Source organism: Lolium rigidum, chromosome 1 (genome assembly GCF_022539505.1).
Source record: "Lolium rigidum isolate FL_2022 chromosome 1, APGP_CSIRO_Lrig_0.1, whole genome shotgun sequence".
Taxonomy (NCBI): Eukaryota; Viridiplantae; Streptophyta; class Magnoliopsida; order Poales; family Poaceae; genus Lolium; species Lolium rigidum.
Window position 1 is genome coordinate 281,327,767 of NC_061508.1, and position 72,089 is coordinate 281,399,855.

A 72,089-nucleotide genomic window follows, 5' to 3' on the forward strand; every position below is an offset into this window, starting at 1 on the left:
TCGGTCTTGATTTCGTCCGATTCCGAAAATATTTCTTTACTAGGATTTACTGAAACCAAAAACAGCAGAAAACAGCAACTGGCCTTTCGGCATCTCGTCAATAGGTTAGTTCCGAAAAACACATAAAAATGATATAAAGTGTGAACAAAACATGTTGGTATTGTCATAAAACAAGCATGGGACATCAGAAATTATAGATACGTTGGAGACGTATCACTAGCTGAAGCAGATCATCACGCGGGAACTGGCTCCGACGCTCTTCATCATATCCAAGAGGATCTGAAAGACATAATTTTTGCTAGGTATAACAAAATCAAGCGCAACATATGCACTACTCTATGAGCTTCGAGGACATACCCATGAAGTCGGAATTCAGCAGGTCCCAGCAGTTCTCCGTTGTCTCCATGTAATTCCAGAGTCCCCCAGCTCTTTCTGCTGCTCCTTGATGGTCTCACTATCAGTTTTCCTCTTGAGCTGGAACTCGCCCTCTTTACGGATGAGCTCCGAGCTTTTTTCAGCAAGCTTTTTCTCCACCTCGGCAAGTTTGGCCTCAAGGGTTTTCTGGGAGGCGCGCAGAGTTTCCAGCTCGGAGGAGGCTGCAGCAAGGGGCGAGGATGCACCTATTCAAGAGATATGTAAACGTTAAGTTTGAGATGCGGAACATAATCTACAGGCAAAAGAGAGTCGGAAACCAACCTTGGGCTTCTGACAGCTGCTTCTTTAGATCCGCATTCTCTTCTTTGAAATGTTGAATTTTTTCCGCTTGACTGAGGGTAACGCGGCGCTGAAGAGCAATGTTTTTATGCAGCTCAAAATGCAGAGCCTGCTGTTCCTGTAAATTCAGTCAGTGCAAGAGTAAGTTCCACAAGTATTTTATGGTTAAGTCTTTCTAAAGCATTGTTGCCGGAAATCTTTCCGCCATAATGTTTGGGGGCTGCCACGACATTTAAATTTTCCTTCAGTTTGAATTTTTTCTAAGTATCTAGACGCTAACTACACTAGTTTCTGCCTAAATACTTGGGGGCTACTGGGGAGTTACCTTCCGCTTGCGGATGAGCTTGTCCAAGAACTGGCCGGTTTCCCTTTTGAAGTCCTGGATCTCCGACGTCTCGGCGTCATGTTTACCCCAGGCATTGTTCAGCATAGAGTTGAGCAGATCTTGCTCCAACTCCCATTTTTCCGCTTCTGCTAGTTTGTTGAAAAACTTTGTGGCATAGGCATTAGGGGTGGAGGTAAGATCAGCCGGATCTCCAAAATTCTTGGGGAAAACGACCATATCACCAGTTGCAGCTTCAGCTTTGCCGGAGGAGTTGACTTATGCTTCCTCACGGCCTTGTGCTTCAGTTTCTTCAGGGGCAGGGCCCTTGCCGCCGGAACTTTCTCCGCCCGCTTTGTCTCTACTAACCGGAATTATTTTCGGTGGAGTGGATGCAGCAGGAGCAGGAGATTGATCCGCGGGAGGAGGAGATGGCTGTGGGGTAGCTTGGGGGCGCTTGGCGGAGCAGGAGTGGCAGGACCAACGGCTGGGGACTTCTTCATGTATTTTGTGATAGGTTCTTGCACATTGGTCCGCGTAGCGGTGGTGCTCGGATTCCTGCAAGCAGGCAAAGGGAAAACATAAGTAACAAAACTTGTCAACTTAAAAGACGCATAGTACTCGAAAACTTACGTCACGCCCAGAATGTTGGGGCGCGAGCGCTTCCCTGCTGTCGTCAGCAGTTTAAGACGCTCGCGCTCCACCTTCTTGGAATCGAGCGGAGGCGGCTTGGTCACCTTGGGTTTCCTGGCAGAGGCCTCGCCGCTAGCTCCGGCTTCAGAGCCGGAAGCTTTGGCGCGGGAACGCTTCGAAGGTCGAGGGGCAGCCTTTCGAGGCGCTCGCTCCTCCTCCTCCTCAAGGTCCTCCGGATGCTCCTCCGCCGCATCGCCGCTGACTGGGACTCGGAGTATGTTGCGCAGATCCTCCTCCGCCAAAGTATCGAGCTGCGAGAAGGATTAGAAGAACAAGTTAAAACACTTTGAAAAATCGAGAAGTTGAAGAACAACGAAGAAGCAAGTGCTTACCGGAGGACACTGGTCGTTCGTCTTGATGTCTTTTATCAGTTCCGGGACCTCTTGGCCCCGTCCTATCTTCACCAGCTTCTTGAATCTCCTCTTGAGGGAGTCAGCCGGAAGATCATGGCGTGTCACCCGGAGAGGATCGTCCGCCCCAGTATATGCGCACATCATGCGTGCGTTGTAGCGCAGAGGTTGGATTCTCCGGGAGAACCAGCTAAGGGTCAGCTGGGCTCCGGTTAGTCCATCGTGGACCAACCAGGAAATCCTCCGGGCCGCCTTCTCCAGTATCGGAGTTTGAGCGAGCGTGGGGATGAAGCTCCAGCTAGCCAGTTCTTCTGGAGGCTTGTTGCTGAAGGAGGGGAGTCCATCGTGGACATTCGGAACTGAAACATTCTTTACGTAGAACCATCCGGCGTTCCAGTACCGGACGGACTCGTGGGAATCGTGAGGCGGATACATACGGCCAGGTCGGAGCATGAAAGTCACGCTCCCGCAGTTCAGCATGGCCTTGTCCTTCGTCTCCTTCTTCACTCGGAAGAAAAATTGCCACAGCTTGACATCTGGTGGGATCCCAAGATGCCCTTCGCAGAGAGTTGCGAAGTTGGAGAGGAGAAGGTACGAGTTGGGGCAGATGTTGTGGGGTTGGAGCCCGTACGTGTCGAGGACGGAGAGAAAAAACTCCGAACAGGGGAGCGATAGACCGCGCTCAACCCATGCCTTGGTCATGACTCGTTCGTCCGCATCGGGTTTGGGGACGTCGGAGTCACGCATGAAGCTCCAGTGCTCGGAGATCATGCCCTCGTTTTGGAGCTCTCTAAGCTCCGCGTCGGTGGTTTCGTAGGGCCACCATTGACCCCTCACACCTTCGCGGATCCGGGCCTTGGAAGCCTTCTTATTTTCTGCTTCCTGAACCTTGGCTGCCATTCTAGCTTGGCCTTGAAGTTCTTCTTGGAGCTCTTGAGCGGTTGGAATCCGTCCTAGTACGGTACTGGAAGAGGCGGAGAATGGTTGAGCGAGCCTAATGTCGGAAACATATGGTGGTAGATATGCAATGGGATCCGGGCAGATTTGTTCTACAGTGCTGGGTTCCGGGCTACTCGGAGAACTACCAGTACAATGTGGTGAACCATGCGGCATGCTTCCGGCTGCACCCATGCAAACTAGTTGAGTAACCGGAATCTACGCTAAGTCTAGTTCTTCTTCTACGAGGACGGTGCACGTACCGTTAATGGCGCGGCGGTCCGGCGATGCTCCGGTGAAATAGAGGTCGTCGAACTTGCAGCGTTGAGCCTCCGATGACCACGAATCGGCGGCGGAGACGTTTTCCCGATCAACCGTGGCAATCTCGGTGCGGAGGGAGGCCTGGAACGGCGGTGCGCGAAGTTCCCGTGGAGAAAGCTCGCCGGAGTCAAGATCCGTTGGGCGGCGCGGCGCGAGTAGGAAGACGATGCGGTGAAAGAATGCGAAGTTACCGTGCTTAGGGGTATTTATAGACCTCGCGCGGAGATTCGTGATTTGGATCCAACGGTGGAAACGGAACGGTCACACCGTCAGATGATTGACACGTGTCTTAGGTCAAAAGCGGTAAAACGACGTGGAGGTAACTTAACTGTGCGCTCCCAAAATTTCCGGCTAAAGATTCGCATCTCCGAAAATTTAGCGCGGGAAAAGTGGAATCTCCGTTGCATTACCAATTCAGAAGATAAGAAGATCTCCGAGCAGATGAAGCCGGAAACAAGTAAAAGTTTTGAAGCTCTTCAAGATTCTCTTCGGATCCGAGTGACATGAAGTCGGAGGAATGATGAATCTCGGAGAATTTCGGGGGCTACTGTTGTGGGTATACTTTATGGGTATATCAACGGAATAACCTAGATCCGGCAAGCCCGGGTGGCCCATGGTTGGTGATGAGGCATGTGGCCCATCGGGCGGCCCAGTTGCTGTAGATCCTGAAGGATGAAGTCCAGCCCAGGAGCAGGAAGCCGGATCCCAACCGACCTACGGAGGAGGCCAGATTCGTGAAGGCCCATGAAGTATCCGGATCCAGCACGTACTTAGAGGAAGGTGGATCCTTGATGTACACGGCAAGATATTGTACCGTAGTTAGGCAACTTGTATTCCGTCTAGGACTCTCCGTGTAAACCCTAGATCTGTGCGCCTTTATAAACCGGATCCCGGGAGCCCTAGAGGTACAACCACAACTCATTGTAACAACGCGAAAGCGCCCAGATAATTCCAGACAAGCAGCAGTAGGCCCTGTCATCGTGCAGGTGTTCCGAAGCTGGGTAAATCGCGTACCACCGTCCCGTGTGCACTCCGCCCTATGGCCCCTACTTCTTCTCCCCCTCGTGAGGATTCCTTCTCCGAGGCACCGTCGAATAGGCAACGACAGTAAGTTAGCTTTTCTCCCGTGAAGATCCGGTGATTTCGTTCCTTTCAAGCGTTCCAAAGAACATAGAGGAAGCGGATATAAAGTGTGCACAGTTTAGATGGTTAAAATTTTGAGATATCTCATGGTACGTTTGGTTTTTTCCTGTGTGTGCTCTGCCAATCGTTGGCCAGCCAATTTTTTGGCGCAGAAATCTTCTGCCAGCAGATGACCAAAAATATGGCAACAGATTGTGAAGGCTGTACCAAAGGATCCATTGGCAGCCAAAATACTGGCAGTAAACCAAACGAGAGAGAGCCTTTCACGTTACCAATATCTTGGAAGGGCAGCTTGGAGGCATGAACCAAAAATACCCTCAATCAAACTTCTAAGCCTCCGGATCGGCATCCAAGCGATCCAGGAAACTCTACAAAGTACAAAGTAACAATTGAATCAACAATTTTTAAAAGTTGCACTCCTACAAAGAGTATAGTTTTAAATTCTAGTAATGTGTAATTTAGGTGACTATATTTCCAAAAAGAAATCAGACAGACGAAAATGCTTAGGGGCATACATGGCGAAACAGAAGATGCAAAACATATGTCAGCAATTTCAACATTTTGCAACTGTTCGCGCCCAGTTGCATACATATTCATCCCTGGGAAAGCAGAAGCATAAACTGGGAGCACGAGGTAGTACTGATATAACACAAAACATACAACCGGCAACAAACTAAACTTCCCCCATCTCTATATGCAGATAATCTGATGTTGATATGCACTAAAGGGTGAGACAACCCCTAGAACGGATGCTTGCCGATTGCACAGCACTACCATGTACTCCATGTCATCAGCCCCTCTTCCAAGCGCCATTGGTTCGACTGCGGTCAGGCGCAGCAAAGTGAGATTGACCACCGCGGCCTAGTGCACCGTAGTAGGATGCCACAGCAGGGTGCATAAGGTGCCCGTAAGTCAGAAGCTGCTGCACAGGCATGGCAGGCGCAGCAAAGTGAGATTGACCACCGCGGCCTAGTGCACCGTAGTAGGATGCCACAGCAGGGTGCATAAGGTTCCCGTAAGTCAGAAGCTGCTGCACAGGCATGGCAAAATGCTGGTTCCATGGGTATGCCTGGGGCAAGGGGATTTGGGATTCGCTTGGCATGTCATACTGAAGCATGGACTGGCGCCGTAGCTGCTGATAGGGGAGCTGTGGTGTTGGAATCTGCGCCTGCTGAAGATTACTTTGGGAGTTTGGGTTCACTTCTGGTAAGTTACCATGCTTGTGAACAATGCTTGCGGACTCGTCACCTTCACGGTTCCAGGGCTGGGCTGCAACAGATATGTCACCGTACTTGAGAACCATTTCCTTAGTTTCATCTTCAGAGAGAGAAGTGTGCCAGGTCTGTGACGTCGCTACATTGTCAGCGGAGTTTTCATCCTTAACAACACCAGGACCAAAGCCCGGAAGAACGTCAGCGGTTTCAACATCCTGGCGGGGCTGACGAGCATTGGAAGAGCGAGCTGGTGGCTGAGAAATCATTGGAAGAACACTAGAACTCGTGGCCTGACTCTCGGGGACATCTTGCATTGTGGGCACTCTAGGCGAGACATTGGGTCTCTTCCACACGACCAGTCCAATAATAGATGTTTTAGTCCAGGTTAAACTGCCCGACTGCTCCTTTGGCAAATGGTCAGCAAGTATCTGAGCAGCCTCCCCATGAGAAGGACAGAGGTACATCACCACTCCTTTAACAACCTTCACTAATCCTACTCTCCCATTTGCAATATCCCTCTCAATGGTCTGCAGGAGAACAATATGTGGTTAAAAAATCAGGAGCTCGATGATGGTGCTACTCTTTGACTTAATGGCAAATACTCGAAAAAAACAACATTTGAGAAGAACTGTAGTTTCAGGAGAGTAGAGAGAAACCTTTAAGAGACGACGATGACCACTCTTAGGCGACCCCTCCTTCCAACATAACTCAGTTACCTGCAAAACAAGTGACAGATATTTAATGGAAAAAAACAATTTTTTAAGATGAAAACCTCAAGAAATCCAGAAAGGTGTGAAATAAGTATAGATTATTCGGAATATTCGATATTTGAATTTCGTACGATGTGAATATATGTCAATCTACCCATGGTATAAATGCTAGTTTATTTATTATTCAATATCACAGGAAAATAAGGATGTTAATACCAGCATACAGATTCCAGTTGCAGTGTCCAATACATATGGGAACAAAATTTATACACCTCTATGTTTTATAACCTTGTCGTACTGCCTCCAAGGCAACTTGTGGAAGACCAGAGGAGAAGGGGGTAGTAGACTAGATAATTATTATAACTCGTTATGAAAATAGAAAGCATAGCTTAATGATACAGGGCGTGCTGGCCGTACTGGACCTGGCAAATGTTATCGTCTATACACTGAAAGTGCTTACCCCAATGAAATGTCTCCCACAACGATTCCAGAAATTCAGAGGACCAACTTGGGATCTACAGTTCTTAATATGAAGGCAATGGGGATAAATGACCTACTACCCCTAGATTTAATGGAAGCCCTCAGAACCTCAAGCACCATCTCTGCTATGGAACTGCTTTACAGCCATGGCACCGTTGACGGGGAGGGTCTTCTTACCAAACTGGGTAGAAAAATGGCTGAATTCCCACTGGATCCACCACTTTCAAAGATGCTACTAGCTAGCATTGACCTTGGCTGCAGTGACGAGATACTGACTATCATAGCGAGAATATTTTCTATATGCCTAGAGAAAACAGGCTCAAGCTGATTAGAATGTAGTTTTGTCCTAAGTTTATTTCTGTTAACTAAAATCACAGCTGTCAGTACGACTAAATGGCACACTGCAGGTCTGCAGCACATTAGCAGTACTCATTACATCAAATCCAGCTAGTATGCCTAACTTGTATGCACAAATTATGAATAGGCATGCTGAAGACAGGGATAAACACCATATATTCGTAATGCAGATTCAAAAGATTATGAAGAAAAACATGCTTATAAAAGGGTAAAAAACACCCATGAAATGTATTACATCCACTCAACTGCATAGATTCTGTTGCGTCTGGATATTGAACTGACATTAGTGGCTGACTGCGCATGCAAACAGAAGACAGGGATAAAAGAACAGTATGCGTGTGTTGTCATGTTGCTATTTCTCTGAATTTATATCCTTTTTGTTCTCTAAAACTTGTTTTGGACATACCTGAAGTAAGACTTTCAAAACTGTGCTTACTGATATTTGAAAATAACAATATGAATTAGTGGACATGATTGTGATTTGGAGACCTCATCATTTTACAAAACAACTGGTTTCAGATGACTGCTGGGACTATAATGAGGTCCCTCCAACTTTTTGTCCAGCTGGTGAACATCCACCCAAGCAGCGCGCTATTCCAGTGGCAGCCGGACTGGGTCATTTACCATGATCTCGTAATGACACGAATGAGTACATGAGGGAGGTTACCGTGGTTGACCCGAAATGGCTGGTGGAGCTAGCGCCGAGGTTCTACAAGGGCACAGACCCAACCAAGATAATCAAGAGGAAGCGGTGGGAGAGGATCAAGCCTCTCTATGACAAGTACCATGAGCCCAACTCGCGGCATCTCATCAAATGCTGGGCTTGATGGTCCAACCATAGAATGTTTTTGACCGAGCTGTAAATGCTTATGCTCTGCTTGTAGACACTGTCACAGTAGGTACTTTCACCTACCTAATGTACTTCTTTTCCTTGAGACTAGATTTTCTTGGTAAAGTTCCTTGAGACTAGTAGTATATTTGCACTCAAATTTTGACCGTTACTGGGTGGGTTTTCTCTTGTTGGATAATTTACTTATGATTTAATTGTTCTGCTGAATTGACATATATAGTACGGAGTGGAAAAGTCAGCTCTAAATGTCTTTATCCTGCCCTTTAAAACAAGCCTTTTGTGATTTCCTTTCTATTTACCGTAGGGACTTCCCTACAGTTTCACGGTCAAAAATAAATTTCATTTCTATTGTCTGATTTAAAAAGCAGCTTTGACAGCTAGATTACTTTCTCAGTGATTCTTGAATCTCAAGGCACTCGTTGATCTGGGTGAAAAAGTAATACAACACAAGAGCGACATTCATTAATAGTTTGTCTATGGGATTTACTGTAAAGTGTTATACAGTGACCATTGATCTTATGTCTGTATTGTTCTGTTTGAACTTTGAACAGCTGGCTTGTATTACAGCTCGTTTTGGTTCGGAACCTTGGAATTCTTGCTGACGCTTGTCAACTAGTCCTGGCTGCCAAATTTCTTTATGCTACTATCCTACTTTTATTTATTTATTTATCCTTTTTTTTACTCTTGGAATAACATGGCAAGGACGGACTCGTTCAATAGCTTTAAATTTGGTGTTCATCTACTTAGATAGGGACAGAATCTGGCAAATGCGAAGAACAGTTTGCTAACTAGAAATTGCTTGTGGCCATAGACAGTCAGCGCAGAGAAAATAATTCCTATAAATATATGGATCCGTATGGGAGTACGCCTATGTCTAAAGCATTATCCTTCTAGGAACAAATGTAGGTATCATGATCAGAGGATGACAAATGTATGTCATTTAAAAAGCACAACTACACATCATGCGTCCAGGTGGGGGACGATTTTTATGGATAACATTCTACGAAACGACAATGTCCTTAGCTTCCTATATTCCAGTCCATCTTTGTAATGCTAACACTAAGAATTATATAATTTTTAGTACGAAAAGTTTTTTCCTGGGGAACAAACCTTTGGATCACAAGGAGTTCTAGTGCATATTGACTTCGAAAATAAATTTTAGCTGAGTTGTAGACAAATTAGTATTCTGTAGAGAGAAAATAGGATGTTACACTTTACATGTGTTGTGTTTTGAGTTGAATAAGCTTATAATCTCTATTTAACATATTTCTATGTCTAACTCTGATCATCGATCTGACTAATATAATATGGATCCTGTGCGTAAAATTGTACTAACACTTTATTTGTAAAAAAAATTGCTGACCAACGGTATGCAATTTTTTAACACATAATTCATATATTGTCAGTAAAATTGATGTTAATTTTTTTATAAGAAGACACCATGTAATTTGGGATGAAGTATCACAATCCATCTAATACCAAAAGAAAGAATGTTTATAACTTTATTTTTGGTGCTACCATGCATTTGTCCGTCTGACATGTTGACCTGGAATGCATTAACTAACCGTTGCATCCAATCTTAAATTTTATGGCATCCCAGTGCCCTGACTGTGAACATGTACACTGTAAGTTCACATAATACAAATACAGGTAATTAAGTTTATGCAGCTATGATGTAACCACAATGAAACACATTCAAGAGACATGTTTCCACTGGGTTCTACAATCAAATCATTATTCTGTCAAAGCGACTGAGACAACTGTTTGCAAAAGTCCACAAGTGCAAGAATGTGTATGTGTCAGTAACAGAAAGAGTATAGAATTGCCAATATTAATAAACGACATAGTCATCCAACCGACAAAAAGATGTATGAAACCACACACAGAACAAATAGTTACCGTTATAGCACGTCTCCTGGATTTAGGAAGTTCTTCAAGATATTTTTTAAGTTCACTGAGGCTGGTTTTTCCATTGATCCCAAGCAAGCGGGGCCACTCATTTGTAGATAGCTTTTCACCACTGCAGAAGAAAAGCAACATAATAATAAAATTTAGGATTCCTCCATAACATGGACATGCAGGCTAGGACATGTGAAGATACACAAAATGAACTGGAGTGTAATTTGTTGAAAATAAATAAAGTACTTTTTTGTAGTTAATAGTGTGTTTCACAGGAAAAAAAACATTTACTAATTGCATAGGATTACTATAAGAAAGGTGATGAAACAAACCTTTTGAAGATAGCAACAATATTTGTGCGTGACCGTGAAGTCAAACTAAGCTTAATTGCTCCCTCCCATATACTGCCATGAATCAATGCAGCATCAGGACTTATCTTACACTGCATATCTGATTCAGGAATCAAACCGTTTAGAGTATCTGGTTTTTCAGCATCCACCTTTTCAGGGGGGGATTCGAATATCACATCTCCCTTTGATTCTACAACTGGATCCAACATTGAAACTGATTTTTTTACGGGCGATTCTAGCTTGGACTCAAAAGTGTCTTGTGGAGATCGTAAATCAGAATGAAATTGGAATTTTAATGCACCAGCATCGTCTTTAGCTATTGGAGAACTTTGTGACTTCAAAGCCTTATCAGCTTTGTCAATACTAGGATCATCTTGCAGGGCTCCAGCGGACTGATCTTCAAAATGTGTTTCTGAATAAAAGAGATCCAAGAATTCATCCAGTGTCATGATCTCTGGAAGATTCTCCGTGTCCTGCAAGTCATCAACCATAGGTTCTTCCGTCATGTCACTTTTCTCATTCGCTGGATAATCCAAATTGCTCGATGTGTTATCGTTGCATGTCTCAGCAACTCCATCTTGAACACTGTTGTCCGATTCCTTGACCTCCTCCTGCACGCTTGTTTGATCCATCCGCCACTCTGAAAGGTCCTTCGAAGCAAGCTCTTCTTTAGTCATTGCACATAGGCATTTAGGTGGTATGTCTCCAGACAGGACTCGCTCCATCAGCGCAGGATTGTTTTTATTTTTCAGATTAAACACAAGCGACCTGCTTTTCGCCTTGTATTTCTTGTTAACTTCTCCAAACAATTTGAACAGCTCCTCTTCGATTGTAACTGCTAAACTTTGGGCCTTACGAATCCTGCCCTTCCTTTCTTCAGTTGCCCCATCAGTGATAGTTTCTGTGTCAGACTCTGGCCCAGTTTGAGATGCATTGACCCCATCAGACATCCTGGCCCTTTTTGGATTGGGTTGTGATATTACAGGTGACACGTTTCCAGCAGATTGTTGCCCAGAGTGGTGGTCAGGATCCATACTCAACGCAGCAGCCAGAGTCTCCCTGAACTTGGATCTGAATGGATCGAGCTGCGCCTGCGGATGAGCCCTTGGGGACAATTCCTTCTGAGCAAAACGCTTGCCGGCAGAGAACGGTGAAGGCAGCGGCTTCAGCATCTGGACCTTCGGGGACACCGGGTGCGCGGACCGGTGGATAGCAGAAGGCAACGGCGGCTGTGGCCGATGCTCCTGTTTCGTGAGTCCCATCGCGCTACGCCTTCCAGACAACACAGCCGCCTACCTAAAGGTGAGATCAATCCATGGCGGAAGAGGGTTGTGTTAGCGCGGCGTACGGACGAAATATACGCGGCAAAGAAACAAAACGGCGCGTACGTGCAAAAGCAATGCAGGTTTCCCGGAGAGCTCACCTCGGCGCTGTAGTGCCTCGCGCGGAGACCGGAGGGCGGCGGCGGAACCAATGGCGGAGCAGGGTTCGTGGTAGGGTAGGGTTCGAGGATTTGGGGGTTTCGCGGTTTCTTGCGTTTTTGGACGCGGTGGAGACGAGGAGACGCCGGCGAATAGTGGGCAGAATGCGGTTCCGAGAGGGGTGCGAGTGGGCCTCCAGTGAGTTGATGGGCCCTCAAAGCTGTCGCTGTAAGTCCGTTCTTGAGATGTGTTTCGCTCAGAAAACAATAGGGGCTATTGCTAAAAAAGAGGGTGTGGACTGCTTGTCAACACAACACATGTGTGATATCAACGGGAAATCTGCAATGCATTTCTTTGCCCGGAAATCATCAACCGAACAGGAACTTAAATATTGTAAACTAAGTGAAAGCCGTATTTGTAAGTTAAAAAGAAATCACACATATTGGTTTGGGGTATATAAACCTACTTATGTAAAATATCGCACATACACCCACACCCACACACACACAACTGTACATAGCTCCGCCAGCATGGGTATGAAATCAGCTCGGCTCATTCACGAAACACGGAACTGCGACATATCTCGATATCCCCTCATCTACGATATGTCGCAGAACGGTCTTTGGCCTGGGTGAAACCCTGGTGAGCGGCTTTTGACGTTGACCACGGCAACACCTCTTGTTGCCGCTTCCTCCTTGGAGGCATGGTCTTGGGCTTGACATGTTTTCCCCTTCTCGGTGCCGGGGAAACCCTAGGTCTGTGGTGGCGCCATGGCGTTGTTTCCTCTGTGGAGGCGTTGCTTTAGCTGCGAGGGGAGTCCCATTGTGGCATTTGGAGCTAATGGCCTCGTCGGTCTCACCAGCGAGGCTTAATGGTGATGTGTCGTTGGTGGTTAGCTACTGCTCAAGACGTGGGTCTCCAGAGTGCTATGTCATCACCAACCTCCTAGTTGACTACTTCCTCATGTTGGATTTATCCTCCCATTTGCTCGTCAATCCCCTAGGCACATGAGTAAGAGTGGAAACAGATCGGATACGGATCGGATAGTGTCCTTCCCATATCTGTTTTCATATTTTCAAAACGTACAGATGCAGATACAGATGTTGCCGAATATAAATTCAGAGCAGAAATAGGAATACAGATCAGGATATAAGGAAATAATAGATTCATTTCTTATGATTCGCTAACTATAGAATGGTAGAGAGATAAATATACCAATATAATGCAAGTAGTTCAAATTGAATAACATAAAAGAACATTTGACCGATTTGTTAGTTTCTCTAGGTTAGGTAATTGGCATATTGGGGTTGAATTACTAAGTTAGTTTGTTAGGTAATTGGCATATTGGGGTTGAATTACTAAGTTAGTTTGTTAGGTAATTGGCATATTGGGGTTGAATTGCTAAAATTGGCTAACATAATATTATTTGGATACGGATATATACATTTCCATATCCACATTTGGTTCAAAATTCAATACCAAATTTATACTAGGCTTTTGTAAAACAGATCCAGATATTTACCATATCCATTTTCACAGGAGTCCAGATTCAGGTATTACCACTTCTATTTTTAATTTCTCGAATACAAATATCGGATAATACGACTATCCACTACCAGTTGTGCTTCAGAATCACGACTAGACCACACACCACCAAAGCACAACTAGGAATTAGTGCATGCTTACGGGCATACGTGCGAACCAGAGATGCATATACATCGACAATGATAAATAAGAAGCCAGAAAGTCTCTGCGATGCAAACATACGATAGCAATTTCAGCTTTCGATTCTTGCAGCTGCCAAGTTGACGCCTAATTTTGTAGTTGCATACATTTCAGTCCCTGGGAAACCAGAAGCATAACTGGATGCACGAGGTACAGATATAACACAAAACATGCAATCAGAAACCAACTAATTTTCCCATCTCACTTCAAAAAAAACAATTTTCCCATCTCTATATGCACATAATCTGATATTTATATATGTGAAATAAGGGATGAGATAACCCCCAGAACAGATGCTTGCACATTGCATGAAACTACCATGGATTCCATGCCATCAGCCCCTGGTTCCAAGGGTCATTGGTTTGAATGTAGTCAGGCCCAGGGAAGTAGGATTGCCAACTGCCGTCTGGTACGCCGTGGTAGGATTGCCAACTGTCATCTGGTACACCGTAGTAGGATTGGTGAAAAGGCTGCATTGTGTGCCCATAAGGCAGAGGCTGCTGCTCACGCATGCCAATATGCTGGTGCTGGGTATATGCTTGGGGCAAGGGGCTTTGGTTCTCTCGTGTCATGTTGTACTCAAACATGGAATGGTACTCTGGCTGGTGCTGATAAGGGGACTGTGGTTGTGGAATATGCGTCTGCAGGAGATAGCTTTGAGAGTTTGGGTTCCACTCTGGCATGTCGAAGTCACCATCGCAATTCCAGGGATGGGCTTCAACAGAGATGTTGCCATACTTGCGAACCATTTCCCTGAATCGATCTTCCGAGAGAGAGGTGTCCTGATGGCCCCTGTAGGTTTGCGACGTCGTTACATTGCCAGCTGAGTTTGAGACGCTCACAAAATTGTATTCTGGCATATCATCATCATCCTTAACAGCACCAGGACCAATGCCCGGAACAACCTCAGCGGCTACAACATCCTGCTGGGAGCGACAATCATTGGAAGAGCAAGATGGTGGCTGAGAAATCCTGGGCAAAACTGAACTAGAAATTATGGCCCGACTCTTGGGGACATCTTGCCTCTTGGGTGGCACCGTCGGTGTGACATGGGGTCTCCGCCACACGACGAGTCCGATAATAGATGTTCCAGCCACCGTTAAACTGCCTGAGTGCTCCTTTGGTAGGTGGTCAGCAAGTATCTGAGTGGCCTTCCCTCGAGGACAGAGGTACAACTCCATCCCTTCCGCAAGCTTCACTAGACCTACTCTCTCATCTCCAATATACGAGTCAATGGTCTGCAGGAGAATAATAGGTGGTTAGCAAATTAGGAGCTCAGAGACAGCCTAAGCTTTGACTTAACGGCCAATATATATGCAAGGTTGGCTAAGCTAATAGAAGAGATCAAAGTTGTGGTATATGTGCCAGACACTGATTCTATACATGATGTAGAAGATGGTGTAAAGGCACGGTTGCTCAACACCCAGTGAGAAGCTCGCAATTGCATATGGGCTCATTTGCACAACCCCTGTTACAACAGTGCAGATAAATAAGAACCCTCGAGTCTGTAATGACTATCACAATGCAAGCGAGTTAATAACTCTAGTGACAGGACCGGAAATTATCATGAGAGATATTCAACCATTTCACCATTTTAAGGACGGTAAATGTTCATGTGGAGACTACTGGTACTAAAGTTCTGAAGGCAGGCCAGATATGGAATTTGAGATATATATAACTTCATGCAACTAATACAAGTAGGATAAGATCATACTCTCAGAATATCAGGTGAACTTAACTAATTGGCAAGTCTATTAAGGTGCTTGCTGAGTTTTTATATGGCGCACATCGTGTGATAGTAGCATTCTATAGAAAAAAAATTATGTTCATGTTCAGACTTTTAGAGCTGCGAATGAAATCTGAATGGGCTTGTACCATACTCTGCTACAGGTCTAGCAGCTACCTTCTTTATCGACACTTCGCGGCTCAGATTGTGAAGTACCAGCGAGCTTTAGTGATCATCCCACGCAGCATACTGTAGACTTAGGTAAATGCAGATATCCTTGCGGCTACAGATGAAAGTTTTGATTATATGAGCTCTCTTTTAGTTCAGGGATGCTTTATGTCTGTTTTGTTTCTCTTTCAATCTCTGTGAATTTGTCAAAAGACTATGCTGTGGTGTTGTAGTTTCCTTGGTAGGTTTGAAAGATTTTCAGATTGCAAGCAAAGAACTTTTGGCGAGTCTTATCATCTATATCCTGTCACTTGTGCTTTTAATGTTTCACATGGAGTATAACATATTAGTGCTTGCGTTTAAAAAGATGTTACATGTTTTAACTACTACAAACCCCAAACAAGTTATGCATTTATTTAACAACTAGTTTTGTTTTGCTTTTCTATATACAACTAATGTTTTTTTGGAGAACTATTTCACTTTTCTTTACCTATATTGTTATTTGACAGGAAGCTTATAACTATTTTACTGTGGCCAGATGATTATACGTGTTCCGGCGCCGCACTTATAAGCATGCTGTTTTAGGCTGCTTCTGGCAACTCAATTACTCTAGCGGTCAAAGTTTTCAAAGAAACTTTGATTTCTTCAATCATATGTTTTCAAAATTGAACAAAGCTTTGTAAAAGACTTCCATGAATTTAGAGCACCATGCAATTTTTAGTACATTTCTATGTTTTATGTGATACTTTCTCTTTCATTAATTTTTTCTTCTGGAAATAAAATATGTGTTATGCTTAAAAGGGGCATTTTAGCCACTATCCTGATTTTCCTGTCACACAGATACTTTTCTGTGTCATGCGGATTTGCTTCTGAACAAAAGAATAATAAATTGGTTGTTTATTTTTGGCCCAGTTATCATTATTGCGAGATTAAAGTTGGTTAAGGAAAATGTCTACCAGTTATTGGAAAATACTGATGTTTTAATTTTAGAAAATAGGTTATTGCACTCCCAAATGTGTGCTCTGTCTAAAACTAATTTTGGTGTGTTGGTGTGAGGTCATATATATCGTTAATATAATAGGAGTACTAAACACAAATCTAAGTGACTTTGACTGTGATGTTGACTAATCTTTGACTTGGACAAGCTAGTTGGTAAAGGATGAGTACGAACAGGGAAGTCGTCATGGAGGTAGTAGTGCTGTTGGAAGGGATAGTACAGCAGCATTCATGGAGGTGGTAGTGCTGTTGGAAGGGATAAAGCAGCAGCATACTTATGTTAACACAGATGACTAGAGAGGGAAGTATGTAGCGGGGCCAGCCTGGGTTTCCCTGCCGCGGCTTCCACACTATCTCTTACCACCTCTCATGGCTTCCCATCCATGTAATAGCAACCGGTAATTTATTTTCTCCGGTGGTACCATGGAGTGTGATTGCTGCATTGCGACAAGGAGAAGCTGCTGAGGGTGGTGAGGAGGATGAGGGAGGAAAGCAGCAGCCAGCAGAAGAGGAGGGAAGAAGAGGTACAGCTGACAGAGGTGAGTGGTGACTAAGAGCATCTCCACTCGTCTCCCCGACGAGGCCCCCGAACGACGTTTTTTCCATCCGGACGGCGTAATTCGGCCCAGTCGCGCCCCCGGTTCCTCGTTTTCGTCCGGATTTGGGCCTAAATTCATCCGGCGATCCCACGCCATCCCCGGCCCCCCGGGGAGCGCTCGGGGACTCTGGACGAAACGAAAGCGCGGGAAATACCGAGGAAACTTCCCGCGCGTCTGGTGGCCCCAACTTGTCGGCGAGAGAAACCGATCGCGGGCGGAGGACGCTGCCGTGGCGGAGGCGATCGCCAGGTCGCTCAACGACCTGGTGCCCGCCGACAACGCTCTCCCGAGGACGCCGCCCTGGCGTGGTCGAGGCGCGACAGGGAGCGCGAGGAGGCGGAGCAGCAGCGGCTGCTGCTGGACCTGGCCGCCGCACGCCAACTCGCCGCCCGCGCCGCTCCAACCGCCGCCCGCGCCGCTCCAACCTCCGCCCGCGCCGCTCCAACCGCCGACGACGACGTCGCGCGCTACCGCCGTCCTGCGACACCTCCATCCGGCGTCGCTGTCCCCTTCGTCGACCTCGAGTCCTCCGACGACGAATGGTACAAGCCATCCCCGGGGTGGGGAGACGCCGGCCAGGGCAGCAGCAGCCAGGCCGCGCAGCCGAAGGTCGAGGACGACGGCTCCGACGACGACGGCGGCGACTACACGGTGTTCTACCGCCATTTCGGCATGTAGAGCGCCGTGTTTTAAAATTAGCATTTGAATTCCCCTAGCCGAATTCGAAATATAGTCGAATTCGGCCTCTATGTATGAACTCCGCCCGTTATATAATAAATATCATTAAATTTAGTCTATATTCGCCCGTTTTTAGCCGTAGTTTGTCAAGTTTCCGTTTTTCAAATTCGCATCGTCGACTTCGCCTGGGCACGCGGCTGGGAAACTACTCCTTCCCACGCCAAATCTTCCTCCAATCCGGACGAAAATTTCGCCGGATTTGGGCGTGGGGAGCGCCAACGAGTGGGGATGCTCTAAGGTGCTTCGCGTGGTTAGCTTCCTGTCCATCCTCACTGGTCCTTATACCTACCACCATGTTCTTGATCCAGGGAGTAATCCCCTTCTCTCATACGTTTCTCACTTCTTCATGTGTGTGTTGTGCCTGCAATGTTTTATAGTAGTATAATAGAAATAGCAGCAGTCGAAGCAATCTCTGAGAGAGTATTATATCTGTAATCTGTTCAAATTTTTTTGCCTTGGTTCTCATAAATCATGTGCAAATGTTCCACGCTGCTGAATAGTGCTGGAGTTCTAGGAATACGGCGCCTTAGAGCATCTCCAACAGACGCGCTAAACGTCCCGCGCGGCAAAAAAACCATCGTTTTGGCGCGCGCGGACGCTGCCGCGCTGCTCCAGCAGACGCGGGAAAACGACGCGCGCGCTAAAAAATTTACCGCCCGCGCGCTTTCGCGCTATCCCGCGCGGGAAATCTGCCGCGTGTGTTGCCGCGCGCGCTATTTAGACGACACGCGCGAAGCGGCCAACTGCCACTCCTCCCACGCGTCTTCCTCCCGTGCCCTCTCTCCCCGCCGCTCTCCCTCCCGCGCCGCTCTCCCTCCCGCGCCGCTCCACCTCCGGCCGTTCCACCTCGACGCGAAGATGCCGCCGCGCCGCCGCTCGTCCTCCGGCTACCGCGGCGTCCGCGCGCGGCCGAGCGGCCGGTTCGACGCGGAGATCCGCTCCGGCGAGGAGCGGATCCGCCTCGGCACCTTCGACACAGCGCACGAGGCGGCGCGTGCCTACGACGCCGTCGCGTGGCGGCTGGGCCGCAGCCGCCGCGCGATGAACTTCCACGACGTGTTCACGCGCGAGCAGCGGAGATGCTCGCGCCGCCGCCGCCGATGATCACGCGCGAGCAGCAGCGCCGACGAGCGGGAGCTGGAGCAGCCGCCTGGTCATCGCCGAGCGCGACGAGGCGTTCCGCCTCGAATGGGCGCGCCGCTTCCCGGAGGACGTCGCCGCCACGGCGGCCTTCTACGCGGAGAAAGAGAAGAAGGAGGAGGAGAAGGCGGCGGCGAAGGCGGCAAAGAAAGCTTCCCGCGAGAAGCGCCGCGCCGAGATCGCGAAGAGGAGGGCGGCGAGGGCCGCGAAGGCGGCGAGGAAGGCGGAGGAGAAGAAGAACGGCGCAGGGCCGTCGACGGTCGTCGTCTCCTCCTCCTCCTCCTTCGAGTGGACGACAACGCCGGTGTCGTCCACTACTCCGAGCAGCTCGGACTTCAACCGGGACTCCTCCGAGTAGAAGTTTATTATGTGTCGCATTGTATCGTCGAACTTTTATAAAATATATTCGTATTTTCGATCAAATTTTCATAGTTTGTTCGATTTAAATTTTCAAAAAACGGTCGGATTTAGCACTTTATACCGCGCGCGCGCTGCAAAATAGCGCCTCTGCCGGAGGTGCGTTTTTCGCGCAGCAACGCGCGCTGGAAAATAGCGCCTCTGCCGCGGGCAAATTCGCTAACACGCGCGCTAACAGTATACAGCGCGCCGAATCGCGCGTTTACAGCGCCAGATTTTAGAGCGTCTGTTGGAGATGCTCTTATTGAGTCCTGATTGTTTTGCTGGGTGGCAACTGTTGGAATTAAATTCCTAAAAAAAAACCTTTATTCCACTACTCCCTCCGTCCCGGTTTACAGGGCCTACGCGTCTCCCAAGATCACTAATTTGACTAATATAATATAAATTTTACACTATAAAAATTATACCATTAGAAAGTACAACATCTAAACTTTCAAATGATATATGTTTTGCAGTATATATCTTGCGTTACGTTTGTTAAATTGATAACCTAGGGATACGCGTAGGTCCTGTAAACCGGGACGGAGGTAGTAGTGTTGTATGCATAACTCAATAAATGGTCAATAATTGATGGTTAAAATATTTGAGAATAACTATATTTTCCGGAGAATAGGGAGGAACCTGTGAAAGATGATGCCGACCACTCTCAAGAGAACCCTCCTTCCAACATAACTCAGTTACCTGTCACACAAGTGGCAGATATTGAATGGAAATTATAATATTTTCAGCAGCAAATACTCAAGAAAACCATGAAGGTGTGAAATAGGTGAAAGCCATATTTCGAATGAGGATTCATGCAGGATCAAAGAGAAGGGAGAACAAGAGTGTTTTTTTCAAAAAGGGAAGAAAATGAGGACAACATGTGTATTATGCATAAGTACGACAGGGAAATATGAAGTTTGGTTATTATGCTATCGGCAAGTAATAGTTGCAGAAAATTAGATACCTAACTTATAGTGTTTGTTATTTTTTTAGAGACAGATTAGTTAGATCAATTATTATCGCATTTTTATGAAGATAAGCCTAGATTTATATAAACTGGGTATGATAAAGTAACTTCCAAGAAAACAATAACCCCATGTCTAAGAGTCTAAGGTAGTAACATCGGATCTATTTATAAAAACTCCAAACTGTAGCTCTAAGAAATTGGCACTCTAGCTAGGTAGCTATAACTAATCCATAGCATAATAATAACCAAAAGTTGGACATTTGCCGTTGTCCACAGCCCTAACAAAAAGGATACAGTTTCCAGAAGTGGTGATACAATAGGAGTATTAGTTTTGTGGTGGCATTTCATCATGTATAATTTATTTCTCAATTTTGTCCTAAACTATGTTTAGTAAGAGTAGATCACGATATTGCAATGACTCGTTCTGTTCCATGTGGTGTAAAATAATACAATTGTACAAATTTGACCAGATATGGGAGGAATCACAGAAAGCCTGTGAAGTTCGCCAGACGCCACATGCAACAGAATTCAAATTCAAATATACGGTTGACTAGTGGGTACAGATGCAGTTGCCGTGATTAACTACCATATTTGGAAGGACGCAAGATCACACTGCATGCACCAATTCAACAGTAATGCTAAACATGCACAAAATATTAAAATCAGGTCTTTCTTTTCCTTCTCTTCCCGTCGAAATGTTGATTCTGCAAGATCTCTTTGCAGTACAATACTGTTTGTAGCAGGATCCTAACAGTATAGCATATGAAAGGTGCTCAAGTTCAGTATGTCAAAACACAAAACAATCTAATTGCTCTGCTAAAAGAACAATCTATTTGAACCTTTGTTGTCCAAACCTCAGGTGACCCCTAAACATGTAAATGGTTCAATGGAACACTAACTTATATAACAATAAATGTACCAAATGTGGTGATGAAGTATTGAACTATCAACTGTAAATAAAAGATGACTAGGTCAAGGAACATAGATTAGTGGACTGCCTTATCTCATGATCTACTTTCATGGCTTGCTACACTAGTGCTTTTAATTAGTACAAGATAGATGCGCACAATCCACCCACGCCACCAGACCTACACACACGAATGCAGGCTTCCGACATATGCTATGGCCAGTTCTTAATTCTACATTGGAAACACCATAAGAACACCACAATACAAGGCCAGGCATTTTATGTCCCATATAACAGTTAGGTGCAGTCCAAATAAGTACGGCATGAGGTGTTAATCCTAAGGATTGAACCCAGTTTTGGGTGGGAATGAACAATCTCGCTCCTGCCACTAGGCCACAGAACCCATCCCTTCTCAGTCTGCCACACTGAACTAGGATGCATTAACTAACAGTTACATCTAGTCTTCCATTTTATGGCATTTCAGTGCTCAGACTGTGAACAGGTACAATGCACATGATACATATAATTTAGTTTATGCAGCTATGATATAACCAAAATGAAACACATTCAAGAGTACATCTTTCCACTGGGTTCTACAATCAATCATTATTCTGACAGAGACAACTGTTTGCAAGGCAACAAGTGCAAGAATGTGTATATGCCAGAATTGCCAATTTTAATAAACAACATGGTCATCCATCCGACAATAGCATATATAAACCCAAACATAGAAATAATAGTTACCATGATAGCACGGCTCCTGGATTTAGGAAATTCTACCAGAAATTCTTCAAAAACACTGAGCCTCACTCTTCCTTTGATCTCAAGAAAGCGGTGCCACCCATTTGTAGACGGCTTTTCACCACTGCAAAAGAGAAGCAAGATATTGATGAAATACGGATGCCACCAAAACATTGAGATGCATGCTAGGACATGTGATTCCCAGCGCAATGGAGTGTTGTGTTGATTGTTCAGGATAAAGAAATTGCAGAAAAAGTACTTCTTGTAGTTAATTGCATATATGTCAGAGAAGTAGTCAATGGCATACGCTTACTATAAGCAAGGTGATGAAACAAACCTTTTAAATATAGCAACCATATTTGTGAGTGTGGACGAACTAAGCTGAATTGATCCCTCCCATATACTGTCATGCGTCAGTGCAGCATCAGGAGTTATCTTACAGTGCACAGTAGATTCAGGAACAGAGCCATTAACAGTATCTGGTTTTTCAGCAACCGCCTTTTCAGGGGGAGATTTAACCAACACATCTCCCTTTGGTTCTTCAACTGGACCTAAAATTGAGACTGATTTGTTCATCGCTGATTCTAACTTGGACTCACAATTGGCTTGTGGAGATGGCAAATTAGAATGAAACAGGAAATCTGATGCATCAGCCTTGTCTTTAGCTGTTGGAAGAAAGTCTGACTTCAAAGCCTTGTCAGCTTTGTCAATACGGGAATCATCTTGCAGGGCTCCAGTGGGCTGATAATGAGGGTCCTGCAAGAATTCATCCAATGTCATGATCTGTGGAAGATTCTCTTTAACCTTCAAAGCATCAATCATTAGCTCTTGCATGAGATCACTTTTCCCATTTGGTGGATAATCCAAATTGTTCGACGTGTTGTTGTTGCATGTTCCGGCAACACCATCCTGCACACTGTTGTCTGATCCATTGACCTCGTTGTCTACACTTGTTTTATCATCAGATTTGGTTTGAACTGCAACATGTTTTGATGGAACATAGGAAGGTGATTCACCCCCAAGCCCAACTTCTGTCACATCAGTTTCTTCTACTTCAATTTGAAATTCTCCTTTGTGCGTTTTCCTCACCAAACGTCTAACATCCACTTCTCTATGAGGAAGAACAACCATGTTTGCAAACTCTTCAGCTTTAACCATCCGCCACTCTGAAAGCTCCTTTGAAGCAAGTTCTTCAATAGTCATTGCACATAGGTATTTAGGTGCTATGTCCCCAGACAAGACTTGTTCCTTGAGCACGGGATTATTTTTATCTTTCAGATTAAACAGAAGTGATCTACCCTTCTCCTTGTATTTCTTATTAACTCCTCCAAATAATTTGAACAGCTCCTCTTCAATTTTAAATGCTAAACTTTGGGCCTTGTGAATCCTGACCTTCTTTCCTTCAATTGTCTCACCGGTGGTAATTGTTCTTTTAGACTCTGTGCCAATTTCAGATGCATTAACCCCAGCTTGAACATCAGACATCTTGGCCCTTTTTGGATTGGGTTGTGACATGGATCGAGATTGAGAAGCTCCAATAGGAGACCAGCAAAGCCCCTGATCTTGCAACAGATCATCTAAAGCAACAGAGCTATTACCTGATACTTTGTCTCCCAAGGGTACATGTACTGTTTGTTGCTGCATATCATCCCTCACTTCTATTTTCATGTATGGTCTGAGATTGCTATTTGACATGTCACCGTGTTCACTTCTTCTAGTAGCAACTTTTGTCACATTTTCATCATCACCTTTACCTGCAACCTGGAAGGCAGTTGTGAATCCTTGCATTCTACCACGGTCTGCCTGTATGTTCCCACCAGCTGATCCCAAAGGTGGCACATTTCCAGCACATTGCTGTCCCATCTGTTTGTCAGACTCGATACTCAACGCAGCAGCCAGAGTCTCCCTGAACTTCAATCGCACTGACTCAGACAACTGCATCTGTGAATGAGCCTTTGGTGGCAGTTCCTTCTGAACAAAACGCTTGCCAGCAGATAACTGTGGCGGCATTGACTTCAGCATCTGGACCTTTGGCGACACTGTCACCTTCTTGCCGGCCGAGGGCTGTGGTATAAACATCTCTGGAAACTCCTTTGAAGCAAATTCTTCAATAGTCATTGCACATAGGCATTTGGGTGTTATGTCCCCAGACAAGACTCGTTCCCTGAGCACAGGATTACTTTTATCCTTCAGATTAACCAGGAGTGATCTACATTTCTCCCTGTATTTCTTATTAACTCCTCCAGAAAATTTGAACAACTCCTCTTCAATTGCAAATGCTAGACTCTGGGCCTCACGAATCCTGATCTTCTTTTCTTCAGTTGTCTCATCAGTGGTATCTGCTCTATTAGACTCTGAAGCAATTGCAGATACATTTGCCCCAGCTTGAACATCAGACACCCTGGCCCTTTTCGGATTGGGCTGTGACATGGATCGAGAAGCTCCAATGGCAATGTCAGGGTCCCAGCAAAGCCATGCTCTGTTTCCCGAGGTGGCATGCTCTGTTTCTTGCTGCATATCATCCCTCACTTGTGCTGTCATGTCTGGTTTCAGATTGCTATGTAACATGCCAACATGCTCACTTCTTCTAGAAGCAGCAAGTTTTGTCGCATTTTCATCATCATCTTTACTTGAAACCAGGAAGGCAGTTGTGAATCGTTGTATTCTACCACCGTCCGCCTGCATGTTCTTACCAGTTGATGCCAAAGGTGGCACATTTCCAGCAGATTGATGTCCCATTTGGTGATGAGAATCGACACTCAGCACAGCAGCCAGAGTCACCCTGAATTTCGATCTCACCGAATCGAACTGATCCTGCGGATGAGCCTTTGGGGGCAATCCCTTGAGAACAGAACGCTTGGCAGGAGATAGCTGCGTCGACGGCGGTGATTTCAGCGTCTGGACCTTGAACGACACCGCCATCTTATTGCTGGCTGAGGGCGGCGGCGGCTGTGGTACGAACATTTCTGGAAAATCCGTCTGAACACTCGGCGCCTGCCGCGGCGGCCTCGGCGATGATGCCCTGCTCGAAGGCCTGCAACCGGATTGGTGTGCGCTGGGAGTGGGCACACCTGGCTGCTGGCTCGCGGGCACGATCGGGTGCACCTGCGCGGTCCGGTTGTCAGGGCAGCACACGGCGGCGGGGTACGGGACCTGCGCGGCCCGGTGGGCAGGCGGAGGCAGCGGCGGGTGTGGCCCCTGCTTCGTGAGCTCCATCGCGCTGCTACGGCTCCCAGGCACACGCGCACGCAGCCGCCTAGAGGTGAGATCAATCCATGGCGGAAGAGGGTTAACTAGGGTTGTTGCGTTAGCGCGCGCGCGCGTGCGCACGGACGAACTAGGCGACAAAAAGACGGCGTGCAGGTGCAAAATGCGGGTTTCGTGGAGAGCTCACCTCGGTGAGGCCGGGTAGAGGCCGGCGCGGGGACCGGAGGGTGGAGGTGGTGGCGGAGCCGGAGCCGGAGAGGGGCGGGGTAGGGTTGGAGGAATTTGGGGTTTTGCCGTTTCCTGCGCTTCTGCGGTGGGGACGAAGAGACTCCGGCGAAGGTCGATCGGTGGCGCCGCACGCGTGAGTACGGCGAGGGTAAAGTGGTTCAGTCAGGAGTGCAGCGGGCCTTGAAGAGGTTGATGGGCCTTCAAAGCCATAGCTTTAAGCCCGTTTTTGTGCCAACGGCAGTTCTTTTTTTTTTGACGGTATGTCAAGAAATTCTCCCTTTCAAAAAAAATGTCAAGAAATTCTCAAAAAAAAAACTTATATTATGTCAAGATTATAAGGGCAAAGGTCATGCTGTGTTTCCTCACAAAAAAGGGAGTGTATTGCTTGTAAAAAAAGGTGTTAACTGGCCAGTCAAGGTGCGTGATATCAACGGGAATCTGCATTTTTTACATAAAATTATTTTCCGAAAAATCATCTTCATGACCTCAAAGTTTGTAGACAAAGTGATAATCGTATTTGTAAAAGTTTATGAAAATAGAAAAAATCACACATATATGTGTTTACGGCTGGTTTCTACTTCTCATGTCATGTTATAAGCATATGCAAATTGTGCAAAATAAAAATACCAAAAATGCAAGTTTCGATTCTTGTAACTTAATATAGAGTGATATAAAACGTAACAAAAACCACCTTTATCAATCAAGCTCAAATGATCTCCGTTTTTAAAAACTTCAAAAGAAAAATTACTTTTATGTCTTCAAATATTATGAAAAAAACATATAGGTGCATATACATGCCTAGCATGTACAGCCAAAGTTTCATCGAAATATCTTTTCATGGTTGGTCTGCACAAAAATAAAAAAAAATGATAGGAAAATGAGTTCTTTTTCTTTTTTTGCTTTTTCCAATCTGCAAATAGTGGGATTGTTGCAGGTTTGGGGATTTATTTTGTGCCTAATTTAATTGGCTCTAAAGAAAAATGGAGAATTTTGAAATTGATCTAAGATCTAAATAATTGATTCGATCTTTTATCGAGGCCGGGTGGCGTGCCCGCGAGGAGAAAAATCCTCGGAGGCGGCGCGCGATGCAGAACTATTGAGAAACTATAGGATCGGTGTCGTGAGACTACCAGCTCTGATACCATGTGAAATTTCGTGTGGGAATTAAATGCAACGGTTACATAAAGAGATTAAGGGAGGAGACTCTACTTGATTTACTCAATCAAGCCATAATGGCGTGGTTTAACTCCTTGCCATCTGTACTGATTATGCCTTATAATCTTAACATAAATCGGTGCACCATTATTTGATCTTTTTCATATCGCTGTTTTTTTGCTTTGGTAATCTTGTATTCCACACGTTGTAATAATTGATGGTTGTGTACTTCCTCAGGCTTTGTTTACTTCTCTCGTATTTTTCTTCCCAATGGGTATGGGGATGGGAGGGGATTTGGTGTTCACCCAATTCCCTCAAATACCCTTCCCCAAAATACACTAGTATGATGGAGAGTTTTTGATTTAGGCAAAAAATGTTGGGATGAAAGGGGATGAGAGGGGATATCTCGGGATTATGTCATTCAAAACCGGAGAAGTAAACGGACTAATGGGGATTTTTCGGTATACGGAATAATCCCCTCCCATCCCTATAAATACCCTAGAAGTAAACGAGGCCTCAACGGGGGCATTTAAACCCTTCGTTATCACTAAGTCAAAAGGAGAAGAAACATGCAACCCGTTAGAATGGATGCTCGGAGATGCACCATATATAGCACAAAAGTATGACATGAAAATGCTAGGCCGGCTACTGTTGAGGAAAAGAGATGGTTTTTTGGTCTAAATCTCATTATCCGTGACGGGAGTTCAGCCACAGGCCCAAAACTCACCAACCAGTTTGATCTCCAGGTCCTTGGCCAGCAACACATGACAAGCATGTCGGGCACAACAAGCATTAAACAAAGTCCAACCAAATAACGCTCCTCCTATTGGGCAAGTTCTGTCTTCAATGGATGGAAATCAGTAGGGAGACCATTGATCAAACGACATCGGGGCTAGTCCTAGCAAAATTACTTTAAACCCACCACCGATATCCTGCAATGTCGATAACTATGTATGTTCTGAACACAGCAGATGTGATGATGAATGTCCAGGCCGGAAACTCGCCGAGGCACACCAAAGGAGCAAAATACCAGGTGCAGTGAACTGGTGAGTAAGAAGTCAGTACAGGGGCAGCATATGCGCACTTCAATCAAAACATCTAGGGCCTGCATGATACCATTCCATCTACATTTTATATCTTCGCATGCTCTTGTCCAGTATCCTATCATAGTATTCTAGATTAATCTCATCTTCCTCACCAAGGTAGTAGCAGTAAGAATAACGGGACTCCTTGGGGACCGAATCATCTCCGGCAATGTATTTGGCTGCAGAGTCTGCTATATCTCTGCAATAAATGGATCCTAAAGTCCTGATCAGGCGATAATTAATCGCACTGGCATGGTGGTCCTTGAAGTCGGGAGGTATTGTTTTTTTCTTGATCCTAGAACACATAGCTCGCAGGGCATCATCCATGGTGATATTGCGGCAACCTGTCAAGTCGAGGGATTCCAGGTGGGGGCAATTGTCAATGATGGATGCCAGCCCTGCATTAGTGAGCTTATCGCGAAAAAGCTGCAGGGTTTGTAGTTCCGGCATACTTGCGATCGCCAGGGCTTCCCGGTCATTGTTGGGATCCGTAATATCAAAGTCAAAGCCAAGGTATTTTGTATATGTGATATGCTTCATCCGTGGACAAGATCTGGCGACATGCTCAAACACCCCAGTGTCATCTATACCATGACACAGATCGAGCTCAAGCTCCTCAAGCAGAGGAAAGTTAGTAATGGCAGCAGCAAATCCTTCATCGGTGATTCCATAGCACAATTTGAGGCGAAGACACCTCAGCAAGGGTGCCCTGCAAACATAGGATTAGATATTACTAGCATGTGACGATTTTCCTATTGAAACATTGAACTAAGCAAGTAGTTCTTAAAACTACTTTTTTTATGTGAACATAAAAAGGGTATGAGTTTATTTAAACCAAATCGACCTAAACGGTTAATTTAATTTCTATTCAACAGCTTACAAAAGTTGGACTTTAAAAAAAATTAATCGAGTTAATGATTTCATTTTCTCCTTTTGTTGCACCACCAAGAATATTGTAAAGTATATGCATAAATCAATTTGAAAAAAAATCAAAGTAACTAAGTACTCTACAAAACCAATATCTCGACATGATCCTACATATTTACTTTTCTATTTATGTTGCGCAATATTTGCAACATTAGTAGTAGGACTAAGAAATATATATGCATGAAATAACATTATTAATTTATTTCACGTAGTTATGTTATGTACATACTAGGCTACTAGCCATGTTGATTTTCCAAATTTAGATCAAATTGTCCTTGATGTACAATGCATGGTTTCTACACTTAAAATGAAATTAAATATTTTTAGTGTGATATTACAATTCATCCAGACCGTGCCCAGTTTCTAGCAAGACACACAATTCAACTTGATCGTTACGTTGGTGAGCAAGACACTGCACAATTCAACTTGATTGTTATGATGGTGAACTATTATCCATGATCCAAATTCTTAAGCAATATCTGTCAAATTTGATGTACACGCTCTAAGTCTTGTATATTCAAATTAATTTGTAGTAAATCTGAAAATAAGTATCGCGGTTCAGTTAATCTAGTGTGCCAAGGTTGGAGACTTCACTGGGATTCGAGGTTCCCCGTCATCCTGATGTACAGCACCAACGATTGTTCCAAGATTGATGCCATGGATTTTTTTATTAGTTTGATGAGGATGGTTGTTCCTTGTTAAGTGACACTAAGTGATCAAATCGATGTTTCTGTAACACGAAACTAAATCCTAACCCTAAGTGAACAAGAAGAATAACAACAAACCACTCGGTATAGTCAGACCAATAGGTTAGTACATCTCACCGGCGGGCGAGGAAGAGCAGGAAGTCGTCGTCCAGGTGGTGGCCGCAGAAATCCTGGCACTGCCCCGCGCTGAGGCACACGGCGCGACGGGCGATGCCGCCAAGTTTGCCCGGGAAACGGAAGCTAATGTCGATGCGGCGCCACAGCTCGGGCCAGGGGCGGAGCTAGCTATATGGCAAGGTTTGGCGGCCGCCATACCTAAATTTTCGCACTAATACAAGGTATATATGTGCAGATATGAGATATCATCCAGGTTTGTCTTGTGTTGACTGCTTAACATCGACGGGAGCTGCTGTTTGAGAGCCAGGGAATTGAACCGGTAAGTGATTGGCCGTATTGGGCCTGGTGAGCAGTTGGGCTATTTAGGTAAAATATATGGGTAGGGATTTTGGGCTGTGCGTGACTGCCCTGTGCTCATTGGCATCTAGAATCAGAAACCGATCGTCACACGAAACACCATCCTGCCGCCGACTCAGAAACCGATCGGCACTCACGATCGTGTCGAGGAGAGCCGGTAGTGCCGCAGGGCGCAAGCGCGCAGCAGCCAGCAGGAACCAAAACCGCGGCCGCCGAACGACGAGACGAGTCCTCGATTCAGGAACGGCAAGACCGCTTCGCCGATATGGCGTCGAAGAAGAACACCCAGTACATAATGCAAGTAAGGCCTTAAATGCAAGGTATTTGAGAACTAAATTTTCGCTTCAAATTCTGAAACTTATCTCGTTGTTGACTGAAATAATCTTCAGTACTACAAGGTCTGCTACATTGCTCTCAATGATTAATTGTTTGGTTTCCGCCACACCATAAAAAACATTCTGCCTCCGCCACTGGCTCGGGCTCGTGGCGCGCGGCGCGGCGCCAGGAGCTGCACACGGCGGCGACGCCGCCCTTGACGAGCTCGACCAGGTCGAGCTTGCGGAGGATGTACGAGATGGCGTCCAGCGGCAGCTCCGACCAGTCTCTCTCTGGGATCAAGGTCGGGAACTGAAAGTGGTTGAAAACGTCGGGTACTATGGGTTCCGGCCGACTCCAACGCAGCATCGCGATTCGCGAAGTGGATCCGCTAACTTACAATCGGCAGGGCTAAGAGAGAATCGGGTTTGTCTGGTTTTATAGGGATCTCTAGGTCGGTGAACTTCTAGCCGGATAATAATAATGAGTGGACCACACTATGTTCTTTTTTTTTCAAACACAGACGCTCATATACATGCGTATACATCCACCCCTATAAACGCACATACGCACACTCTACCCTTATGAGCACTTCCGAAAGACTGAGTCAGCGGATTGGATCTTAAAATTGACGAAGTCACCACAGACGCTTCACTGTCGACGGGAGCATCGTCTCCCAATAAATGAATATTCCGCTTTTACGAGTCACACATATGTTAAACCTTGGATTTAAACTCTGGTGGGCTTGAGGTACAACCACCCTCTTAACCACTCAACATCAGATTTGTTCTCACACTCTTATGTTCTCGTTTGCAAAGAACTAAGATCTAAACATACTTTAGCATTTCAGCTCTCAACTTTATGAAGCTGCCAAGTTGGCGCTCAATTTCCAGGTGCATAGATTTCAGTTCTTGTGAAACTAGAGGCATAAACGGGTGCATGAGGTACTTTTTACCTGGTGTATTAGCTATATTTGGTAGTTTAAGATTGTATCTAGATCTATCTCTACTAGGTTTCATAGTCTCGAAATTTTGTCTACTATATAAACAAACCAAGAGGCTCAATTCAATAATCGAACAATACAATCACTATTTCCACAAGCTATCATGGCACCGGAGTTGTTCGTTCCACCTAGGGTTTAGCCACCCATCGCTTCTGCCGCGCCTCTAGGGACATCGATCTCCATGATCTCCGCCAGATCTCTTTTCTTTAGATTTATTTCATAGTTAGCAAAATTTGTTTTAGATCTATTTCTTCCTCTCTTTTTCTTTAGCCACCAAACACTCGATCAGTCCAATCGACATGTCGTAATCACGCGCCTCTACTCGAACCTCGACGTCAACTCATCTGCGGCAAATTCTCGCCAGCGACCATGCCAAGGAGGTTCCGCGCTGCGCCCCAAGGGACGACTTCACGCACCGACGTTGGCTTTTCGCCTGCACGTCGCCACCACGCGTCTTTGCCAACATCGACCGGGACACCCATCCCGTGTATGCACCTCACCGTCAACAAAGGGCTGCACCATCATCGCCCACCTACCATCTACAACAACACTAGCAACTCGTGCTTAATTTTTATTTGCAGTCTATTTTTTATTTTCACACTCGTGCTTAATTTTCTTCTTGAAGCTACTTCATCTACTCCGCCATATCGGCGGACAACTTCTACGCAACGACCGTTCACAAGGACCTTCTCTGCTAATCCATCCGATTCTGTCACGCATTGCACATGGTGGTCCCTGTCTTCGCACGTTCGGTACTGGCAACACCGGCGTGTGTCTTCGTCCCCGGCGCGCTCCCGAGTCCGGCAAGCTCGGCACATCGTGTCGCCTATTACTTCGACCACAACCACAACTACATACCCCTCCTTCCGAGCGTCTTCTCGGGCTCAACGATGACATCGACCAAAACACCAACAACCTGTTGACTGCCAAAACCCACCGGCGGGCAGCGGCCTTGTCAACACCGTAGAGCCGGGAAGAGCCTAGAGCTGCGGCTGGCTGAGACCCCTCCGAGCGACGGCCCGCAATGCTCTTCTGGTCACACGCGGCGTTGCGAAGTGCAAGGGCGTGCCACCTGACCTATACCTGGTCGGGAAGGTGATGGTGATGCCTCGCTTAGTTTCTGCCGGGGCATACATGTAAACATTAAATACGAGCCTCGATCGGCTCTCGGGTTATCTCGTGGATCGGCTCAAAGAGCCGATCCACCCATGATTCGTACGGGGTGCACGAATACTTGGTGGTCCTGCTTGATCAATATGAAGCTAATGAGATCTACGACGATTTAGGGTTTTCACCGCATAATCGGATCATCCTACTCCGGAGTTGGGCCTCGCGGCCACGCACGGTGCTCGTAAGCCGATCCTAAACAAGGCCAAAAAACCAACATGAAGTTGATCCTCGGAACATCCCGTTTAGGACTTGCGAACGCCACCCTACGTGCCGCTGGATCCTCCCCCCCTTTGTAAGGCCTAACTATTGCAGATATTAAACTAATCCTTGTAGAACAAGGAGCAACCGTAACGGATCAGATCTACTAAATAATGATCAAGCGGGTGCCGCCCCACGCCTGAGATAGGCGTGAGGGCGGCTAGATATGCAAGGGTTGCACTATGTAAGCATGCTTAAACGAAGAACAATGCTAACCCTAACACATCTAATGATAACTACGTTGCTCGCCATCAAAAGCGCTTCGAGTACGAGCAACGCATGAACAACGTGGGGCTTGTGCTGCCTAGATCGCAAGATGCGATCTAGGCAGCATGTCGCTTACCTGATAGAAACCCTCGAGACGACGGAGTTGGCGATGCGCCGAAATTGGTTTGTTTTGGGGTTGAACGTGAGTTGTTGTTTATTCCATAAACCCTAGGTACATATTTATAGTCCAGGGGACTTTCTAATTCAGGCGTGCACCAAACCGTGCACGGGTAAAACTCTAACTTCTAAACTAAGATGCGATCTAATATGTTACAGATACACGGGCAATTTAGCCCAACTTGGTATAGAAGGCCGATTCATGTACTTCTTTCATGTATATTCTTCAAGTCCATCTTCAATCGCGGCCCACCTCTGATCCGGTCAAATTCCGGTGATAACACATGCCCCCCTGGTTTTGGAAATGACATTTCCAAAATCATTATGCTTTTCCTTCGTCGGGTCATGTCGTGGCAGAGCAGAAACTGTCGATTGTTAGCTGGATCGACGCCCAATGAGCCCATTGGTCTCTCATAATCTGTCCTTCATCTTCTTCGACTGATGACTCTGAGACCTGGTGATCCTCCTCAGGTCGGTTGCCCCCCGAGTCTCAGTCAAGGCGAAACAGAGACGAGGATACACAAATTAGCCGAATGGACCTGGGCTTGATCATGTCTGAGGGCACTATCATGCAGAGCCAGCCGATTTGAACGAAATCGGCTCTCCAGAGGAGAGGACCTTCGGGGTGAGCTGCCCCAGAGTTTCTTCGATCCAAATGTCATGACTACATATTCAAACAAGCCCATTGAACCTGGTACTCGAATGCAGTCTTGTGTATATCTTCTGGACATTGCCAACATAAAGTAATATAACAAGTGCAATATGCAAGTATGTAGGAATCAATGCACAGTTAACTCAAGTGTTTGCTTTTTTAGATAGAAGGAAATGGGTAAACTGACTCAACAATAAAAGTAGAAGAAAGGCCCTTCGCGAAGGAAGCATGGATTGCTAAATTTGTGCTAGAGCTTTTATTTTGAAAACATGAAACAATTTTGTCAACGGTAGTAATAAAGCATATGAGTTATGAAAGTTATATCTTACAAGTTGCAAGCCTCATGCATAGTATACAAATAGTGCCCGCACCTTGTCCTAATTAGCTTGGACTACCGGATCTTTGCAATGCACATGTTTTAACCAAGTGTCACAATGGGGTACCTCCATGCCGCCCGTACAAAGGTCTAAGGAGAAAGCTCGCATTTTGGATTTCTCGCTTTTGATTATTCTCAACTTAGACATCCATACCGGGACAACATGGACAACAGATAATGGACTCCTCTTTAATGCATAAACATGTGGCAACAATTATTATTCTCATATGAGATTGAGGATATATGTCCAAAACTGAAACTTCCACCATGATTCATGGCTTTAGTTAGCGGCCCAATGTTCTTCTCTAACAAATGCATGCTCCAACCATTAAGGTGGTAGATCTCTCTTACTTTAGACAAGACGGACATGCATAGCAACTCACATGATATTCAACAAGGAATAGTTGATGGCGTCCCCGAAACATGGTTATCGCACAACAAGCAACTTAATAAGAGATAAAATGCATAAGTACATATTCAATACCACAATAGTTTTTAAGCTATTTGTCCCATGAGCTATATATTGCAAAGGTGAATGATGGAATTTTAAAGGTAGCACTCAAGCAATTTACTTTGGAATGGCGGATAAATACCATGTAGTAGGTAGGTATGGTGGACACAAATGGCATAGTGGTTGGCTCAAGGATTTTGGATGTATGAGAAGTATTCCCTCTCGATACAAGGTTTAGGCTAGCAAGGCGTTTAAAGCAAACACAAGTATGAACCGGTACAGCAAAACTCACATAAAAGACATATTGAAAGCATTATAAGACTCTATACCATCTTCATTGTTGTACCTTTATCATCATATCGAAGCCGATCGCTTGAAACGGCCTCCTCTTTGTCCTTGCCATGGCGGTAAACAGAATGAGCTACCATGTAGTTAACTTCTGGCGCGAGCTCGCGGTCCGTTCTTCCGAAGGGGTGGACGGATCTACTTGGTCGAGGGCACCCTCGGCTGTAAAGCCGTTCCTCCCGATGCCATGAGAACGGGTCTTCGAGAAAGAGCCGATTAGATCGGCTTCAAAGAGAGCCTTGAGCTCATCGTACTTCTTCTTGTGCTCATCGGGCAGCTCGCGTACGTGGTCGGGTCGCCAGCCATCTCAGCTGTGGATGTCGACATGGTTGCTGAAGAGTGTCTTCCGCCATCTCAGATGTAGATGGCGATGCGGTGGATGTCGAAAATAGTCCCACCGGGCGTGCCAGAATGTGTTGACTGCCAAAACCCACCGGCGGGCAGCGGCCTTGTCAACACCGTAGAGCCGGGAAGAGCCTAGAGCTGCGGCTGGCTGAGACCCCTCCGAGCGACGGCCCGCAATGCTCTTCCGGTCACACGCGGCGTTGCGAAGTGCAGGGCGTGCCACCTGACCTATACCCGGTCGGGAAGGTGATGGTGATGCCTCGCTTAGTTTCTGCAGGGCATACATGTAAACATTAAATACGAGCCTCGATCGGCTCTCAGAGTTATCCTGTGGATCGGCTCAAAGAGCCGATCCACCCATGATTCGTACGGGTGCACGAATACTTGGTGGTCCTGCTTGATCAATATGAAGCTAATGAGATCTACGACGATTTAGGGTTTTCACCGCATAATCGGATCATCCTACTCCAGGTTGGGCCTCGCGGCCACGCACGGTGCTCGTAAGCCGATCCTAAACAAGGCCAAAAAACCAACATGAAGTTGATCCTCGGAACATCCCGTTTAGGACTTGCGAACGTCACCCTACGTGCCGCTGGATCCTCCCCCCCTTTGTAAGGCCTAACTATTGCAGATATTAAACTAATCCTTGTAGAACAAGGAGCAACCGTAACGGATCAGATCTACTAAATAATGATCAAGCGGTGGCCGCCCCCACGCCTGAGATAGGCGTGAGGGCGGCTAGATATGCAAGGGTTGCACTACGTAAGCATGCTTAAACGAAGAACAATGCTAACCCTAACACATCTAATGATAACTACGTTGCTCGCCATCAAAAGCGCTTCAGTACGAGCAACGCATGAACAACGTGGGGCTTGTGCTGCCTAGATCGCAAGATGCGATCTAGGCAGCATGTCGCTTACCTGATAGAAACCCTCGAGACGAAGGAGTTGGCGATGCGCCGAAATTGGTTTGTTTTGGGGTTGAACGTGAGTTGTTGTTTATTCCATAAACCCTAGGTACATATTTATAGTCCAGGGGACTTTCAAATTCAGGCGTGCACCAAACCGTGCACGGGTAAAACTCTAACTTCTAAACTAAGATGCGATCTAATATGTTACAGATACACGGGCAATTTAGCCCAACTTGGTATAGAAGGCCGATTCATGTACTTCTTTCATGTATATTCTTCAAGTCCTTCTTCAATCGCGGCCCACCTCTGATCCGGTCAAATTCTGGTGATAACACAACCTCAGCAACTTCATCAACGTTGACTACATCAAGCATGGTACCATCGACCATGACTACAACGGCATCATTCTCGGCTACATCGACATCGGCAGCAAGTTGATATGGATATCCAGGTAGCTTGGTACACTAGGACAGACATTGTTACGAAGATTAAGTCTAAGGTTGTATCATTATTGTATCGTAATATTATTATTAGGGAATAATGTAGCCAGGTCATGTGGTGGGCCATCTAGGGTTTTTAAAGTGTCTGTTTGACTTGGGCATGTCTGAGTCAAACTAGGGTTAGGCCCATAGTGGGGCGCCCCATCCCAATAGGGGCTGGCCGGCCACCATCTCACCCATATAATGTGGTGGTGCGGCTTGGGTTAGGTTTAGTTTTGGTTGAATTAAATCTTGTAATCCTGAAGCTCAACACCAGTCCTGCGGGGTTGGTTCCTTGACGACGTCTCGGGCGTTCGTCTAGGTATCTATCAATAAAGATGTGAGTGTTCTTGAGTTGTCAAGAGTAATCATGTGTACTTGGGTATCCTTGAATCTATCAAGGGAGTTCAAGATCTATCGGTCCTATGGATCATCAAGGTGCATCGTGAAAGATCGGGAAAACAATCCTTATCATGTCTTTGGCTTCTACTCCAGTCGAACCGTCCACGTCACTACCGATCCGACTACGTGGAGGGAGGGGGGAGGGTGTTAGAGTATACTACGTATTAGCTATATTTGGCAGTTTAAGATCGCAATCTAGATCTATCTGTATTAGGTTTCTTAGTCTCCAAGGATGAGACAACCCCCTAGAATGGATTCTTGCAGATTGCACAACACTGGCAAGGATTATGCCATCATCCCCTGTTCTAATCGCCATTGCTTTGATTGCCATCAAGCGCAGCGAAGTAGGTGTTCTAGAAGCGACAAGCAATAATGAAGAACGAAACAGGAAATCACAGCGGGAGACACAAGATTTTAACGTGAAAAACACTCGTCAACAAAGAAAGCTAAGAAACACGAACGTCAACCAGCAAAACTTCACTATGTTAAAAGTGTTTACAAACATGGTTGGTTATCTTATGATGCGATAAATCCTAGCCAGCGGATTACAAGAATAGGTGGTGATGACGATCCATCAACCCAAACCTACCGGTGACAGGCCTCCCTTCGCTCCTTTCGTAGTCTTTAGTTTTTTCGAGATAATTGTATTTCGTGTTGGCTAGTGAGTATCGTCTTCCTTTCGTAAATTGACCATGTGGATTAGCAGGATAAAGCTAGTTTAGCACTTTTAGTATTCTGAGAAACTGAAAACCCATTAATTCTGTCTCCTATCTATTTTTTCCTCTTACACGGGAATTAGATGTTTTAACTGATGTTGGAAATTTATTTTGTATGAGTAAGGATACACTGGCTTGTTTCCTTGGAAAATGATATTGGGAAAAGAAAAAGAAAGTACGTGGTGTCATAAAATCATTAAGGAGCATTCTGTTAAAAGCATATCCAGTTACTAGTATTCCTTTCCATGTTCAGACTATTTATTGTTGTTTGTGTATATTTGTATTCCTTTCCTTTTTCCTAGAGTTTCGGTTTATTCTAAGCGTTCTGAAATCTAGCAGGCCGCAATGATATGCTAATTTATACTGATTCTTGGTTACTTGTTGGATCACGATCATGTACAAAACTCTTTGTTCTGACCAAGTTCCAGTTTGCTGCTTTTTGAGCAATCAGCATACTTGAGGAGAGAATCAAGAAACTTTAGGAAACATCTGTGTGGTCCATTAGAATTTGCAGCTTTGAGAATCAAAACATTGTCCAGTTAAACTAAATGTTGATTTTGTTACCAAGTACCATCAAATTCTGTGAGAGTGAGGTTTCATTAGGTGTACTGTACATATTTTTTGTTTTTCATATTTTTATTATCAATTTATTTATTTATTACCTCTAGAAGGATGAGCGTGGCAAAGCGGGTATTTTTATAAAATAGGTACGGTATAATGATATGGATGAAAATCACACTTTCTATCTTCATAGCTGACACAAGAATGAGAGATAGAAACAAAACGAGAAGGTCAAAATTTATTATTACTACTGACTTCTTTTGCCTTCCACCTATTATGAAAAGTTACGAGTTTGAATTTGATATACTAAAGGATTTCACAATACTTCATAAATAAATAAAAATTATTGTGAAAACGTAAAGCTTTGCCAGAAACACAAAATGTAGGACGAGCTCCATGTAGCCATTTATTTAGAAAATATATCTCAAAGTTTCACAAAAAATATTTATTTTACACATAGTCAAATAATGTATACTACAAGCGTACAAAATCTCAATGTGAAATACTTTTTATTCTATGGTACACAAAAATGATAAAAGTGTGGTCCAGAGTGAACAATGCAAATTCTTGAACTCCAAAATTTGTCATTTTTAAAATTATTTTAGCATAAAACACTAAGAATTTTTGTGTTTAGATTTTACGCGCTTATAGTCTATATTATTGACTACATACATAATATTTTGAATTTCGATAATTGTGAAAATTTCAAACAAAAGGGCTACCTGGAGTTCAAGATCAGGATTCATTTGTCCTCCCGACTTTACCAGTTACAATTAATATCATTGGTCTATACATCGTGCGTAGTGCTTGGAGGCTTGGCGCGGACATAAAAAAACAGTTTCACAAATTATCAGTAGGAATATCACATTCTGAGATTCCACGACAAATTCATAGCATAATCACTCTAGTTTTACTAACTAATTCGGTACACTGCATATGTATGAATAATACGATTATAAGGGCATACTCAATGCACTGCCCTAGAGCTACTGCCTCACACCTTTAATTAGGTTTGAGTGGTCCAAAATAGGTTTGTATGAGGAGGCAGCATCCTATTCAGGAAGTGGGATCTTAAATCTTAAAAACATGTTTTTTAGAGAGAGAAAGAGATACATAGTGTTATATTTGTGGGGTCCTTCTCTTTTTTTCTAACTAAAGTTGTAGCTTTCATTAGAGATATAAAATTGACCCTGTTACTTCTGACAACTTTTTTACATGGAGCAACCAGCTGCGGTGACCCAGCATACCACTGCATGTTGTAGTATACAAGTCGTTGATATGATCTTTGTGAAGGGACTTCTTCACAAATTGCCATATCCCTCAGAGTGGTACAACAGAAACATTGCAGGTCATAACACTCCATACTTTATTACAAACATTGTCTTAACAAGTTGGTATTCTCACGAGTCCTATGAGAACACCCTAAGATACTACTTAAGTACGATTACAACTCATAACAATATAAAAGAGAGCTCAACAACTTATTTAGGTAAGTTCTACGTTGCTCGGCTCTATGATGCTAGGGTATGTCACTACTCCTCCACCTCCGTGTCATCCGGTCCGTAGACTATCCCATAGTCTACGCCTTCCACTCCGCCGGTAAGATCGGGTTCTTCGTAGACCAGCTCGTAGCTTCCTTCCGGTGCTCCATCGTTGATGGCCTCCACTTCCGGATCACGATCTAGCAAGGGTGTCGAAAGAAAGTGAGTACGGAGGTACTCGGCAAGTTCTAAAAGAATAAAAAGGTGTTTGATGCACTAGCTACGACCATTGATCAGGAAATCGCCGGTCAATGCATGTTTTGCAATCATTTCTTCAAAAGGTTGCTTTTATTATGAAAACTATGCCCGTCAGTATTCACAGGTTGACCAGAACTTCACGGAGTTCCTTTCCTGCCGCGTTCGCAGTTCCCTTCCCGGAACAGGGAGTGACGACCACAATTTGATACACTCGCGAGAGGTGCGTTACTTTTCCCACAAGAGATCTCACCCTTTTTGCCATCCGCGAGGGACTTGCCCCCGTTCACACTTCCTTTGGTGTGAGGCCGGGTATAAAGATCCAAGCCCACACCGCCTTCTCCGCGACCGCAAACCCACCCTTTTGTCCAACCGTACACCTCCGGTAGACTTCCCCGATAATACGGCTTTACTCATGGTGTACTCCGGACAATCCTTCATAGATGGTAGAGATTAACATCACTAATGGATGGGGATTTAAAAGGATTTCCCAACCTATTGCGGCGGTGCCTCCAACACCCCACCGTCTCTACCAATCCGTTGGCGTGCGAAGGGAAAGATACGGCCGGCTTCCCGAGGCCATTATAGATCTCATGGTCAACGCGGTTTGTACGGCGCTAGAATCAACTGGACGGCATTGGTAATTTAATCCTAGGGTGATATAACCCATTGCAATGGAACCTCCACCATATCAACACATACCATGGTTCCATTGCCGGCCACATAGTCATATTCATAGTTGGAAAATAACATTTCATTTGCGATGCAGGAATGATAAGTATATAGCTTTGCATCAAAGTAGTAGAAAATAATCAAGTTGACATTAGCAAGGGTGAACTTGCCTGTGGACTGCGAGATAGTGCAGTTCAATGCAGTTGATGGAACCTGGACCTCGGGTTCTGTAAGAAGTATCATTGTCCGGTAAGGACAATGTAAGAAGTATCATTGTCCGGTAAGGACAATGTTATAAAATCCAAATAATGCAATCATGAATGTATTATTTTATGTTGAATCCCTTTTTCCCGTGGAGTTATTACAATTTAGGGTTGTATTAAAATTTATGTCTTTGACGGTAATTTACGATTGATTTAAAAGTATAAACCATTTTAATTCACACAAAGTATAACAATTCAAAGTAAAGCTATTTACTTGGTGATTCCTTTAATCATTCCAAAAATAGTTGAAAATTATAGAGTTACCTCTATAGTCTTTGGAAATAAAAGGAATATAGTATTTTTTTCTGGGAAAATACCCTTTTACAAAAGAAATGACTTGGAATAATAGAATTTCATTTTGAAATGTTTGAAAATAAGTATTTGAACTTATTTGATATTTTCCCTTGAATTTTAAATACAAGGAAATAATAATTTTAAATTCCAAGTTATTATTTAAATTCTTAAAATTCATAATTTTGAATTTGTTTCATAAATTCCATTTCATATTTTATTCTTGTTAAGATTTATTTTTCATTCATAAATCCAATTTTTATTGGATTTTTAGAGTTGTTTATGATTTATTAAAATTTGCTAAAGTTTTGGTCTATTATTAAATGTAAAAAGACCAAAATACCCCCCTGGACCCATATTGGGCTTAGCCCAATAACCTAAACCCAGGGACGGCCCAATAAGGCTGGCCCCCTTTTGGGTTCGGTGGCGCCGAAGCGGCCCACCTCACTCACTCTCACTCGGCCCTCTCACTCACTCGACCTAACCCTAACCTCTGGCGACTCCCGTGGCGATGGCGTCGCCGCCATGGCCGCCGCCTTGCTCCGGCCATCGCCGTGCTCCTCCGCCGTAGCCACCTACCGATCCTGAACCGCCGCGAGCAGATCTATCGATCTGTCCGCGCAGTTTTTCCCTTCTCATCCTCTCCTGGCGAATCGCCTCCGATCTGGATCTCGTGGAGAATCGCCTCGACGAACTCGGGCGAGATCTCGTCCTCTCCTGGCGAATCGCCTCCGATCTGGATCTCGTGGAGAATCGCCTCGACGAACTCCGACGAGATCTCGTCCTCGCCGACGATGGTACGTGCCTGGGGTTGACCTGGCGCGGGTGCTGCTTGCAGTACTCGTGCCGTTGCCTCAGGTGCTTGCTACGGTGGTGCGGTTTCGTGTCTGGGTTCGCCGGCGTAACGTCGGCGCCTACCCTGGACTTGCAGCTGTTAGGGCCGCGCGAGCACTGCCTCGCCATGCCCTAGCCTCTGCTTCCAGGCGCAAGTAAGTGTTACATCTCCACCTTCTCCTCTGTGCGCCTCCCCTTGTTACTGTGCTTCTTCCTCCTTATGCTATTTGTTCTCTGGTGGTCTTGTGATCATCTAGAGCCATGCTTTTCCTATGCAACTTGCTTGTGCTTCGGTTAATTGCAAGTTCATGGCCCAATTACCATTCTTCGAGTGCTTGGCACATCTTTGCTTTGCTTGCTTGTTCATCTTTGTGCTTGCTTCTCTGCTGCTCCTAGCATGCTCTACACTTGCCATGCCTTGTTGTACTTGCTCAAGAGCTAACTATGCTATGCTATGCTTAATTATGACTTGCTTGTGCTTACTGGGCTATCATACTTGCTTGTCTAGGTGTACTTGTGTTGCATCTGTGACACTTGTGTGTGTGCCAGTGGTGCCTGTGATATGCTTCAGTGCTTCCTATGCAAGCCAATGATCCATTGGATCATTTCTTGCTTGTTGGCTAACTTCCCTGTGTAACTTGGCTTGCTATGATTGATCCATTTGATCAATCCAATTATCAGTGATAGCTTACTGGTTAATACTGTGGCTAAATGATTCAATTTTTCTTGTGATGCTGATGCCTACTTGTGTTGTTGCTCATCTTAGCTATCTAGACTTGTTCTAGTGGTTATGGATTAAACTGTGTTGCTTAACAGTATGCTGCTGTCAATGCTTAGCATGGATCTGTGATAAATTCATGCTTGGATTACTTAAATTATGATGAACTGCTTATGCGATGATGATTTAAATGACTTGCTTGTATATGAATTTGCTTGTTCATGATTCTTTTACAAGCAATTAAAGTCTGAATCCATTTACTGGATAGTGATGTGATCTATTTGGCTTTCTCTTAATTGGTGCTAAGTATGATGTGACCTCGGTAGCCTTGCTACTCGATCAGGTTGCTCACATGGTTGGTTGGATCTTGTTGGCTACTCATCTTTGCTTGCATATCTCGGGAATCATATTAAGTATGAATGCCAATATGCTTGCTCGTGAAGAAATCTAGGGTTTCGATGGTTGCATGCTTAGGATTTTCTGTGTAGCCTTGGCTGCTAATCTTTGCTATCTATCGGTGCTATCTCGTGCATGTGATCTTGCTAGTGTGTGCATATGTGCATGATTTCTAGCTTCGTGCACATGATACGTATCCGGATGGTTTCTATCTTAGTAGCTTTTGATGGCGAGTAATCCTTGGTGAAAACCAAGTGATGATCTACCCATATGAGCATCTGCTCATCCCATGCTTAGTTCATGCATATGATGGATCAGATCCATTGGATCTTTTCCAGGAACTAGGTATACCTTGTTTCAGCTCCTAGAAAGAAATGCTTTGTTGATGCAGACTTGGGTTTGTGTCACAGCCCTTCACCTCCAGATCTTGGATGATCTTCTCAGGTCACCATGATCTCTGGTGGTTTGAGTGGTTGTGTGGGTTGGTTCTGTTCTTGCTCAAGAAATGGATGAACTGAGCTTGTTCTTGCTTCACCCTTACCTGGTGAATCTTATCTGGTCGACTGGTTATGATTTCTAGGGTTTGTGCTCCTTTTATATGAACCCTACTTCTATCCTTGCATTGACACACAAACCTGGCTTGCTTGGTGACTAAGGCGATGCATGGCCTTGCTTGTTCTGCCATGACACACTTGAGCTGTGTGCTCTCATATGCTTGAAACTTGAGCCCACGGTGTGTGCTCGGGTTTGGTCAGTCGCTGCCCTTATCTTGTGCTTGTCCTTGGTTTTGGACAAGCACAAGTGTGCTTGTGACGGTTTGCACTTGTCCAAAGTCGAATCTTGTGTTATTTGCTAAGCTGTCCAAACTGAACCTTTGGCTAACACTAACATTCGGCTAGTGTTGATTCTTTGTTTTGCAGGTTTTGAAGATGGACATGACCGGAAGATATTCTCCAAGTCATTTAGTCTAGGTTTTAGTTTAGGAGCAAAATTGTAATCTTTATTTTCATTTCTGTTTATTATTCATCCATTCTTGTATCAAGAATATTGTAAAGACTTTGTAATCTGTGTTGTGATATCAATAAAGCCCAAGTTTTTGTTTATGAACTTTTGCCTTCTGTAATATTTATATTCTGGAATAAATATTGTATTTATTATTCACTTTGAAATTCTATTTTTATATTGTTCAATGCTTATTGTTCAATGTATTAACACTTGTCAAATGAAATCAATTTCCCAAATCAACAAGATACAAAAGAGATCATGTCGAACTTTCCCTAACTCACATTGCCTAACCCTAAGTGCAAAATGAGAGAGAACCTCGATCCCTCTTAGGTTTAGTTGCAATAAGGCGCGAAAATTTCCCCCGTTTTGCAATGAAATGCACATCCCATTTCTAAATCTACCCTTCGTTGTTCCTATGTTCTGGGTTATTACACTAGTTGTATATGCCACCATTGCTAATGCCCTAAATGACTAGTCTTGTATAGAGCTGCAAATTTTTTAAAGTTTCTTTCAAATATGAACAAATCCTACTGAATTTTTTTTTTATCAGCCACATCAGCTGCCAGGCTACGTGCCACCTTTTTTTTTTGTTGAGGTGGCACTTGAACCGGAGGGAATTGGCACTTGAGCTATCCAGGAGGCGAATACAAGACCCCCGGCCAGGCCCAGTCGTGTCGAAGGGCCAGAACATCCATACCCCACGCTCTCTCGCTCTTATCGCGCCGCCGTTTGCTCCTGTCCACCCCCCGACGCGCGCAACTCCGGCGGCCGACGCGGCACTGGCGGCGAGGTAAGCTGCTCCCATCCCAAACTCCCCCGTACTCCATGTATTCTTCCCTTTTGGTTGTTTCTTGGAAATTAGCAGTCTCTTTTCGCATCCGCATCACCTCAGCTTCAGGGAATCAGGGCACCTCAAGCAGATGTTCAACAACCTGGCCGTTTCATCCCAAGTCACTCGATTTCATGGCAAAGTGTCAATTTTCCCTCCCTTAATCCACTACAGCGCGATTATTGTTCATATTTGACAACAGCTCAATCTGTACTATCTTACTCTGATTTCAGTTCTAATTCTATTCGAATCTCTGTCCCATCGCTTAGCTCCAGCCACTAGTGCAAGCAATTTAAGTGACATGCCACTCTGCACAGGGGTAAATACTGCTCCGTCCGTCCCACGAAAGTTGTCTGCGATTTGTTAAAATTTAGATGTATCTAGACACTAAATAACATCTAAATACATCTAAATTCAGACAACCTTCATGGGACGGAGGGAGTAGTTGATTTTGCCAACTGAAAACGGACATCCTCACAAAGAAGTTTAGGACCTGCCAGGCCTTTTTTTTTCGAATTAAGGGGCATAGCCCCCGGTTTCATTTCTGGGAGTGAAACCAGATAAACATCATCGTTTCAGATTTACAGTTCCTCCAATCCACACACTTAAAAACACTCTACTAAACTTTCTGAACACAGACCCTAAGATACTTTTTTGTATTTTGGGTCTCTGGAAAGCATGTTTTGGTCAGGAATTGTCATACTAACTGAAAGCTTCTCTTATACAGCAGGTGCCTATTAAACCGAGTATCTACGTTGCCTTTTGAGAAGATATAGAGGGATCCTTCTGCTCTCTGCTCTTGCCTTAAGCAACAACTACGAGGGGTGCTCTAATTGGTCTATGCACCCTGTGTCAATCTCTTTCCAACCCTTCACTGCAACTCCAGCAAACAATTGCCCCTTAAGGTAAAATGTTGCTTGCTGGACATTATTCAGTTTCTTCGGCGCCAATTTCTGTCATTTCCCATCTCTCGCTTTGTCTTTTGATTTTTTTAACACATTTCTTGTTTATTGGCAGCAAGAGCACTAATGTGAGGTATTCCCCTGATTTTCTCAAGTTACTGACAATTAGAAGAAATTCTGGACACTTCGCCATGAGTTCTGGACAAAATTCAGCTTCCAGGCCTGAAACGACTGGGAAGCAAGACTGTACTGTGGGTGAGAATGATGGTGTGATCATAGTCGACCACGGGTCACGACGACAAGAATCTAATCTCATGCTAAGTAATGGACAGATTATTTTTCTTGATTTTTCTGATGTTTCTCATGCTGCTTATCTTGAGTAATTTCTTGAAAATTGCAGACGATTTTGTTACTATGTTCAGGTCAAGGACTGGCTACAGGATTGTTGAGCCCGCACATATGGTATGTTTGCATTTTCGGGAAATTGCACATATAGGAGGATTGTTGAGCTTGCACATATGGCCTGCCATTTTATTTCTTATTCCGAACAAAAACATGTAGCACCAGACAAAGTGTGATTTTGAGTTAGTATAGAGCTGTAAATTCCATGCCATTGCTTTGGCGAAGACGGAGTGAAACAAATGTAAAGCGCAAGCTTTCTGCCTGTTTTGTAATTATTACCCTTTTGGAGTGTCCATGTACAGTTGTTTAGCTCATACGTTGGGTTTAATCCAGTTAAAACATTTAAAGACATGTGTTTCTTTGGATCTCTTGATACCAATATACGTATGGCCCGCCTGGGTTGAGTAACGTAAAAGATCATATTCTTCCATTTTAATGATGTTTACAGAGTGCAATTTGGATTAATCATTGCAACCAACTTCACAAATTCATGTATCTGTTGTAGGCTTAATTTTTGGTAGCATTGTTGCCATGTTAGATAAGGTAACTATGAATATTGATATCCACATGATCCAGCCAAGCAAAGGCTAGAAAGCTAAATGTGATCACAACTTCAGTCTAGTATCAATGTCGTCTACCTTATCTTACTTCCCAGGGAACTGGATACAGTTATATTTTTGTTTTTGGGAGAAAGAACAATGAACAGTAGATAAATATTTTTGTGAAGCATGCCATGTATCTGATTTCTGGCATCCTAGATTGAAGCATACATATTCCATTTCCAACATCCATCGAGAACACTTTGAATTTAGGTTAATATCACATGGTGCGTTGAGGATATTGAACATATTTAATGATCTAAGTCGTCAACTTTTTTAGCCAGTCAGCTGACTTGGCCAAGATAAGCATCCGCCACTGTCAATGTTTCTCATGTTGCTGTTTTTGATGCTCTGCAGTGATATATGAGTAATTTAAATTTGTTTTCTAAGTAGTGAATGTAGAAATATCTCCTAAAGATATTGTTTTCACACAAGTTGTATTTCAAGGTTATTCCTAAAAGATATTACTGGTATCATTGGGACTTTACCTGTTGATTGAAACCATTGCTCAGATCATGTTAAGGGATATTTAAGTTGGCATGATATTACCATTCTAGTATGTTTGTGTCCACCAAAAAGGCCATGCCAATATAAATTGATCAAGTAGAGCCAATTATGTGATGTATTGATCTGGTTGGTCGAGAAAGGCAACATCTTGCTGAATATGCGCTTTTGCCAAAATGAAGGAGCTAGCGGAGCCTACTATTAAGGAAGCATTTGGAAAATGTGTGGAGCAAGGAGCATCCCGCATTATTGTCAGTCCATATTTTCTTTCACCTGGACGGCACTGGAAGCAAGTATGTCTCCTGAGTCTTTTAATACTGGTTGTGCTGAATGTTAAAGACTTAAGGCTATTTATTTTTCCTAAAATGTTCAGTACAGAAGAAGGTTGCATTATCTATGTTGTATCTTAATCTTATATAGCTAAAGTTTTCAAACAGTTTTGCAATGTTTTTCTCAGGATATTCCTTCCTTAGCAGCAGAAGCCTCTAAAGAGCACTCGAATGTGGCCTACATTGTCACTGCTCCTCTTGGATTGCATGAGCTTATGGTGGTATGCGCTCATTAATTCCCCTCTAGATTATTCCCGTCACACTACATTGTGCATACAGTAGTCGTTTTTTCGCTAAGATGAAATCAAACTAGATGCCCAGTTTGGAACTGCATATGTTAAGACAGTTACTATTATTCAAGCCCTCGAAGAAAAGCATGAAACATGAATGTGGATTTTCCTTGATAAGTAGATCTACTAGAACTGACACCCTTTTGATAATTTACTAGATTTTCCTTGCTTCTAGATCACTCCGATATGTGATTTTACTGTATATGTATCCAATTTTATTGCTATATTCTCCCTTGATCCCAATGCAGGTGGTGCCATTGTTTTAACTTTGACCAATAATATATGTTTCCCTTGTTATAAAACTTATACCATTAAAACCTTTATTCAAATACGAATTAAATGATAGTATAACTTTTCATGACATATAATCCATGTTCCATTGGTCAAACTTAGACCTCGAAAAGCATGTGCGACACCTAAAGGTTGGTCACTTGGTCCGTAAGTCTGTCCCAGTGGAAACTCAAATCCTAGTCCTACTTTGTTTGTTGCTATATCATGCTAATAGCCTAATATGCTTTAATTCGGAAGTATGACTTTATCAGTAAGGAATTGGAATAATTTAGTATTTACTTCTACCAAAGCAAGTTTTGTGGAACAGATGGCATTTACTGAGTATACCATGTGAGCTATACTCACTGTTAGGCTGCTAGCAGATAAACACAGGAATGGTTGACCAGTTGCTCGATACCATATCATGGTGGATTAGTTATAAATTCCGTGTGAAACGTGTATTTGCAGGATATTATGAACGACCGCATCAATTACTGCCTCAAGCATGTTGCGGGTGAAGTCGGTGAGTGTACAGTATGTGCCGGGACTGGAAAGTGCCACCTCTACACTTGACGGCGAATGCACAGGAGGCTCCTTGGTTCAGAAGTCTAGTCCAAGTAATTTTGGCGATTGTGTTTCAGGCGATCTCATTTTGTTGGCTGAACAGCAGCGTAGATGGCTGTGGCCAATATTTACATCCTTTTCAACATCGCGTTCCTTGTATCTACCATGGTTTTGCCCAGCTTGTAGTTCTAGAAAGTGTTCAGTACTCGCCATTAACAAGAGAGTATGCACCATGAACAAATTGTGACCAACCGTTCCCCACTGTTCGCTTGTAGCTCTTACCACTGATGAAGACCGTGAGCTGATACATGCGGAATGTGTGTTGATGCTGCTACTTGCTGCTGCCTTGCTTTACCTCGTTGGCTCGTTGTCTTCAATTGAATCGTCGTGCCCAGGGGAGGGGAACGTCGTTCAATGGCCACCCTCCCTGCTGCCAGATTTTTTGCCGTCGCTGTGTACTGACTGTCCAACCTGACTAGTGGTACAAATCACCGCCGTCGCCCACCTCCGGTTCTGGTTGATACCAAGTGGCCAAGCTAGAGGATTGCCAGGCCAGCTCCACACACTAGCGTCGTGTCTGAAATTTGATGCATCCGGTCCAGCCCACAATCGGAGAGTTCTTTCCATAAAGAGCGGCTTTATGGTAGGATGGTTACTCCCCATTATAAGCTATCGGTAGCTAGCTCTCTCTCGCTATTGAGGTGGGTTACTGGCAACGCTTGGTGCCTAACAAGGATCAGACCATTTTTTGTGAGTTGTTTACTAACCTACGTTCTATAATTTTTTGTCATAGTTTTAGTTCAGACAAAAAAAAATTTGAAAGAAAGGCAAATATAATTTTCATGTCATGTTATAACCAAAATGCAAATTGCGTGAAATTGAAATATAGAGAGACATGAAAGTATCGAAGTTCCAGTTTGTTGGAACTTACTACTCGAGCATACATATAATCTGAAACATAATTGTGCATACAGCTGTATATCACAGGCCGGTGTGTGTGCCTAAGTTTGAGCATGCGCATGCTTTGTATCCACTCTCACGACGCGTAGGTGATAGATGTACCGCATCAACCCACCCTAAACCCTAAATGTGATTTACGGTAGCAGCTTAGCACAGGTAGCGTGACCGTTCACTTCTGACAGAAATCGTTACCGTGTCGTGAGAGTTAAATTTTGACCATGCCTCCACTTGGAGGGTCAACCCACGCCAAGGTCTCGCCGTGGCTGGCGCGGTACCGTGGGTTTAACTTTAATCGGTTAATTAGCTGCAGATCATGCAGCTTGATGCGGTACCGTGGGTTTAATCGGTTAAGTCCAATTCCGTAGGTCTAGGATTTCCGTGCGGGTGGCTGGCATGGCCCGTCGTCGTCTCCACGTTAGCAGAGACTCGTCTAAGTGCAAGGTTTGGTTTGGTTGCTTACACGATCTGTTTTCAGTGTTCGAACACAAGGACATGGTCCTTCGCGAAAAAAAACATGAACCATGATCTTGATGTGAAAATACACATCATTTAGGACACCAACACGGTTTTACATCCCTGCATTCTTCACTGGCCTAGCTACATCCATTAGCTTCGGACTACCTTTTTGGGTTCTCCTTGGCTCAACGGAAAGAATCCCAAAGAAAAGTGCTCCTCTCATCTTCGAAGCTCCACATGTAAGAATTGGAATGTCAAACAAGCCTTGCATAATAATGCTTGGATTTCAGAGATCGAGATGGATGTAAATTTGTATGTAACTGACATCCACAAATACATTTGGCTATGGGTCTAAGTGGAGGCAGCGACGGTGGCGGTGGCCTTGGCAATGACACTACCGAATTGACATCAACGATTTTCTCATCAATATAATCAATGGGTGAAGATAGTCGTTCACAAGGCAAGTTTTCGTTCTAGCGGCACGACTTGCACATCAACCTTGGCAACCTCCTCCAGGGTACCGAGTCATGATTTCCAGGGTGAAAATCTAAGGTGTGGCCTTCATTGGTTCTACATGCAATGGACTTGTGAATGTATTGTTTTGGAAACATGGACATTTTCAAGTTAAGTATCTTCTCAATGTTAATACATTATTTATCGAAAAAATGGTGCAACTCAATTACATCCAAGTTAAGTAGGAGATTGAATACTCTATTACATGGAATTTCACGGCTAACGGCGAGTACTTAACGAATTTTGATTAACGCTCATTTTATGGGGCCACACATACGGGCATGAACAAAATTGTTTGAAAAGCTTGAGAGTCTCCAAAGATAAAATTCTTCGCTCGGTTGGCTATCCAAAATATGGTTTGGATGGTGGATAATCTTGAAAGAAGAGGATAGAACAGTTGCGCCGTTTTCCCACTTTCCAGCGAATTCAAGAGACGGCGGCGCACAATTTCTCCCATTGCTGTTTCACCAAGAGGCTTTTGAGGGGATGGTTTATATTCAGATGCACAAATGAACGATGAATCTCTCGCTCAAAGCTTGTTGGATCATGATGTCTAGGGGCCATCCAAACTGCTAGGTTGTGACCTCCCTCACCATGCTAGTTAGTTGAATGATTTGGAAGGAGCGCCACCGCCTATTCTTTTCAGCATCATTAAGAGCGAGGCCAGGCTTTGGGTCACACGGGTGCGAAGCAATTGAGTAACATGATTAGGGGGGGGGAGTAATATCTAGGAATAACCTTGTTTTAAAATTCTTTTTTTACTTACTTTTCTCCTAAATTAACAAATGAAGGCGAATCGTTTGCCTCCTTTTCCAAATCCTTCATTGTCCTCGCTCGACGATCGACAACTAGCCAACTAGAGGTGAAGGAAGTATAAGTGAGGTGGAGCCTTTCGAGTTGACGTGGATGCTTGGACAGGGATAACTAGACAAGAGGGTCTGAGGGTGTCCTGCTATAGGCGTATAGACTATGGACAGAGTACTTGCAACAGAGCCGGCAAATTGGACAATCTCAACCACAGCTGACAGAACACCACTTAATTGGGCGGTTTTCAGTGTATTAGCTCTCCCTGGGCGTGGGCGGCGGCTGGACCAGCCACCTATCACAGCATCAGGCTGCTGAAAGGGGAGATAAGATTGGCTATTCTGGAGATGTTTCGTCTGTATAGGCACTTGTTGGTCAGGTTTGATAGGATCAGTGCTAATGATAATACAAGTCTACTGGTAGGCGTAGGGCGAAAACTAGACCTGTATACCTAGTCTGAAAACAACTATCCGTTGGTAGTTATTTAAAGCCGGCCAGAGCTCATAAACTTGTCTCTGAAACATTACTCTGACGTACCATGAGCCGTCCCTGGAGATGAACACTGCACATTTTGGTATGGTGAAGATGAACTGTATTACCTAACCAACGCCTGTTAGAATCAGACCGAATTGAACATTGTGAACTGTCCGGGCCAGAGTTTATGCGAATCGATCCACCGCGACATGTGATCGACTAACGTGCTCAGAGAAATCAGGAAAGAGAGGTCCAACGAGATCAGTCACCTTTAGCTCCTTCCCGTCAAGATCACATCGCTGACCACCGGTGGCAGCCCCTTGCGGGCTTCCGCTCCGACGTTTCCGTTCGACCATTCCCCACTGGATCAACCACCCCCAACCTCTTATCAGTACCTTCGCGCCTTGAAGCTACTCGCTGGGACGGTCCGGACCATGGTTGCTCGTCTGCGTCAATGGCCGCGAAATCAGATTAATGCTCAATTCAGAACGGAAGATGATTGAAAGGTTTTGCGTCAAAGGAAGCGACGATGTAGAGCATCGATGTATCCGTCCTACTACTTACATAGTTTGAGCTCCCAAGGGTTTTTCATTTCTGTGACTTGAACAAACAAGCTAGGAGCCGAATGGCCGTCACACTGTAGCTTCGAACTAGATCACTGTTTATGTTTGGTGAATGGAATAGGTTAATTGATCCCATCATCAACCCCTCATTATTGGTAAGCATAGGATAAAAGTCTCCCCGACGAAAGGCGATGATCATGCATCGGCCCCATTTTTGGATTGGATGATCCCGACTCCCGAGAGCTAAACAATCCACAAGGGAATGTTAGGAGTGGGCGACATATATCATAGGAAAACAGCTCCATCTTGTAGGGGATGAGAGGAATCCATTGTCCGGAGTTGGGACAAGAAATGCCCTTACAAATGAATTTTTCGGTTGTAGCTGGTTTTGCTAATTCTCCGTCAACCAAAAAATAAGTTAGAGCTTAATTAATTAAATCATAAGATATTGGATTTGCATTGTTATTTGTGTGTAATATAAGTTGCATTTGGGTTGCAATCGAGATTTTTTCGTTGCAAGTGGTTTGAGATTTTTTAGTTTCAAGTGGGGTTGCAAATGAATTGCAACTAAGATTTTTTCCAATCACAAGTGAAGTGCAAATACCGAATGTCCCATTAGATCGCATCTCGATTCGCATTAGCCTGATAAGTTGCATATGTGTTATAATTGAGATTGTATGACATCAAATATCCGAGAATTAAGTTAATTCTCACTCGACCGGAAATTCGACGCATCCAAGTTTTAATTGGTGTCTATAAACACCGGCACCTAAAAAGATGATAACGGAGAGAATGCATGGTTTTAACATCAGGACAAGCATCTACTTATAGGATATTAATATATGTTTGGTGAAATGCTAATTTTTGAACTTACTTCCTAATTTATTGTGAAAATCTTAATGATAGAGATAATGAGCCAAAAAGTCAAAGTTTTGTTTGAGGAAGACGAATTATCATAACCCATCTAACTACGAAATACAATACAAAATCCACACTAGAAAATAGTATAAGAATTTTGAGAACATAGATAATTTGATTAAAAATAGATTATGCATTGAAATTCACATTTTTTTACATAAGGTACTTAGATAAATATATTTATTTTACTTCCAGAGAGCAAAACTCCATGTATTGCACTGAAATTATAAAAACAAGTTGTGGCCCAGCAGATGAAAAAGTTATTTAATTGTCTTACATCATTATAATATATATTTCTATTGACTGTGCATTTGTAATATCACTTTTTGTAAATATTAACTTGCAATCCAACTTTTTCACCCCCTCAATCAATTAATTCATACATTTAACTTTTTTTCCAAACTAAAAGATAACCTTATGTATTGGATGAGATGTCTGACTTTGTATAATTTTTAAATAACTTTCTTCTCTTTGTGTTCTTTAAACAAGAAATAAGTTAGATATGTTCTGTGTAATTTATAATATTGTTGTTTCATACTTCATATATGTTTCACACAAAGTTCGGTGAAATTTGGCAGTGGTTTGAGTGACGGTTAGACTGTTTTCAAGCTTCATCATAAGTTTTTTGAACACATATAAGAACTCTATGAAACCTTAGAAAAACATTAGCAAGATATATACCTTTTTTTGTTGGGTGAAACTTCATCTGAAGTTACGATTATCAATTTTTCTTTCAGCTTGTATACTTGCTTGTGATTTGTGAGTAGTACAAAAATGTCACAATGTTCACAAAGACCTAGAGTTTTGCCTAAAGGGCTAAATGTTGCTTTTTGGATGACTAAGAATATCGAACTTGCGAGCAACACTAAGAAACTGGTTTGGGGAAATACGTTTGAAGCCAATCTAGTTACTGTGTTTTCTAGGGAGCAAGTTTTTTTTAAGTTGCTAACTCTTGCTTAAGTTAGGTTCCTATTATAATCGGAAACAAAGCAAACTATCCCAGGACGATTTGCTACACCGTCAATTATATGCATGCTCTATGAAAATTCCAGAACAATCCCAAATGTATATAAGCTCCATTGAAATATTTAATCTGATGGTTCCGGTGGTGCCACATCCCATCTATGATACCATCACTCGCTTGGTCGCTCGTATTTACCCAAGTTTCTGCCGCGTGCGCACCATAACCGCACTTGACAGTCTTCACCTGGGCGATTTAAATGGCACTGCCACCTTGGACTGGCTACGTTCCTAGATTTTGGACTAGTCTAGGGCAGTGTGGCTTCATTCACGTTTTTTGTGCACGCTAGAGAAGGGACCTACTACCTCCGGACTGAATTAGGGCATCTGGAATGGAGTGATGCAAACGGACGCTGAGCGATCGTTTGCGTCCGCGTGGACCGGAAATGCGTCTGCAACCTGCTTCAGCGGGGCGACGCATCGTGTCTGGGGTGTCTGCAGTGACGCAAACGCAGCGCAAATATGCGGCACATTTGCGTCTCCGCGGACGTTGCGCGGTCGCGTCTAGCGTCCGCTCGCTTCCCCCACGGGCCCGCCTGGCAGCGACCCTGACTCGATCGGCCTCGAATTAAAGCACAGCAAACGCGCCGATGTCAACCGTCAGAGTGGGAACCGCGCCGATCAACCCGCCAACCGCCGGACTGGAGCGCTGAACCGCTGCCGAAGAGCAACCGCAGGCCTCTTCGTTATACGCGGTACCCCGCAGAATATAACCCCTGCGCTTGATGTAATTCACGTCGAACCGCCCGCCATTAAAAGATTGGGGACAACTTACAACCGAAATGTACAAATTGGAGAGCTCTTCAACAAAAAGGAAAAGAAGAAGCAGGGAAACAGAAGAGTGGGGTGTCCAAAATGCGTCGGACCGCTAGGATGGCCCCCGACGCAAATGGACAATTCGTGTCTCGCGGTCATTCAACGCAAACGGATACCCGCGAACAATTTAAGCGTTCGAAATGCGTCGCCCGTTGAAGATACCTTTAATCGACGCACCCACTTGCTAATGATGTGCATGGGCAGGCCTCCCTCTCTGTTAATTAAATCCGATCGGGGGAAGTAGGTAACGATCGATGGAGCTTACGCACGCGTAGATCAGAAGATGATAGATGTACCTAAGCTGCTCGCAGCAACCAAACCTAAACCCTAAACACTATGATCAGATGTACTGTAGCAGCTTAGCAGGTAGCGTGATCCATTGACTTGAGACGGAAATCGCTACCGATGTTCCGACACACACACACACACAAAATGAGAGTTAAATTTTGACCATGCATGCATCGAGTTGGACGGTCACCCTCAGCTCGCGCGGTGCCGTCGGTTTAACCGCGGGTCGTCACGTAGGTTAATCATCTGGAGAGCAGCTTAATGCTGGCGGCTGGCACAGAGGAGTCTAGGTGGGAAGGTTGGCTGGTTGGCCTAAAGTCGCTGTAGGGTGTAGCCCGGTCTCCGGGAGTACGCTCGAATGCAGCTGCGTCTGATGTCCATGGCCAGCAACCTGGAACGGAAGATGTACGCGACTCCGTCCGGGATCCGCGGTGTTTCGTGTACGTACGTGGACCAACACAAGACCATCGCTCCATCTTTAATCAGGCCAACAGTCCGTCGGCACGCTTGACCCTCAACACGCATGGGTCAATCGCTTCTGTTTTACTTCGACATGAATCGTACAGATGTTAGTCAGATGGCGCCCTTTCCAAATCCGTTTTCACTTTTTTTCAAAAAGAATACGAATGTGAATACGGATGTTATCAAGTATGAATGCGGAGCGGATTTTACTAATATATGAATACGGATCGGATGTCTTCTCGTTTGGACCGAATACAAATAACGAAATAATACCGATATCTTATAGCGAGTCAGTTGTAACATGGTATCATGTGAGGTGTGTCATAACTAGATATTTTCAAGTCCACTTATAGTAAAAGTACATTTGACCACTTTCTTAATACATTTTGCTTGAATTCTTGGCATATCGGGGTAGAATTATAAAAATAGGTTAATACAATTTTATTCGGATATGGATATATCTATTTTCTACGCACATTTGGTTCAAAATTCAATACCATATTTGTATTTGTATTAGTATTTGCAAAAACAAATACTAATATTTATCATAACTATTTTCATGTTCATCCGGATACGGATATTATCATGACCATTTACAATTTTTCCGAGTAGATAATTCTCACCAGTTCGCACCCCTATGTTAACCTAGAGTTGTTAACTATCTCATGTGGCTCTGCTTCCTCTCTTGAACCAAGGCGTGATCGATGACACAATGAGCCGTCGGACATCTCGTTCCAGCGGTGCGACCCAAACCGATGACCTAAATGGTCTGTTTCTATCCGCTTGGGTCGTGCCACACACATAATTTGGGCCGCGGTCCGGTCGGCCACGCCAGTGCGTCCAACGGCATGACCCATTTGGTCCGTATTTGGAGCATCTTGCACAATAAAACATCTAATACACATATGTTTGCTTTATACAATACACTACAAATTAATAAAAAACACAGTAGAAGACCCTAGCGTCTTCATCTTATCCTCGCCTAGTCATCCTCGTGGGAGTGCTAGTAGCGACATCACATGGTCCCGTCGAAAACCTTGGCGGTGAGCATGCCATGGCAGTTGTGCTTGAAGACGAAGAAGTGCCCGACTTCAATGGCGTGCGTGCGAGCGAACTGTCTCCACCCGTTGCCGATCACGTTGTCGGCCACCCATAGTACGATCTTGTGGAGTTCTTGGCCATCAACGATCGACTTGGACTTTTGGGGAATGCGCAGCTTGCCCTAGTCCATGCCCAAGTGGATGGTGACGCCGAACTCGAAGTCGAAGAGGTCGATGGTGACATAGTTAGCCTAGATGGTGGCAACAGGTACGGTGGTGGTGACAGGGACAACAATGCTTGACTCTAGCATCTCGCCCTATGTCATCCTCGACGACCTCGGTCTTGCCCATGCCATGGGTCTGGTGGCCATCCTAGACCCCCTCCTCTCGATCCTATGCCGGCAGCCATAGCTGTCACGATGCCCGTGGTGGTGGTGGAAAATAGAAGAAGATGAGATTGTGAAGAAAATGGTCTTCGCTGGCCTATTAAAAGGCCAAGGCATTGGATGCCGACAAGGAGGCCGAGACGTTGGCATTGATAAAGGTATGCGGCTAGGTGGCACATGGAGCTTTGGAATAAGGCAATAAGCCTACATCCATTGATAGCTATAGGAAGAAGGCCGTTGTATCGCTGCCATGCGAGCCCTCAGCACACGTGTGAGGACATGCTCGCTGCGCGTCGTGATGCGTCCTAATTTAGGGCATCTCCAACCGTGTGACCCAAACGGACCCATATGGTTGTCGGTTTTTTTGCTGTTTGCGTCGTCCGACAGACACGCGGATGTAGCGCGGACGCGTACAGAGGTCCGGCTCTTTTTTTATTCCCCAACACATACACACGACTCAAACCGGAGCTGCACCCGCGTCCATGGCATGAAGCACGCGGGCAGACTAGAGGCGATGCGCAGGTGTGTGGAGAGTGCGCGCGTGGGGCTGGCGGCACTACTGAGGTGCGTGGCGGCCGGCGACGGCGCGGCGAGCCCCTGCGCGGGCATGGCGGCGTGGCGTGGCCAGCGACGGCGCGGCGAGCCCTGCGCGAGCTCGTGCGTGGCCATGTCGGGAGTGGCGAGGCCGGCGCGGGCGCGGCGTCCGGGCGCAGCGCGACCCTCGGGCGCGCGAGGCGAGGCGCGGGCCAAGGCGCGCGGGGCGGCACGAGGTGCCGCGGCGAGGCACGGACAGAGCGGCGCGCGGAGAGGCCGGCCACGGCACGGGCGCGGCGAGCCCCGCGCAAGCCCCTACGCGGGCATGGCGGCGTGGCGAGGCCGGCCGACGGCGCGGCGAGGCCGGCGGGCGCGGCGCGGGCCAGGGCGCGTGGGACGGCGCGAGGTGCCGCGGCGAGGCACGGACGGAGCGGCGCGCGCGAGGCCGGCGATGGCGCGGCGAGCCCGCGCGAGCCCCTACGTGGCCATGGAGGGAGTGCCGAAGTCGGCGCGGCGCGGGCGCGGCGCGGGCCAGGGCGCGCGGGGCGGCGCGAGGTGCCGCGGCCACGGCATGGGAGTGGCGAGGCCCGGCGCGGCGAGGCGAGGCCGGCCACGGCATGGCGCGGCGACCCCCCCGCGCGAGCCCCTGCGTGGCCATGGCGAGCGTGGCGAGGCCGGCGCGGGTGCGGCGTCGCGCGAGGCGAGGCATGGCGCGGGCCAGAACGCGCGGGGCGTCGCAGCGTGGCACGGCCGGGGCGGCGCGCGGGAGGCACGCATGGTGAGCTCCGTCCCCGTCCCGGCCCGGCGAGCTCCATCCGTATTCGTCTTGCTCGGCGGCGTCGAGGCCGGCGGCGCTCGTTCGTGCTTCGGCGACTTCCAGCAGTGATGAAAAAAACAGGAGGCGGCGGCGGCGGGGGTCTCCAGGCGAGGGTGGCGGTGGAGCTTGGCTAGTCAAGCTCGAATCCGGCGAGGAGCAATGGCTTGTTCCATGGAAAAAACCATACAGAGGAGATAGAGAAGAGTGGGGACCATGTGGTTGTCAGATGGGCCAGGACACGGACATGTGCGGATACAACGGACGCCCGCGTTCGTCCAACTCACCCCAAAAGTGTAATGTCCCAGGTTTAGAGATGATCGAGGGGTAGATTTTAGAAAGGGATGTGCATTGCATCGTAAATTCTGGGGAAATTTCGCGCTTTTAAAACAAAACTGCATCGAAGGGGGACATGTTTCTCTCTCGACATCTTACAGGGTTAGGGTTTCGCGAGTGCGACAAACTTGTTCTTATTCAACTAAATTAGGGTTTTGAGAAGAGAGAAGGGATATTGCATTACAAACTTAAGTTGCATGATTGAATTCAATTTTAAGTTGTATGATTGAATTCAAACCTAAGTGGAATTTGAATTTCAAATTCAAACATTAAATAAATACCTCATAATTCATTTGTGAGAAAATTCATTAAGTAAATTATAAATAATACAATACAAATGAAAAGTAAAGCTCATTAGAGAAAACCTTGAGCTTTATTGATTAAACACAATATACATTGTCTTTACAATATTCATAATTGAAATAAAGGAGTATTACAACACATTACAAGAATTGGCAAAATAGAAAAATAAAATAAAAGAAAAGTACAATGTCATATTCTATCCTAAAACTACAAGCTAAACATCAATTAAGCTTGAGCTTGATGATCTTCATGTCCATTTGATCATCATTTTATTCCCTGCACACAAACACAACAAACACAAGTTATGCCAAGTTGCATAGCCACTTGGCAGGTTAGAAATAAAATGGAATTGAGCAGATATGATCAAGCTCAGCCGAGCTGATCCACTCTTAGCCAAGAACCAAGCCAGATACCAAGCACAGGTACACACACACACAAGCTGCTCACACTGCATGTGTGCATGCACAACAGCAACTCACACAGCCTGTGAGTCACCAAGTATTGCCAGGCAGTGCTGTCGACCAGAGAAGAAAGGGGCCCGACAGATAAAAGCCTCCACAGTAAACCCTAACCAGTCCATCGACACCAGCAGCTGGGTAAGTGCATCAAGAACACAAGAACACCTAGAACAGGAAGAACAGCAAACCACCAGAAATCATCCAGGGACAGTTTCACCAAGAACTGTCAACTGTGAACAAGCACAAGATGGAGTAGAGCAAGCTCAAGCTAGCCAGGAGGAGCAGGGCAAGCTTAAGTCATCAACCAGAAGCAAAACCTCTACACCAACAACTTTTCTAGGAGCTGGAGTGAGGTATACATATCATCATGAACAAACCAGAAGGTTTTGTTCATAAAATTGCACAGGCATGATCACAAGCACACAAAGGGTGGAGTAAACCTGTTTTAATCATCATTTGGTCATAGACCAAGTGAAACCTGGTAGAAATGGCAAAGACCAGGGGTCAATCAAGCCTATATCCATGGTTCTGCTAACCAGATCAGTGGAAGCATCTTCCAAATGGAGATAGGAAGGAAAACCATCCCAGAGATTTACACATATGTAACCAGACTACACTAGCCCTTCTAAAACCATCAGACAGATAGACAAAATTGAGTCTATTCTTGTTTGTCAACATCAAAAGCTACTGGCAATCCAACAAAAGGATCACCTAGAGAGCATCTAGTAAGCCACAACAAGCCAACAAAGTGGTGGGAGCTTCCTGAACAACAAAGAGTTGCTGTTGAGGCCACCTCAACCACAAAACTGACCAACCAAGCCACCCATCATCACCCAGGGGGTTCAGAGTGAGCTAGGGTTCCCAACAAGTGTTGGCATCCCTATAGCTCAAGTCAATTGAATTAAAGAATCATAACTGCAGAAACAGTTCATCTCATTTATGAAATAAATCTTTCCAAGCTACACAGATAAATGATATACACAAGTAATTGATACACCAGAGCCTTGCAGTTGATCCAATGGATCATTGCAAGCAACAACAACTGCTTAAGCCTGCACCAACACAAAGCATGGTGATACACAACCACCAGGACAAGCACCAGACAGTCACAGGTAGTAAGTTCAGCAAGCAATAAACCAGCAGCTGATGATCACTTTATCACCAGAGCCTGCTACATCATGCTAAAGGCTGCTAGAATTACTTCTAGCATCAACACATGAACAAGATAATTAAACTGGCCACAGGACATGAACAATTGTATCACAGATAGTCATATAAACTATTTTATGATTGTATCCAGAAGCACATCAGCAAGGAATTGATGCATATGGACAACAATTAAGTAAAGCAGAGCCTACCATGAGCCAGAACACCTTAATCATCACACAAACAACACTGGCACTTGCAAATTTGCAAGAATCACACACAGTCAATAAGCCAGGGACCAATTAATGCACTCACAGGAGAGATAGGCTACACATAGCAACAGCAGGAGCCAACAAGATTAAGCAAAGCATCACAGTATGCTCATGAGCAAGAGCTCATGAGATGTACCATCAAGTTATAGGGAAGAGCAGCTCAAACCAGCAACTAGGAACCATGACAGCAGCACAGCAGCAACAGATGCATACCAGTAGGGCTAGCACAACGGCTAGCACAGCAGCACAAGCAGCATAGAGGCAGCACAGTAGCACAGCAGCACAAGTAGAATAGCAGCAGCATCATGGCATGGCCGCACCTCTACGAGGAAAGGCAGGCCAGTGACCAAGCTAGACGAAGAAGAGGAGGAGAAGAAGTAGAATAGGCACAGAAGAGAGAGCGAAAGGTGGCGCACATACCCGGGGCGAGCAGGCGAGCAGATGCGGCCATGGCGGCCACGGCGGCGCGCGCCAAGTGCTCGGTAGCACCTGGCCAGGCCAGGCCATGCTCCGACAAGCGCCACAGCGCCCCACACCACCGCGGCGAGGCCACGGCGGCGCCATCGCGCCTGGAGCCCAGGGAGCAGCGGGATCGCCACGATCCCGTAACCCTAGCCGCCGCGAAGGAGGTCGAGGACGAGAGGGAGCATCACCTGCTCCAGAACGACGCGGATGAGGTTGACCGCCGTCGTGAGGCGCGTCGATTGCGCCCCACGGCAAGGGTCAAGTCCGGCGGAGCTCGCCGGAATCGAGCGGCGACGGTGGTGGCGACACGAATCGCCGAGAGGGGATTAGGGTTAGGGTTTCATCGGAGCGGCGCGAGGAGGAGAGAGTGAGCGACCGCTCGGGTCGGTTGGACCCGTGCTGGTCTAACCCAACCCACTGGGCCTCACTGACATGTGGTCCCAGGGGCATTTTTGCCATTTCACAATTCTTTAAAAATGCAGAAACTTTGAAAATGCACAATAAATGTTTTCTAGCTCTAAAAAATAATTAAAAATATGAAAACCACTCAGTATAAAAAACTCCATCATAATAAAATATGAAATAGAATTTTTGAAGATAAACAAGAATAAGTTCAAATTTGATGATTAAAATAAGCATTTAAATCACATATATTATTTTCAATAATGAAAATAAGTCCATAAATTCTTTTGGACTTTAAAAACACCTTGACAACATTTCAAGGTTGTATTTTTCCCTAAATAGAGTATCTCGAAATTATTCTTAGTATTAACCTCTCACATGAACTATTAACGACATCGGAAGGGGGGAACAAACCCTAAAACTGGAATCATGCATCAATGCTTCTTTAACCATTGCCCTTATCGGCCAATGATGCTATTTTTTCAGCAACGAGAGGACAAGGGTCAGTCCACACCATCCAACCGCAACACTTTGCGGTGTTCGAGCAAGTTCATCACTTGCTCATGTCATTCGAGTATTTTTATCAAATTACTTGCAAAGTACTATGTTTATCACTATTGCATAAAAAGGCAAAACCACTATTTTCATAACTATGAATATGACTAAGTGGTGGGCAATGAAACCATGGATTGTGTTGATATGGTGGAGGTTCCATTGCATGGGTTTATATCCATCTAGGATTAAACAACAAATGTTGTCCAGTGATTATTGTGCCGTAATACCCGTGTTAACCATAACATCTGGAGTGGGACAGAGTAGTCAAAAGTGTTTCCACCTCTCGTACATCAACGGACGCGCTTTACCGTAGACACTTGTATCTGTCGGGGGCGAGCGGTAGGCTGGGGAAACCTTAAGTCCCCACGACATTGTCCGTAGACACTTGTCGCCCGAGGAACAAGCGGTAGGCTGGGAAAGCCTTAAGTTCCCCACGGTATTCCGGTCTATGATGGGTTGCAGCTACCGGTGAAGGAGTTTGGTTAACGAGTCCCAAACTGTTGTCCTGGTCGGGGTCCACCCGTAAGTGGGAATAATGGGACCGACGAGGACCCAGGGTCGGGGTATGCAACAAAGGGTGGGTGTGCGAGGTAGCGGAGGAACATGATTGGCTAGACCTTATACCGGGCCTCACACCAAAGGAAGTGTGGACGGAAAAGCTGCCCGGTTGGCACCAAGGTTAAGATCTCTTATGGGTAAAGCAACACACCTCTGCAGAGTGTAATGAATCGTGACCTGTCACTCCATGTTCCGGGATTTGGAACTGCGAACGCTGCCGGAAAGGAACTCCATGAAGTTCTAGTAAACCGGTGAAGGCTGACGGACATAGTTCTTCGGAATAAAAGCAACCTCTTGAAGAAATGTTTATCAAAACTTGCATTGGTATTATACTTTCTGGTCTAGTATCGTAGCTAGTGCATTAAACACCTCTTTTCTATAATGAACTTGTTGAGTACGCTCGTACTCATACCACTCTTAAATCCCCTGCTTAGATTGTCTGAACCATCTGGAGGAGGACAACGACAACCCTGAAGGAGCCGACATCATCGGCTATGAAGAACCAGACCTCTCTGGAGGTATCGTGTAGACTACCTTATAGTCTACGGAACCAGGGAGGGTTCCGGAGGAGAACAAGCTTAGACCGATAAGTAGTAGTATCCGAGCAGTACGAACTTCTAGTACTTAACTGCTCGTTGGAATAAATGTATCACCTAGTAAGACTTTTATATTGTAAGTTAAGATGGGTTCGCCTCGAACCCAGGAGTATCCCTCTTAGGACCAAGGAGGAGCTCCGAGATGATATGTACATTATGTTTGTAATAATAAATGAATGAGTTATGGACCTGCTATGTTCTGTTGTACTACTCCGAGGGATGTAATATTTGCGGAATGGTACTTCGTGAATGTTATATCAACGACTGGCGTACTACAACATGCAGTGGTATGCGGGGTCACCTCGGTTGGTATCGAGCAAAAGCTTTGACCTTAGGTTGGAACCTAGTAAATGGGACGAAACGTTAGGAGTCAAATAGGATTAGTAAAGAATTCTCTAAAAATATGGTGTATATTCACTTGAGAATAAAACAATCATATGTTTTAGTGCGATAATTCTTTATTATTACTATTATGATGCATTATTACTAATCTTATATTCCTTCTATTCTACAGCCAACTATGGCAAGCTCACGCCCGGGACGAAATGTGAAAGTGAAGCCGTCAAACTTGAGTGAATACGACGGAGGACTCGCAGACATTCTTCGTGCCATGTTGCTTGAATTTGGGTGCGATCCCCAAATCCAAGTAATGAAATACTGGTACTATGACAGACCAGTATTGGCGAAGTGTAGGGTAGGGTTAAGACTTCCAGAATCCCTAGGAATGAGCGTAGTTATGCCAGCAGGTGAGGCTAGAACTATTAACACAGCCTACCACATAGCCATTATGAGAGCCATCACTGATATTCGGGAGCATAAGACGAAGGAGCTTATGGGTTCCGAATTCTCACACATTCCTCATATGGAGGAGGAAGATGATCCTATGCTTAACCACTTCAAGCTTGCAAAACGCAAACCAGCAGAAGCCGCTAAGTACATGGATAACAGACGCAACCTACTGTCATTGTTCTTTCAGTTGAACCGTCATTTGATGGGAGCAATTGATACAATGCTGGAAGAGTTCACTGAGCCCAAGGAGGAGACTAAGGGGAATGAACCAATGGAGAATGAGGTCCATACACCAGTTTATTCAGCGGGTGATTACATTAGTATTGAGCATCCCGAACAACAAACCACACCCATGACACCTAGGTACTTTCCTAGTAGTTCCCATGGAGGATATGAGGGTGGAGAGGAATCCGGAAACAATCAGCGTTCCGTGACTCCTATAGAAAACTCCACAGGTTGGCATTGGGGTTCACATACTGGAACCCATAGTGATTCAGTTAGATATAATCCTGAGATGAATGAGGATGCCACAACCCAGAACCAGAGTTATCCGTACAATGGGGAAGTCGATGGAGGGTATCCGATACAGATCGAGTCGGATACGAATGTTGGAAATACCTATGGTGGAGTCACAGGGGAGTACACCCGATGGGTGGATTATGATGCACTGAATGACCAGTTCGTGAACACTGATTTCTCCCTGTGATCATCATCTGATTCCGATTACCAGCCGACGGGGAGACCTTATGTTCCAGGTTTTGTCAGGAGGACTACACGTTCGACCGGATGGAAGCCTGGAATGTACCGGGAGTGAAGCACGACTAGTGACCACCAAGGGAGGCGAGACTACAATACATTAGTATCACATGTATTGTAGTATGTAATATTTTGTAGAAATTTGTACATATACTTTAATAAGTGAGTTTGCATACTCGCAACGTCACTGAGTATTGTAATAAGACCACTTAAGTATGTATATACACGGTATATGTTTTGTATGATTTGGATTTGCTTCTTGATTTCCATTGTGTGACTAGTTCTGTGCACAAAGTTGAGCTCAGAAAACTTGCGCATGGAGTAACTATGAGTACCACTTTGTGTTGCAGAACTAGGCAGAACTAGGGGTAACCCATAGTTATCCGTACAATGGGGAAGTCGATGGAGGGTATCCGATACAGATCGAGTCGGATACGAATGTTGGAAATACCTATGGTGGAGTCACAGGGGAGTACACCCGATGGGTGGATTATGATGCACTCGAATGACCAGTTCGTGAACAACTGATTTCTCCCTGTGATCATCATCTGATTCCGATTACCAGCCGACGGGGAGACCTTATGTTCCAGGTTTTGTCAGGAGGACTACACGTTCGACCGGATGGAAGCCTGGAATGTACCGGGAGTGAAGCACGACTAGTGACCACCAAGGGAGGCGAGACTACAATACATTAGTATCACATGTATTGTAGTATGTAATATTTTGTAGAAATTTGTACATATACTTTAATAAGTGAGTTTGCATACTCGCAACGTCACTGAGTATTGTAATAAGACCACTTAAGTATGTATATACACGGTATATGTTTTGTATGATTTGGATTTGCTTCTTGATTTCCATTGTGTGACTAGTTCTGTGCACAAAGTTGAGCTCAGAAAACTTGCGCATGGAGTAACTATGAGTACCACTTTGTGTTGCAGAACTAGGGGGAAATGTCGGGACCGGTGATACGTCTCCGACGTATCGATAATTTCTTATGTTCTATGCCATATTATTTATGATACCTACATGTTTTATGCACACTTTATGTCATATTCGTGCATTTTCTGGAACTAACCTATTAACAAGATGCCGAAGTGCCAGTTCCCGTTTTCTGCTGTTTTTGGTTTCGAAATCCTAGTAACGAAATATTCTCGGAATTGGACGAAACAAAGACCCGGGGGCCTATTTTGCCACGGACCTTCCGGAAGACCGAAGAGCATACGAAGTGGGGCCACGAGGTGGCCAAACCACATGGCGGCGCGACCAAGGGGGCCCGCGCCGCCCTGTGGTGTGGGCCCTCGTCGGGCCCCCGACTCCGCCCTTCCGCCTACTTAAAGCCTCCGTCGCGAAACCCCGATGAAAAAAACCACGATACGGAAAACCTTGCGAGACGCCGCCGCCGCCGATCCCATCTCGGGGGATTCGGAGATCTCCTCCGGCACCCTGCCGGAGAGGGGATTCATCTCCCGGAGGACTCTACACCGCCATGGTCGCCTCCGGAGTGATGAGTGAGTAGTTCACCCCTGGACTATGGGTCCATAGCAGTAGCTAGATGGTTGTCTTCTCCTCATTGTGCTTCATTGTTGGATCTTGTGAGCTGCCTAACATGATCAAGATCATCTATCTGTAATACTCTATGTTGTGTTTGTCGGGATCCGATGGATAGAGAATACCATGTCATGTTAATTATAAAGTTATTACATATGTGTTGTTTATGATCTTGCATGCTCTCCGTTACTAGTAGAGGCTCTGGCCAAGTTTTTGCTTTTAACTCCAAGAGGGAGTATTTATGCTCGATAGTGGGTTCATGCCCGCATTGATACCGGGACGAGTGACGGAAAGTTCTAAGGTTGTGTTGTGCTTGTTGCCACTAGGGATAAAACATTGGCGCTATGTCCGAGGATGTAGTTGTTGATTACATTACGCACCATACTTAATGCAATTGTCCGTTGCTTTGCAACTTAATACCGGAAGGGGTTCGGACGATAACTCGAAGGTGGACTTTTTAGGCATAGATGCAGTTGGATGGCGGTCTATGTACTTTGTCGTAATGCCCAATTAAATCTGACTATACTTATCATGTCATGTATGTGCATTGTTATGCCCTCTCTATTTGTCAATTGCCCGACTGTAATTTGTTCACCCAACATGCTTTTATCTTATGGGAGAGACACCTCTAGTGAGCTGTGGACCCCGGTCCATTCTTTTAATACTGAAATACAAATCTGCTGCAATACTTGTTTTTACTGTTTTCTCTGCAAACAATCATCTTCCACACAATAGGGTTAATCCTTTGTTACAGCAAGCCGGTGAGATTAACAACCTCACTGTTTCGTTGGGGCAAAGTACTTTGGTTGTGTTGTGCAGGTTCCACGTTGGCGCCGGAATCCCTGGTGTTGCGCCGCACTACATCCCGCCGCCATCAACCTTCAACGTGCTTCTTGGCTCCTCCTGGTTCGATAAACCTTGGTTTCTTTCACGAGGGAAAACTTGCTGCTGTGCGCATCATACCTTCCTCTTGGGGTTGCCCAACGAACGTGTGAAATACACGCCATCAAGCATATTTTTACGGCGCCGTTGCCGGGGAGATCAAGACACGCTGCAAGGGGAGTCTCCACTTCTCAATCTCTTTACTTTGTTTTTGTCTTGCTTTATTTTATTTACTACTTTGTTCGCTGCACTTATATCAAAACACAAAAAAATTAGTTGCTAGTTTTACTTTATTTACTATCTTGTTTGCTATATCAAAAACACAAAAAAATTAGTATACTTGCATTTACTTTATCTAGTTTGCTTTATTTACTACTGCTAAAATGAGTAATCCTGAAGTTGAAGTTCGTTCATTTAAGCAACAAGGAGGAGAATGTTTAAAAGATGCTTGGTATAGAATTAGTGATGCTCATAATAGGTGCACTAAGAAACACTCCACCACTATCCTACTCAGGAATTTTTATGTTGGTATCTCTAGCTGGAATAGATATGTTCTTGATTGTCTCGCGGGGGGCAACTTCCTAGGTGCTCCCGCTTTAGAGGCCAGTTGCATTATTGAGAGTTTATTTGGAACACCACCTGTTAATGAAATTAAAATTGAAATCTCCCTTGAGGATGTTATGAAAAAATTGGAAACCATAGAGAAAAATTTTAGTGTTGAAACTAAGTTGCAGATGTTACTTGTTAAAACTGATAAACTTGATAAATCCTTAGGAGGAATTGAGGAAAGAATTAGTGTCCTAGGAACTTGTGTTGACCATGATAATCAAATTAATAGGATTGGCAAACTTGAAAAAGCTATGGGAACCTTGGGTTCAACCTTTTCATCTTTACGAGTTTAGAGAGAAAGCTTATGTGGGAAAGGAGCAAAAGTTTATGTATGCCTCTAAAGTGCCTAAACCAAAGAAATATTATTATAGGCCTAAAATTGACAAAGCCCCTAGTACCACTGCAAATGGGGGAGCTTATGATATCGATGCACCACCCTTTGATAATACTTGATATACACTTTCTGCGCCTAGCTGAAAGGCGTTAAAGAAAAGCGCTTATGGGAGACAACCCATGTTTTTACTACAGTATTTTTGTTTTATATTTGTGTCTTGGAAGTTGTTTACTACTGTAGCAACCTCTCCTTATCTTAGTTTTATGTTTTGTTGAGCCAAGTAAAGTCTTTGATAGAAAAGTAAGTACTAGATTTGGATTACTTGCGCAGTTCCGCATTTCTTTGCTGTCACGAATCTGGGTCTATCTCCCTGTAGGTAGCTCAGAAAATTAAGCCAATTTACGAGCATGATCCTAAGATATGTACGCAACTTTCATTCAATTTGAGCATTTTCGTTTGAGCAAGTCTGGTGGCCTAATAAAATCCATCTTTACGGACTGTTCTGTTTTGACAGATTCTGTCTTTTATTTCGCATTGCCTCTTTTGCTATGTTGGATGAATTTCTTTGATCCATTAATGCCCAGTAGCTTTATGCAATGTCCAGAAGTGTTAAGAATGATTGTGTCACCTCTGAATATGTGAATTTTTATTATGCACTAACCCTCTAATGAGTTGTTTCGAGTTTGGTGTGGAGGAAGTTTTCAAGGATCAAGAGAGGAGTATGATGCAATATGATCAAGGAGAGTGAAAGCTCTAAGCTTGGGGATGCCCCGGTGGTTCACCCCTGCATATTATAAGAAGACTCAAGCGTCTAAGCTTGGGGATGCCCAAGGCATCCCCTTCTTCATCGACAACATTATCAGGTTCCTCCCCTGAAACTATATTTTTATTCCGTCACATCTTATGTACTTTGCTTGGAGCGTCGGTTTGTTTTTGTTTTTGTTTTGTTTGAATAAAATGGATCCTAGCATTCACTTTGTGGGAGAGAGACACGCTCCGCTATAGCATATGGACAAGTATGTCCTTAGGCTCTACTCATAGTATTCATGGCGAAGTTTCATCTTTGTTAAATTGTTATATGGTTGGAATTGGAAAATACTACATGTAGTAATTCTAAAATGTCTTGGATAATTTGATACTTGGCAATTGTTGTGCTCATGTTTAAGCTCTTGCATCATATACTTTGCACCCATTAATGAAGAAATACTTAGAGCTTGCTAATTTGGTTTGCATATTTGGTTTCTCTAGAGTCTAGATAACATCTAGTATTGAGTTTTGAACAACAAGGAAGACGGTATGGAGTCTTATAATGTTTACCATATTTCTTTTATGTGAGTTTTGCTGTACCGTTCATCCTTGTGTTTGTTTCAAATAACCTTGCTAGCCTAAACCTTGTATCGAGAGGGAATACTTCTCATGCATCCCAAATACTTGAGCCAACCACTATGCCATTTGTGTCCACCATACCTACCTACTACATGGTATTTATCCGCCATTCCAAAGTAAATTGCTTGAGTGCTACCTTTAAAATTCCATCATTCGCCTTTGCAATATATAGCTCATGGGACAAATAGCTTAAAAACTATTGTGGTATTGAATATGTACTTATGCACTTTATCTCTTATTAAGTTGCTTGTTGTGCGATAACCATGTTTCTGGGGACGCCATCAACTATTCTTTGTTGAATATCATGTGAGTTGCTATGCATGTCCGTCTTGTCTCAAGTAAGAGAGATCTATCACCTTTATGGTTGGAGCATGTATATTGTTAGAGAAGAGCTTTGGGCCGCTAACTAAAGCCATGAATCATGGTGGAAGTTTCAGTTTTGGACACACATCCTCAATCTCATATGAGAATAATAATTGTTGTCACATGCTAATGCATTAAAGAGGAGTCCATTATCTGTTGTCCATGTTGTCCCGGTAGGGATGTCTAAGTTGAGAATAATCAAAAGCGAGAAATCCAAAATGCGAGCTTTCTCCTTAGACCTTTGTACAAGCGGCATGGAGGTACCCCATTGTGACACTTGGTTAAAACATGTGCATTGCAAAGATCCGGTAGTCCAAGTTAATTAGGACAAGGTGCGGGCACTATTAGTATACTATGCATGAGGCTTGCAACTTGTAAGATATAATGTACATAACTCATATGCTTTATTACTACCGTTGACAAAATTGTTTCATGTTTTCAAAATAAAAGCTCTAGCACAAATATAGCAATCGATGCTTTCCTCTTTGAAGGACCTTTCTCTTTACTTTTATGTTGAGTCAGTTCACCTATTTCTCTCCACCTCAAGAAGCAAACACTTGTGTGAAGCTGTGCATTGATTCCTACATACTTGCATATTGTACTTGTTATATTACTCTATGTTGACAATTATCCATGAGATATACATGTTACAAGTTGAAAGCAACCGCTGAAACTTAATCTTCCTTTATGTTGCTTCAATACCTTTACTTTGATTTATTGCTTTATGAGTTAACTCTTATGCAAGACTTATTAATACTTGTCTTGAAGTACTATTCATGAAAAGTATTTGCTTTATGATTCACTTGTTTACTCATGTCATTACCATTGTTTTGATCGCTGCATCCACTACATATGTTTACAAATAGTATGATCAAGGTTATGATGGCATATCACTTCAGAAATTATCTTTGTTATTGTTTTACCTGCTCGGGACGAGCGAAACTAAGCTTGGGGATGCTTGATACGTCTCAGACGTATCGATAATTTCTTATGTTCTATGCCATATTATTGATGATACCTACATGTTTTATGCACACTTTATGTCATATTCGTGCATTTTCCGGAACTAACCTATTAACAAGATGCCGAAGTGCCGGTTCCTGTTTTCTGCTGTTTTTGGTTTCAGAAATCCTAGTAACGAAATATTCTCGGAATTGGACGAAACAAAGACCCAGGGGCCTATTTTTCCGGAACCATCGAGATCTTCTCGTTTATTTTTGGTTTCGATCCTAGTAAGGAAATGTTCTCGACAGGACGGAATCAACGCCAGCCTTGACTCGGAGCACGCCAGCACCGAGAGAGGCGCGGCCGCAGGCCCACCAGATGTGGCCGATGGCCGGTGGCCGCGCCCCTAGCGTGTCGTCACCTCGGACCTCCGACGCCGCCTCTTCGCCTATATAAAGGTCCCCGACCTAAAACCTCGATAGCGAAGAAGCCACGGTACGAGAACCTTCCGAGAGCCGCCGCCATCGCTGAAGCCAAGATCCAGGGGACGGGAGTCTCTGTTCCGGCACGCCGCCGGGACGGGAAGTGCCCCGGAAGGCTCCTCCATCGACACCACCGCCATCTTCATCAACGCTGCTGTCTCCCATGAGGAGGGAGTAGTTCTCCATCGAGGCTCGGGGGCTGTACCGGTAGCTATGTGGTTAATCTCTCTCCT

At 44.8% G+C, this 72,089-nt stretch overlaps 3 protein-coding genes across 3 annotated transcripts; 1 reads left to right on the forward strand and 2 right to left on the reverse strand.

The window, feature by feature from the left end:
• Nucleotides 1-7,471: 7,471 nt before the first annotated feature.
• LOC124659379 (death-inducer obliterator 1-like) lies at nucleotides 7,472-11,601 on the reverse strand. The gene is made up of 5 exons (XM_047197275.1): nucleotides 10,322-11,601; nucleotides 9,990-10,110; nucleotides 9,656-9,713; nucleotides 7,647-7,675; nucleotides 7,472-7,534 (listed from the first exon to the last, which is right to left on the reverse strand). Exons 1-5 carry the CDS (start codon nucleotides 11,599-11,601, stop codon nucleotides 7,472-7,474), a joined length of 1,551 nt encoding a protein of 516 aa, XP_047053231.1.
• Nucleotides 11,602-13,532: 1,931 nt separating this feature from the next.
• Nucleotides 13,533-25,082, reverse strand: LOC124659390. The gene is made up of 4 exons (XM_047197280.1): nucleotides 22,204-25,082; nucleotides 21,870-21,990; nucleotides 19,891-19,950; nucleotides 13,533-14,723 (listed from the first exon to the last, which is right to left on the reverse strand). Exons 1-4 carry the CDS (start codon nucleotides 25,080-25,082, stop codon nucleotides 13,800-13,802), a joined length of 3,984 nt encoding a protein of 1,327 aa, XP_047053236.1. The 3' UTR covers nucleotides 13,533-13,799.
• A 20,408-nt stretch (nucleotides 25,083-45,490) lies between these two features.
• On the forward strand, nucleotides 45,491-48,882 carry LOC124694887 (sirohydrochlorin ferrochelatase, chloroplastic-like). Its single transcript, XM_047227818.1, has 6 exons — nucleotides 45,491-45,665; nucleotides 45,781-45,983; nucleotides 46,063-46,124; nucleotides 47,350-47,460; nucleotides 47,625-47,717; nucleotides 48,525-48,882. Exons 1-6 carry the CDS (start codon nucleotides 45,601-45,603, stop codon nucleotides 48,627-48,629), a joined length of 639 nt encoding a protein of 212 aa, XP_047083774.1. The 5' UTR covers nucleotides 45,491-45,600; the 3' UTR covers nucleotides 48,630-48,882.
• Nucleotides 48,883-72,089: the final 23,207 nt, after the last annotated feature.

Coding starts and splice junctions, on each gene's coding strand:
- LOC124659379 (XM_047197275.1), bottom strand. CDS start 11,601: ATGGGACTCACGAAACAGGAGCATCGGCCACAGCCGCCGTTGCCTTCT. Junction 10,111..10,321: donor ATTGTTGCTATCTTCAAAAG/GTTTGTTTCATC, acceptor TTTCTTCTGCAG/TGGTGAAAAGCTATCTACAA. Junction 7,535..7,646: donor TTTTGAAAGTCTTACTTCAG/GTATGTCCAAAA, acceptor TTGCATGCGCAG/TCAGCCACTAATGTCAGTTC.
- LOC124694887 (XM_047227818.1), top strand. CDS start 45,601: ATGCACCCTGTGTCAATCTCTTTCCAACCCTTCACTGCAACTCCAGCA. Junction 45,984..46,062: donor AGAATCTAATCTCATGCTAA/GTAATGGACAGA, acceptor TGAAAATTGCAG/ACGATTTTGTTACTATGTTC. Junction 47,461..47,624: donor CTGGACGGCACTGGAAGCAA/GTATGTCTCCTG, acceptor TGTTTTTCTCAG/GATATTCCTTCCTTAGCAGC.
- LOC124659390 (XM_047197280.1), bottom strand. CDS start 25,082: ATGGAGCTCACGAAGCAGGGGCCACACCCGCCGCTGCCTCCGCCTGCC. Junction 21,991..22,203: donor ATGGTTGCTATATTTAAAAG/GTTTGTTTCATC, acceptor TCTCTTTTGCAG/TGGTGAAAAGCCGTCTACAA. Junction 19,951..21,869: donor CCAGGAGCCGTGCTATCATG/GTAACTATTATT, acceptor CTTGTGTGACAG/GTAACTGAGTTATGTTGGAA.